General features: G+C 41.4%; 1 protein-coding gene across 4 annotated transcripts; it reads left to right on the forward strand.

Annotated features, from left to right (window-relative positions):
• The first annotated feature begins 5,279 nt into the window (after positions 1 to 5,279).
• LOC119727010 (T-box transcription factor TBX2-like) lies at positions 5,280 to 47,212 on the forward strand. 4 transcript variants are annotated; one of them, XM_038198889.1, is made up of 7 exons: positions 5,280 to 5,471; positions 13,329 to 14,088; positions 17,213 to 17,480; positions 33,762 to 33,911; positions 40,877 to 40,953; positions 42,519 to 42,637; positions 43,934 to 47,212. In XM_038198889.1, the coding sequence occupies exons 2-7, from the start codon at positions 13,688 to 13,690 to the stop codon at positions 44,875 to 44,877; spliced, it is 1,959 nt and encodes a 652-aa protein (XP_038054817.1). In that variant the 5' UTR covers positions 5,280 to 5,471; positions 13,329 to 13,687; the 3' UTR covers positions 44,878 to 47,212. The 4 variants fall into 4 exon arrangements, with proteins under 4 accessions (XP_038054817.1, XP_038054819.1, XP_038054820.1 ...); XM_038198891.1 differs by lacking the exon at positions 5,280 to 5,471 and adding an exon at positions 12,416 to 12,797; XM_038198892.1 differs by lacking the exon at positions 5,280 to 5,471 and adding an exon at positions 12,804 to 13,054.
• The last annotated feature ends 24,877 nt before the right edge of the window (positions 47,213 to 72,089 follow it).

Below are 72,089 nucleotides of genomic sequence, written 5' to 3' on the forward strand. Positions count from 1 at the left end.
GGCAAGTTGTCCCTTTCTTTGGGGACAAAAATATTTTCTGTGGAATTAGTTCGCATGATTATTTATAAGTTAATTTATTGTACGCCAGATTATATACCATGTTGATACCTGACAAAACACTCTCATCCCATAAAATCCGGTTTTAAAATGTCTGACCTCAATAATACGCCATCTGATGATCTTATGGAAGGATGGACGGGATCTTCTGGGAAGGGTTAATTCCAAAATAAGCACCATTAAATATAGATATGGCTATCGGCGTCACCTCGGGCAACATACATCTCAAACAGGCGACGTTATTTGTAGCATTCTCACTCCGCGGTGCCAAGGGGATGGAATCTGACAGGCAATGAGTCAAGATACTTGTCAGCCCGGATTATAGATTGTTTTAAAACGATACGATGAAACGTCAGAATGATATGTATTCCCGGAACAACAAAAGTTATAGTATCTATCTACAAGGATCATCGTGTGAGATAAGTCCAACTATATACTGAAATGCCTGTGAGTTTTCGTTTTGCTTGATATTGCTTACTGACACCTTTCTTTTAGATTTGCAAAATTATATCAAATCATCTATTAAAAAACTTAACAAGCAACTGGCGATATGAGCGGCTCCTTTATACATTGCTGCATCATCATGATATTGTTTGTGTTGACCATGGCGTTAATTGGCGGAGGGCCACTTTGTAGGTCGGTCATTAACGTGAATGCTGTCAGGGCGCGGCGCCTCTGATCTGTTCGACGTAATATCTGCACTGTTTCCCAATTAAGAAATAATTTCTGTCAATGTAGGAGCACATGTTGCACGCTTTCTATCTTGTCAGATCAATAAAGAGCTAGCCTTGATTCGCTGGTTAGCACCGAGGCTGAGGCTAATATGGCATACTCGTTATGCCTTGAGGCAAGGACTAGTTCAAATTTGGCAAGAGTATGTGCTCGATTCCAGTCTGGATTGCTTAATCGCTGCACTCTGTGCGACTGCTTATCAGTCGCGTACCTTTTTTAAAGCAATATTGAGGGACTTGAATAACGTCTAGGACCAACAAGGCTATGGATAAATGAAAAACCTCTGAGGTGGAGAGGCCCTGTAGTAGGATCGAGGTTGCGATAACATCAACGCTATCACCTTTCAGTTCGCTGGCGAATTAGCGGGACTTAATATACTTTCAAGGGGACTAGGGGGTGATTAAGTCTTGATTACGTGTCCGAGTGGGATCGGGTTGTTCGCCCCACACTTTTAACTCCGAGACGGCCTGGGAAAAACCGTACCCGCGCGCCGTCCAATATCGGCACAATCCCCTCCGCAGGCAATTAAGAGCAGGCGAGAGAAAAAAAACACCAAAACTGTGAAAAGAGCGCCGATGTGGGCTGCGGGAAGGAGGAAATGAAACTTGTCGCTTTAAATTCTCTGGATGTGTTGGCTCGTTAGTCGGCAGACCGGTGTTAATTTAGAGATAATGCACAAAGCCCATGATTAGATTGTAACACTAAGAGCAACGCCGAAGCGTTTTTTTTTCTCAGCGCGCAAAGTCGTTAATAATGAGACTCGTGTATCTACCGATGAGACGCTTGGTGGTATTGGGTTGCATCTCTTGCGGGGTTGGTTTGGCCTAATCATGCTCGCTTGATTCAGGTAGATGCCACTGAGAACTGTTTCATGGGGGATATGTTAATTGTATGCATGTCTAAACCCATAGCATAAAAGTCGTCATGTTGGTACTCATTATGACACGGATGAGCCGGTGCGTGTGCATAGTACATTGTAATTGCGTAGAAAAGGCAATGCCATTTGTACGGTTTACAATAATTTTATTATTGCTTACAATTATTTTTTTTCTTCTTCAGTGTCAAAGAATGGTACATTATTAAAGACGTGTTTGGTTGTCAACTTTTTTTGTCTATTTTTAACCTTCAACACGGATAATTATTTTTTAACAATCACTGTTAATTAGGCCTACTTCCAAGTCGGCATCTGTAAAGTAAAGCTCCACAAAATTATGCAGAGTACAGTAGCAGTTGTCTGGTATCTTACTGTTTGTATGGGAATCTTAAATTTGAATTTTGAATTGAGCCTGATCACTTAATCGCAGTTTTAATGACTTTGTGTGAATTAAAAGTGTCTAGCAATTACTTCATTTGTTCATGTCTGTGTGTTTCATCGTGATTGTAGTAATGTTTCCATTGTGAAAATATAATCAGCTTTAGACGCTCCCAGCCGAGTACCACAACATACACGCTCAGTGGAAAGGTGTCATCGTCGTTGATAGGACGTCGGTGCTAGACTATACAGCTGATTAACAGGGTCTGGTTTCTCCCCGTACCGTATGCCTCGCACCATCCCGGGGGGGGGGGGGGGGCTACCAGGCGCATGTCAGCCCAGGTCTCAACTTCGGCATCCCGTCAAATTCTAGCTAAGCGTTCTGAGTCTGAGCGGACTTGCCCTGTGTGGAGCACCCATTGATGGCCAGCGCGCGTGGTTCTGCCCCGCGGCAATACGCGGTACGAGTATATTACAAGTGTACACAGTGACAACAATGTTGAGGCAACAATACAGCGATTTCTAATACGAGGGCATGCTGGGTGAGCGCAAATCATTTCATGACGGCTGCCTGAGTGAGCAAACTGAAATAAACCCACACACCTAATGCAGTATGATCTACACCGATTTACTGCAATTTACCACTGTACCTTCATGCCTCTACTGGTTTGTGTGCAGTTTATGGCCAGTTCAGTATACCAGGCCTATATTTCAAAGTTGCTTGCCCGTGCTAATTTCGAGTTTCGTCCCGAAAAAAAGTAGTTTCCTTTTCTGAATTGCTATTTTTTTCAAGCAATAGAAAAATCAATATAACTTAAATTTATTCATAGAAGATATTTCTGCTTCAAAGGAAAGAAAAATGAAAGAGTTGCCAGTTTAATATCGGGACATATGTGGTTTGTCATTTCTAAAATATAGCAGAATCATCATTCAGTCAAATTGTAAATTTCCAAAGACCAATATCCGGCTCCACTAAGTATTTAATACACTTTTACCTACACATTTGTAGCTGTTTTATGTCGACTCTACTGGAAATTATTTCCCCAAATATTCCACAATTCAGGTCGATCCTGGCACATATACACCATGCAAGTCATAATAGACATTTATAATTATGTGGACTTGCGGCCGTCTACTCAAAACGTTTGATTTATGAGACAATTACTTCACTGACGCTATGCATGGGAGTATGAATAAAATATATAACAGCAACTTGTTTTGGTGGTGCGTCGAATTCACACTATTCCCTCCAAATTCAAAATACTAATTCATTTATGAGACATCACCAACATACAATTTTAATTCCTTCAAATTGTAACCACCACAAAATCGCATTGTGAGGATTTTTGAGATCACAATAGATATAATGAGAACACAAAATTTGCAAGATGGAATAAAAACCATATTCACGTGTAGGCCTATGCATTCTGTTTTATAGGTCATGCACCAGAGAAGAATTTTGACAAGCTATTCGAAATCAGTCGGTACTCTGGAGGTCGCAGGTTCCAATCCTGCCTTTTTGCCTTTTTGTCTACTCTTAAGTAAAGTTACTAAATAAATAAATAAGTAAATATATAAAATCAGTTCATTAAAGATGAATTCCGCGTGCTGTTTTCGAGTTTCACCTCGAAAAATAGATTGTTTTCTCAAGTGCTATTTTTCAAGCAATATAAAAGTTATTCACTTTTGAATGAGACATCGAACGAAAAAATCCACTCATGTTTAGTTATTGAATTATTTCTTCACAAAATTCAAATTATTGGCTGCCAGACAATAATTCGGCTCTCGCAGGGCGGGTTTATCTGTGCGCAAAATGAGGTGCTCAGAATAAAGTAGTTTTTTTAGCTAAAAAAACCAAACACGTTTAAAATTCGTAACGGGAGAAAAAATACATTTTTTGCAGAGTGACGTTATATGTTACTTTAAAGTTGGTGTATACGTGCTTTTGGGGTGTGGCACCTTGAAAAATAGATGTTCAAACTGAATTGATAATTTCCTATCATTACATTGGCTACGAGCTTTCCAATGAGACATCGCACACAAAAAAATCGGCCCACGACAGGTAATCAATTAATTAATCATCAACTTTTGAATTAAGAGGGGGCGAACATTCGTTCCGAATAGTGTGCGCAATTTCTGACCTGGAGCGCGCCATTTAAAACCACTTTTTTAAAACTGTGTAAAAAAAACGGCAAAAACAAACAAGCAAATTTACTGTTATACATGACTTTACATTCCTTTAAATTTCGTTCAGAAAAGAAAATTGAAATTAAAAAAACCCAAAAAACATGTGAATACCAACTTTAACTAGTATTCCAAAATTAAAACAAACATGGAACAACAAAAATAAGTTCGTTTTCTAAAGGAAACACCACATTTGGCTCCGATTGAGTGCGCAGATAAAGTAATAAATAATGATGACAGCCAACACAAAATAGGCCTATACTGAATTGATCACGCACTTGGCGGTATCCAATCTGCTCGTTAACACAACTGCATGCGCTGCGCAGATATTGTCAGCAATGATGGCCGTTCATTGCCAAACGAGTCCAGTGATGACGTCATCGGTTACCCGATTCTTCAAAGCACGCGCCACTGAGGTTTTTCCCTCTTTTGAATCAACTATCAGAACGGCACACAGTCGTCACCTCTCAAGGCCCGACAGTGTCTGCCCTCCAAAATGCTGGGCCCTTTTCAGCCCATATGTGACCAGCACGCATATTGCATGTTGTTGTGCAGGAAGTAGACGACAAGCCTGCCTAGTTTGTTACTGCGTGTTTGTTATGAAAACATCCCGGTGTATCTATCTGCCGTTCCTGAGGGAACCAGGTCTCCACTGTGCAGTTGTAATTACAGTCTTGACATTGGACTGGGGCGCCAACTCCCGACCACTCTAAAATGATAACCAGACACCAGATTGATCAAGCAAGTGTCAAAGGGAAGGAATTGTGACAAATGGGCGGGTCCATAACTCGCAGCTGCAAATAAAGAATACCATTGGCTCTCAAAACTTCGACCAATAGAGTGACTGCCCACAAAATGGTTCTAAACAAAACAAAACAAAACATGCGAAACGGGAACATTGGTTACTTTCGTTACCACTTACATTGTCAATGTAACAACAATATTCCAACGCGGCACCAAAGCTTTCCACACCCCTCCATTCATTAATGGGATCGGCGGGTGCAACTTTATATGGTACCCACAATGCCAAGCGAAACAAATAAAATCGTGCGTGCGTTCTACCGATGATTTTACGCCTGGTGCGTTTTGATGGACACTCTTTATTTGTCCACAAGGCAGAGAGACGAACGAAATAATACTGGGTCTATTTTGTAAGAGACCCGTTGGCATTGAACTTCGGTTGGACTTCCAATCCTTCATTCGTTGTCTCTCCGTTGGGCGAAGAAGGAAAATCGGGGATTTTGTGGTAAGTAGCCAGGCGATTTCTGTTTTTCTCTTCTAAATTATCGCTACCAATGATTATAGTCCATGACTGTTAAGTGGTTTTACTTGTAATAAAACCACAATGCTGTGACATCACTAACATAACATTCGGCTATGAACGGGCGATTGGATTTGTCAGGAATTATAAACGAAGTTGAATAAGAACAACCATTTGGTGAAATATCACTAGGCGCGGTTTCAACCAAAATCAGCTGCGTTTGTGATGGTAAAATTCATCATAATTTTGACTACAAATTGAGAATGGGGAAATAAATATAGAAAGCCGTTTCCTTTTCAAATGTATTATCCGATTTGTTGCGAAATGCACACGGACCACGGTAAACAGCTAGCGTGGGTCGTGGTTAGCCCGCCGTAACGATCCCGCTGACTGGTCACGCTGACGCGCTAAGCCAAACACACTGAGTTTACAGATTGGACTGCAATTGGGACGCTTTCCTGCCTCTAAAAAAATACATTGTTTACATGACATTGTGGATGACTTCGTTGCTTCCGTTGCGTGTCAATCAAAACTATACATGGCTGTAATTATTTAGATGAAAACGAAACTGTTGAATGAAATTTGCAACCAAATTTAATACAAGGGTTTATTACGCATACAGGCGGGCTGAAGAAAAGTAAAGATTGTTTCGCTTTTTCCCCCGAATGTTGACCTTCTGTTTGAAACTTTCACTTGCACCAAATGCTTGTTCAATTTAAATGTTGATTGTTTATCAATGTATCGTCATCTTACCGTTTTAAAAATAGCGTCTATTAGTAATGATGAACCTTATAGGGACACAAAACATTATTGTTTTTCACTGTACCAGAATTCCATCGTTTAGGATAGTGCCGTGAAACCTTCATCATCAAGGCTACACCGTTTAAATTGCCGAACCTGAAAACTTTGAAATATTCACCGTTTATTATTACATGTAAATTCAATTTTGGAGTCCCCTTCCCTCGCCCTTGTTTTAATTGTTTGGGGGTTTAGTCACACTTCTTGGAACCATTGCAAGTTTTATTTGTCAGATCGATTTCAAGGTGTGAAGATGATTCGCGTTGGTGAGGCTTTCCTACAAAACTGTGTCTTTCAGTTATTCAAACCCCCCTAAAAAAGCTGTTAGCGTTTTAACACCAGACTTTCCCAACAAACCTTTGTATTGAAGTTAATCATCAACACTTCTCAGTCATCAAGCCTTTCAACATCAAACAATAAAGACGAAGAGTAAAGTGAGATGCATGGTGCTGACAAAAGAAGTTTGGAAATCTGATGGATTAAAATGTTGTAATAGAAAACGCGGAAGCAAGATTGTTGCGGTCAGTTTACTTGTGTACGTCCAATGAGATCTGACCGCACAATATAGTGGGCGCTCTTCATACTACCCGTGGTGGGCTCAGCTGGCTAGCTGTGGCTGGTTTTCAATAGCTGAGACGCATGCACGCAGGCTGCGCGACAATGCATGCACGATTTTCTTTCCCTTTATCAGGACAGCGCTGAACAGCTCTGCAATTGTTTGGAAGGGGTAATGCGATCAAATCATTGCAGCAATTCTCAACAGTGGCCAAATTAATAGGGTTTTCCCTGTGTTTAAAGATTACCCATGCAGAGATTAATATTTAATGGTTGGATATAAAAGAGCTGATCAAAACGAAAGTCAATGTCAAAAATTTAACTTAGTCATGTTACAAATGTTGATTTATTGTAATTCCTCACCTTTCAAAATTCCGAACAGTTTGGGTTTACGATGTTGTAAACCTTCCTATATTGTTACTTGGGTGAATTTTCATATTTGACTTTTTGTTGCATTAGGTAAATCAGTGGCACTGATACTCATCATGAATGTCACTCGGATAACGCTTTTGGTCAAAAAGAAAGGATGAAAAGTCGAAACATTCATAGGCCAATTTTAATCATAAAATACGTTTTAATAAACGAGAAGTGATATTTATGTTTGTACATAAGCATTCCACGTCCTTTGAACATTTCCTGCTTTGGGGGAAACAAGACAAAGGCGCAGCACCTCAAATCCTGTGTACTGATGTGATATGCACGTCGCAAGTGTTTTTATTGGAAAATTGGTCATAAACAAGAATTGATTATTCCACTGAACAATGCTGATGACTCGCTAGATATGCCTAACAAATGTTAGGTGATGAACAGCTAGCGTGTCAAAAGCTGATACCCCGGATGTACGGCAGACTGATTTGGCAAGAAGAAGGTCTGTTTTCACACAAACCTGCCTGAGGTAAACCGTCACACAACAACCTATGTGCTGTACTCAGTACAAAGAAAACACAAACAAGATGAGTCGATCGATTATGTTATCCCAACTCCTAAGCATCTATCTTAGGATGATGAACACCCCCCCCCCCTTTTGAACAAAAAATCCGTGGGTGATGCTCCCTACAAGCTCAGGCGCCAAGTTGTCGCCAGCCCCTGCCTGGACCCATTCATCGCGGGCGTTTCCCCGTAGCGTAGGAGCCACTGGCCCGCTGAACGTAGACAACACTCCGGACGGGACGAGAGAATAGAGAAGTGGACATCATATACGCGCCATACAAAAAGGGGGAAAAAAGATGCTTTCTTGGGGTGACAACTACCTGAATTGCTCAATTGTAGGGGAGAAGCCCTTGTGCCGTCGAGGTGCTAAAATGAATTGCTATGCGTTTTTTCTTCTACATGAAGGTTTTCCTCAATTGCATCGATAAAAACGGGAATGTGATCTGGCCAGGGCCCGTTCAATTGAGTGTTGGGTCTTGTCGGTGTTTGGCACGGCACTTTGATTTGATGCAAGTCGCACCTCCAGTGTGAAAGGGGTTGCCTTGGGTCTTCTCACAGATTTCAGTTTGTTGTCAAGGAATTTCTAAGCTTAGGGAGGTGTTTTCATTGCTTCCTGTTGAGCAACGCTTTTGCGAAATAAGAGGAAACGTAGTTCTATTATTCAGGTAGAAAAACATTAGTGCGAAATGCCGCCAAAATTGGACCTGTCATGCGAAACAAGGAAATTGCATGAATCAATACAAAACATACGTTAGGTTCCAAAAAAGGGACGACACACAGTATGGCAAACTGTACAGGTAAACATTGTGTTATACATTGTTTAAACGTGCGAAGTGACCATTTTAGGACATGTTTGCTCTGTTATGTTGTGCCATTCACAAACCACACCCCTTGCCAATGACGCCAACTGGTTTGCGGAGTGCGAAGTAGCCGTTTCGCTCCTTAGCGGATACCGTTCACCTGGGCTGCTCTACGGTATCTCCAGCACTCTTGGCGCCGCTCAGATTTAGCTTCCCGTTATACCTTCTTTGTACAACGACGTGAAAGAACCTTAAAATTTCATTGAGCAATCTAATCAGCTTGAACCCACTTGAGGGGGACAAAACTCGGCGGACAATTCACCCGGCAGCCGTTTACTTTTCGCACCACGTCAAGTTGCTTCAGTTGACTTAGGGTTGGACCTACCGTCGCCTTTTGGCCAACACTCTTAGCTCGCTATGTTTGCACACTGCTAATACATTGGGACATTACACAAAACAAACCCTTTCCCTTTCCGAGTATGTTTAGAACTCGTGCGAAATCATCAGGTGAAGACTGACGAAAGTTGAGGTAGAGACTTTCAGAACCACTCGATAATTGAACTTGACATCGTGTTGTCTCAAGATTGATAGACGTAAATGTCAATGGGTTAGTTACAACAATAAAGAATTGTGCTTTTCCATTCTTATTTAACAAACCCCCAAAAAGTTGCATCTGAGCCTTAAAAGTGAACTGAACTTGAAAATTATGAGTGTTACTCGTGTAATCACTTGGAGAGAGTACATGCAGAAATTAAATTTTGAACTTGTTCACAACATGTGCGAAACGTAATTATTATTATTATTATTATTCCATATTGAAGTTTTTCGAATAATTTATTTAATAAAAATGAAAGGTTTTACACGACATCTTTCGCAGACCACAGCCGGAAATCAACTGAAAAACAATGCCGTCTTCAAAACTGTACAATTGCCCATCAAATTCACTCCTTAAAGTTCCACAGTACATGTATAAACTGATGCTCGAATTAGTACACTCAGTTCTCAAATATGAATTATTCCGCAATCGACTGCCATGATTATCATAAAATATTCAGTAATAAATTGACAAAATGCCCGGCTGGTGATTTTAGTGTCGGTAAAATTGCATTAATTGCTTTGGAACAGAGGCAGGAAGTCTCTATACTGGCGCAGTTTTCTGCCGGCTTACGGTATTAATATAAAGGAATCTGTAAAATCAAAATACATGTTTTGAAATTCAACCATTATTGAATAATGCATTGCAAAATGAATAAACAGGTCAAGATGGAAATGTATGCCATTTAAAATCCAAACTGAACAGATGTTTGTTGATAAGGTGTACAGACATGCAGTAGGAGGAACACATCAGCTTATTACATAAAAAATGACAATAAATTAATGGTTAACTGAACAATTCCTATTACATTATCGTAATATTAAGTCCAGTCTAGAACTATTGAAACAATTTTGCAACAGTTAAAAGGTTACAAGTTAAGTTAACTATAATTAGCACAACTCCTTTATATTCATGTTTTGTGAATAACTGATTTTTGAAACCCAAATAGCAGAGCTGTTGTCGAGTATTTTTCGGGTCCCCAAGTAAACCATATTATTATCAGTGTTCGTGATGGAATCAAGGCTTAAGGATCCTCACTCCTTTTGCAGAACACATTATGCCTATTATTATTGTTAATAAATTCTGGCAATGAAAGAAATCAAGGATTCCTCAAAAGCGAGCTAGGCACTGTAGCTCCAAGCCTGAAGAAGCCTGTGGAGAGAAGACAATGAGAAGCAATTACAGTTTTAGGGGGTGGAGGAAAACCCCAGAACAATATTCTGAGGAAAACTCACGGAATCTGACAGGGACTGAAAACCCAATCCACATGTTGACCCAGGCAGGATTCGAAACCGGATCACAGCGGTGGAAGGCGAGGACAGTACCGCTACGCCAACCTGACTCCCCTTATACCGGTATACTTGCTTTGGACATTTTCAGATTTTGTTCCGGCTATATATAAAATCTTATGAGCACCATTTTCCACTTCAGTATTTGCTGATAGCTTCGGACTATGATTATGTTTCTATATAGGCTCGCATTTCCGTTTTTTCCCCATTTGTCAAAACGCGGTCACGGCTTGCATCGTGTCTGGAGGCTGAATAATCGTCATCCGTAGAAGCATAGAGAAAATACTAGGCATGCGCCTTTCAGCGGCTGATTCTACCAAAGACAAGTGAGGGCGGGCTTCAACTGTCATGGAGCCGGCCGGCCCATTGTTTTTCCGCTAATGACAACCCGTGTGTATTTTAAGCCGCCTTCTATCGTTGAGTGTATCGCTGATATCTCTCGCGCTCGCGTATAGAGCGCCATTCAAGTATCCGTGGCTCCATCGGGCATGCAAGAAAAAACATGAAAGAAAACTAAATAGCCGCATGAGATGATAACATAAACACGGTGCAGTGGCTTTGTGTGCACAGAAATACCACTGACACGTTCCAATCAGTCCATAGATAACAGGGACGCCTGGGCGGGGGATCCCGGAGCCAGCGGGACTGGTCCACACGCTAAGCGACGCGATAAAGACAAACTCCGGGAACCGCTTACCCCGGACCATACGTTAACGGGAAACCATACCGTAGGCTGGTCCCTCTTCCCCGGTAGCGTGGGCACAGCGGTAGCTAAGGAGGTGCCACGCGCTGTACATAGTACCCAGCTTACACGGACTTACACACAACCCAACGCTATTCCCACCAGACCCGTTTCGATCGAAATTCTATTAACTTCCCTAAATCCTCATTCTTTCCTCGGACCGACGTGATGAAAAGAAGAGGCTAGAACACAAACCCCTGCTCCAGATAAAGGAGAGAAAAGGAGACCCGATTGTCTGCAAACTGGGTCTGAAACAATGGACAAGCTTCTTCAGCCAGCAAGCCTATCCATGCCCGGCGGTGTCTGCTATTCCCATATGTTTTTGTAGGAATTAATCATCCATCGCGGAGCCTGGCGCCAGTAAGGTTTAGTAGCTGTGTCCCCTGAATGGGGCGGTTCAGCCCGCCACAAAGGGATTTCACACCTCGCGTGTTTTCTCTGGCGCTTATTAATTATGTTAACACTTTAGCCAGTCAACAACAATTATCTCCAGCTCGACGCTGATTGGCTGGAGGCGGGAATGTCGCGCGGCAACTGTCAATCACAGGTGTAATTATTGATAATAGGCCTCTTTGGCGCAGACACCCTTAGAACGATTTCAAGTGGCGCGATTTCTACAGCTTAAATACCCCGGCCACCCCCCTCAGCACTGATCACAATATTGATCAAAAATCGTTCCTCAAAGCACTCCCCCTACATTATGTTCAATCCCCTTTTCGACTCACACTCATTGCAATTGTTTCATGGTCACGAATATGGACAGAAAAACGTGTTTTAATCCAGTATTTTCGGTGCAAAATTAGTGGCAAGAGCCAACAAAGTGGCAGAAAGAATAACGGAGCCACACATTATAGCAAGTCATTCAACGATGCAGTAGTCTCTTTACTTTGGCCCCTGAACATGGATAATAGCGGTGACTACACGCACACGCACGCTGCGCATAACCTTTGTAGCCGTGATGTTTCGTTTGTGCTGCAGACGCCCGCACACACACACACAAGTGTGCAGTTAAAAAGAAATGAGAGAAAGGCAGAACTAGCTGGGAAAAGCGAAATTGTTTTTGATATTTGTTCCTCCTCGTCCCCTCCGATAAACGCTCGTGTCCGGCCGTAGGGTCCCAAACCGTTATAGATTTCTCTTCTTCATTCTTACTGAACGTGCCGAACGGCCGGCGGGTTAGCGAACCCTCCAGTGGAAGATTATGCCGACTGCGGGGCCCTCGTGGTACAGTTTGGTGAATGACAACAAGATACCGAGACAAGGTTCATTGTGTGCACTGGCTCCGCTGGCGCCAGTAGTACTTAGGCATTTGCGTCAAAATGGAATGCTGCAACAGCTAATCACCTTAGATGTCCCCGCATCATTTTCACGCTTTTAACAGACCCGCCTCCCAATGCACGGCTATAAATATTACAATAGGGTGATCGGCACAGATCGGTTTAGGCGAGGGGAGATACAGATAAAAAACAACAAAATTGACCTAACAGAACACATGCGCAAAACTACTGGCTTTTGATATCACGACTAGAAAATTACGCTAGCCCAAGAAAGGTCCGATGTTGTCTAAAGGGAGACACAGTAACTGAACAGAGGCAACCGGAGGTAATTTGCTTAAGAAAAACAAAATTGAACGTGTGGTTTGGGAAATAGTCAAGCGAAACACGAGCATGAAAAGGATGGGCATGGGATTTTGACACCTTCTGCCGTCAGTCTCCAAGTGAGGGGCGTGCCAAACGAACACCATACATCGCCGTCCGTGATGACACTGTGTGTGACGGTAAACCAGCCAGTCACAAGCCAGCCTAACCTAACCATCCATCCAGAGATCGCGTAAAGCCGGTCTTACACCACGTTCCACGGTACGGTAGGGTCTCAGCTCACCGTGCACTTCATCATCATTGCACTGGGTGTGCTGCCTGATGCCGGCCTAATAACTCTATCTTCTAGATATTGGCCAGTGATATACATGGTGGCAGTCCAGCCCGTACTGTGCACTACCACGCGCATGAGAAAACAATTCTCATGCAGATCTGATTTGTCAGACCCAGAAGTAACGGACCGGAATTTCCATCCACGTATACGCATTTTTGGGACTGGTTTTAAAAGTGAAGCTAATTTTATCTTATCCCACAGGTCTACGGAATAAATTGACTTTGAACAACCAGCTAGCAGGACACAGGCAATCTTGACCGTGGACTCCTATTGGACAGTGCGTGCCAAATAACCAATCAAGCTGCGTGCCTCATTACTCCAGCCGTGTTCTCGTCTGGGCTTAGTCGGAGTTGGAGTCGAGAGAGTTACTGGTTTCTCAGCAGGAAGTACGGGAGACTGGTTATATCCAGACCTGACGCAGTTGTGAGCTAGTCAGCAGCGGCAGCAGCCACTGATAACACCGACCGTAATCGGCCGTACTTGTACGGTAGCTGGCTGGCACTCACCACACGCTAGCAACCTCCTTCGTCATCGGGACTCTGCCCGGACTTTCTTCTCGCATGAAGCAAGCAGAGCTACCCTCAACCTTCCCAGCCATGGCTTACGCACCGATATTACCCCCACGGCTCAGTGACTTCTCGGTCAACTCTTTGCTAACGCAGCCGCACTTTTTTCCGGGCGTATTCCGGGGCCACAGCTTAGCGGGTGCACCGGGGGCCAGCGCCGGCAGCATGCCGGCCGGGTTCCCGGTGCCTAAACTCAGCGACTTGCACAACCCGTACACGGCGCTGCAAGCCGATCTGCTGGCGGCGCACAACCACAGGCAGACCATGCAACAAATCCATGGCATCGAGCCCCAAGAAAGTGACACAGATGACCCTCAAGTGACTCTGGAATCCAAGGAGCTTTGGGATCAATTTCACAAAAGGGGGACAGAGATGGTCATCACTAAATCTGGCCGGTAAGTCTTGACTTTCTACTGTTAATTCTACCTCTATATACCCCTTGCGAAAAAAACTTATTTTTTTTAACTTTAAACAGAGCGACATTTTCTTTGCTTTTCATATCAACTTAGCGAAATAATCTGTCATTGCAAATGCAATCCTTTCGGAATTGTCAAAGTTACTGCAAAGGCACTTATCTCAACATATCCCAGTGTATCCTACATCGAGTTTGTCACTGTGTCCTTTTCATTCTATCCACGTGCTTCGTTGGTTTTTGTGTACACACGCTCTCTATCTGCCATACACAGCTGTCTGTATTATGACTGAGATTCCACAAACAGCGGAATAAAATGCCCCGCGGCTAGTAAAAAAAGGGAACACTCACCTTTCAATTTTACAACAGAAACAAGAAGTTCTTGTTCAACCTTTATGGTTCAATATAACTAAAGCAGAAAAAGTGTTAACAATGGAGGGAATACCGTGGATTGTACACTCCCGTCAGCACGCTCACTGGCATTACCGTGATTGATATGGGCCCGAGGGGCCTACGTTGTCCCCCCGATACGGCCCCGGTGGGCGCCCTAGCTATCTTGACAAAACACGCTTAAAATAATCAACGTTTCTTTTGTCTACTGAAACAGGTGAACTCTAAACTTGTTAGAAAGTCACACGATTATAAAAGTTCTGATAAATTGTGCACAGTGCCTTCTATACTATTTTCGGTTTGCACGATATTTTATCACATTTTCGATTTCATTCCAATTCGCCAAAATCAATGGAGCATTTTATAAACACCATTCAAAACTGGTCTTTCTAAGTGTAAGTCGGTATCTAGTGTTGATATTAATTTTTTATCTCTTTCCTGGGGCGCCCATTCTAGCAAACGTGATATTTTTCTTGTGATAACAAAATGAAGTAGGAGTGCAATAAATTGACCCGTTTTCCTCGCAATTATCAGCGATAACGGTTTGTAGCCAATGGACGTGTAATCATGAACCGGTTGGTTGGCCATTCTCAACGTTAAATGACAGCACCAGATTAGCATTTCAAATAATACACTTGTTGTAGTAGCTGAAGTCCATTAAACCACAGAGCGATTAAACTGAAACAAAGAAGACTATCTCAATTGAGCGATACTTCATATCGTTTCCCGTTATCTTGGTGGAAAAAATTACAGATGGCCAACTCAAAAGAGTCTTTAGAGTTCTGCGATTTCGACTTCATAACCCATTTAAAACACGCGATGGCAGATAGCAGGGCAGCGTGACTGGCTTTCGATTTCGAACTAAACTCACAAAGAACTCACCAACTGTTTGGTCTTTTACTGGTTTTAGTACTCGCGAACATGTAAAAGTTTTGTTAGTCATGTTTGATAACTTGTAATCGTAGGCAAAAGTGTAAACTTGGTTTCTAAACTTAAACGAGCATGTGCCCTGCTTCAGATAAAAAAGGTTTTATCCTTGGAACTGAGAGATACTCAATTTGTCTCCTCTTTTCCTGGTATCATTGAAACATTCAAGTGATTGGTAAAACACGCATTGTAATCTCGGGTTTATCAAGATGAATAAACCACAGTACACAAGGTGTTGATGTCGAAACGTATATTATTGAAGACTTTGAGAAAGCTAGATATGTTTTCAACTCATCCAAACCTGGTATTATTAGACACGTTGTTACTGAATTCGCCAAGAAAATAATTTTCACCAGTTTCAGATTTTTCACTGATAGCGCGGATATCTCAATTAATGTTGCCGTTCAGCTCGTAACTTGAGACGGGTCATTAGACATCTCCTAAAGACATCTGAGAAGCCCCCTCGTTCTTGTCATTGCCTCCAGGATTAGTCAATACCTGTACACTTTGGACAAAGGTATCGGCAGTACGAATGCCGAATGTCTCATGTAACTAAGTGCACCAAGACATAAGACTTGTTTTTGCAACATTTAAGTCCAAAATAATTACAGACACTTATAGTTTTCTTAAACTTGTCCCGATATTCCTAGTATAAGACCCTCATAGACCAACATTTTTTTTCGTTTACAGTGATCAAATCAATACATGTAGAGTCATTCCGTCATGTTTTTAAACTTTCCACTTTCGCAAAGCAGTCTTCGCTTGATTGAAGTTTTCTGAGAAATTTAATGTTCCATTTATTGACCGAGTCCTAGTGATTTCAATCGAAATCATTGCTTCTCCGATCCTTGCGACTTTTGCAGATGAGTTTGGACCCGGCAAGAATTGTTCCTCGTAGAAATAAAAAATCAAACGTTAATATTCTTTCACTTGAGCTGGATCCTTTCGGGTTAAAGAAGTCGAAATGTCGCCGTGGGTGACAACTCCTGTGATAATTAAAATGACTTTTGAGTTACGAACAAACGATGCATGAGAGATGAATCCCAAGTTTTGGATGTTAGGTGATAAAAATGCCGCAAAAGAAGGATATATTTCCTCGGAGTGATTTTCCGTTCATTATTGCGCGTCTTTTTTTGTGGTCACAAAAGGTTTACCCCACGAAGCTTATCTGTAAGAAAAGAGCATTAATTAAAAACTTCACAAGCAGTTCAATATATATTTTTGTATAATTTTTTGTCCTGTTTCAGAAAATAGTTCGATTTATTCTTAAGCATCATTAACATTTTGTTGTTCTGTCTTTTGTGGATTGAACTAACTCTGCAAAGTTGCAAAAGTCTATCTCTTAAATGCAGTTAGGGAAAGGAAACAGGTTGAATATTTATCCTAAGAATCGATGATATCTCAGTGAACGACCATGTGTATCCGACCACCGTCCCAGTCAGATAATTCAAGGCTGCGGTGGCCTGGAGTTGTTCAAAGCAAGATCAAAATGGAAGCATCGCGTGTTCCAATTTGTCCACACTAACTGAAATATCCATCAAGTCTTAGGCCGGAAAGTGCTTGGAAATTTCCACTAATACCTCTCTCGTTGAGTTCCACAATCTTGGAATTTCTTTCGTATACTTAGACGTTGACTATGAACCTGGTTGCAAGTTCTATCTTTTATTTTCTCACATTGAATTGTAGAATTTAGAGCTGCTTAATCCCGTACTTTTAAAGCACGGAAAAGAATTCAGCTGATGCGATATTTCATTCAGTCTTCTTTGTTTCTGCAACCCTACCATAAACAGACGAATGTTCCCCTCCTTCAAAGTCCGAGTCTCGGGCCTAGACAAGAAGGCCAAGTACATCCTTCTCATGGACATCGTAGCTGCCGATGACTGCCGTTACAAGTTCCACAATTCTCGCTGGATGGTGGCAGGCAAGGCCGACCCCGAGATGCCCAAGCGTATGTATATCCACCCGGACTCACCCAGCACGGGCGAGCAGTGGATGCAGAAGACGGTGTCCTTCCACAAGCTCAAACTCACCAACAACATCTCCGACAAGCACGGTTTCGTAAGTTCACCAGTTTCTTGCTATTTTGGTTTTCTAAATTGGACTCTGTGGAACGCCATTTTTTACCTGATCGACACAAAAGAAATATCTCAATTTCTCCGAACCTCAAATGTTGAATCATACTGGAGGAATAAATACATTCACCGGAAAAGCGCCCAAGTAATGTGTGATATGTCAGAGTTGATCGTTGTTCACGTTGACGTGCCAGTCTTTTGCATACAAGACTAGTATTATATCAATAGTTTGTATTAATTTGTGCGAGGCCGCCTTTATTTAAATTCTGAATGGCCTTGTAAAGTAAATCCCAAGATTTTAAATCTTCGGATATTCAGATTATATGAATGCAACATTTCACAATCGCGTTTGTCAAACCAGTACTCAAACCTACCAGCAATGTCGTGAAGTAGTATTCGGGCTTTTATTGATTCGAACACACATTGTAACTCCCTGGCCTAGTACCAGTAACTATAACTTGCAACGTCAATTATTGTAATTCGCGGCAATTTGAATTCGTTCGTGTGGAACGCAACTCTATTTTGTTCAATTTTCCTGCTAGTGTCATCCTGGAAATTGTATTTAAACTAGTAATGTAATTGAAAAATGAAGCAAATTGATATTGAAAACTGATATATCTCTGTAGTACAAAGATTGTATTTTTACGATTGTCGATAAAGTCACATGTTAATCACGATGACAATTTTCTTTCCATGAGACATTCGTGATTCACTAGTAATGGCGGCTGTTTGACTTGTATAAAACCAGTAAGGAAATGGCAATACAGTGGATTCGCAATTCAGATCTCCTGCCGGGAAAAAAGTCACAGTGATCATGTTCGTCCTATTTGCACATGAAAGAAACACATTTGTTCGCAAATATACGGTTGGAGTGGCGGTATTTCTGCTATCTTGCCTTTAGGTGGATATTTATGAAAGTTGTTCAAATATTTTTTCCCGATTGCGCGTATGCGATAATGCGAGTATTTCAATTTATACTTTCTACCGTGTAAAGGTTGGAGAAAAGGCACAAACGTTCATCTGTGCACTTCAACAGATTTTTCACCTTGACAACTTCTGAATTTTTTTCTGTAATACGAGGAGAACATTACAAACAGTTTCGAAAGTCTTTTTGTCATGTCGGGCGAAACTATTTCCAAACGCACATCACATACCACGAACACTGCTAAGTTGAACTTGTGGGTTGTTCGCTAGGTCTTTGGAAATCCTCCATCATTGCTGGTGAGAGGCCAACGCACATTTTCTTATTTTCTCTTTCTGGATCTGAACTATATTTAGATTCCATGTTGCTATGTTTATCGGTGACATGAGGGTAAGGGTTAACCCTGCTATAGAAAGTTGACCTCTAACAAAGTTTTAAAAGATATCCAGTGGGTGAAATAATGACACGGTGTGTGGGGATCCCTTCTGTGTAGTATCGGGTATGTTTAAAAGCAAAAACCGGTTTCTAATTATTTGTTTTGACCCTTGCGATTTTGTCAATACTTTCATTCAAGTATTTATAACAAGATCAGGCTTCCTGACACCTTTGAACGACAAAGTTTCATGAAACCCTTCAACTTAAGTTACGATTAATAACTACCCACATTTTTCAACGGTAACAAAATCTTTATATGAATGTTCATGATTTGGTTTGGAGTTTTTTTTTAGATCTGCCTTGCAATCGTTAAGTACAGGAATAACAACTCTTCATATCAACATTTTGTTAATGATCTTGAATGAATGTACTCCATTTCGATAAACGTTCGCATTTTGCTGTGATATTTTCTACAAATAATTGGTGTGCCTTTGTAATGTTTTAATTATGTCTCATAAAACAGATATTTTTTTAATTACAAAATTAAAAAATTGTTCATGCGATAGCAAGTGTCGAACAGGTATATAAATAATCAGTTTGAGTGAATATCGGAAGCATGCACTCTTGTTGTCAACTGTTTTACATAATATATCAAAGGTTAGATATTTTCACGTGGCATCAATCTACCTGCAGGTCATAACACAGATCACAATGAAATCCCGAAATAATGCTAATTTCCTGATATTACACTTTTATGTTATGCGTTGAACTGAAGTAGAAAACAACAAGGCAGGATGAAAAAAGAATGAATTAATTTAATTTTAATTTTTTTGTTAAATTCGTCCCTTTTACGATTATATTTCATTAAGTTGAATGTTGGTTGTGGAAAATCGGGTCTAGCTGCAGCTTTATTGTGAGTATTTGTGCTAGTAAATCACGCGTGCATTCGACTGTTACACGTTTTAAGAGTGTTGTATACACTGGCGTTGAGATTATTATATTGAAATTTTGCAATCTAAGTGGTACAGTTTCCCCGCTCTTAACGCATCCATGCGACAGCAATTTGAGATCATTTTCACTATGGAACAGAATGCATGACCGCGATACGTGCGGAATGGTGGCTTGGGTTAATATAGGATGGGGGTTTTCTTCACCGCCTCCATTTCATGCTGGTTATTAATGGCAATAAAAACGCTGCAATCTTGTTCCGGATCCGCGCCGGGTGTTAAGGCTATACCGTGCCGGGACGGGGCTCGGCCGACAAACCTTAAGACGACAGTTTTTGTCCCAGTTCGCTTTGGACTTTGGATGGCGCTAGAGACGGCAGATTGTGGTAACCTAATATTAGTTTGAAAAGTGCGATTATGATGGCTATGAGGCATTTTTCACACACCTCACGTATTGCAGGGTCCCCTGGCTGTATCTGTGTTAGGGCCTCAGTGTCTTGATATCGCCAGCAATCTTACCTTCTGTATACCGGGAGGAGACGTGTTGTGTCAGCGCGATCGCCATTGCTCAAGTCGCCCCGTTGTCACGTTTTAAGGGTAACTCGCCGCTGATAGCGAGTCAATGTACAACTTGTGCACAAAAGCACTGTATCTTTTAGAAATTAGGTCTATTCTTGGGGTCGAGATTAAATGTGTTGGGCAAACACGGCAAATTGACATGGGTTAAGGCAGGAATAAATCAAGTTTGGGACAAGGTGGTCTGGGCTTTTTCTCGCCTATAGCTGAGAGGTGATTACACTTTGTGAGTTATACTTCTCCGTGGTGTCTGCACTCTCTGTTCGGCTTCTCTCTCACGGGTCTTGACATTCGTTTCTGCTGTCGATATTTGACTGCTGTATAAAACCCACAATTTTGTGTACGAAAGGGGTGAACTTGGCAGCCGCCCGACCGAGGGATTGATAGAGCAAATACGCAGGGCGATCCGTCGAGTCAACGGGGCCGTTCCCTCGATGTCACAGAATCAACACAAGAAATCATTCTCTTCAAACGCGACACCATGATTTCACTGTGTCCCTTCCAACCAAATCGATTTGAAAGCTCAGCTCGCACCAGCCGCACGGACGGACAGCTCAACAAAAGACCAAAGAAATCGGTCAAAGAAACCCTTTCCCTTCTCAACTTTTTTTCAGTGTTTTTAATATGTAAAGAGAGCCGACAGTAGCTTTAAAAATCCCATACAAAACCTGACATTGTCGGTACAGTGAATCGTGGAGTGGCTTTATTCACTGGTGTGAGAACCAAAATATTTATCATGAAGCATTTCTAAAGGACCCGTCGTGAACATGTTTTATGGATTTCTGAAATAAAACCTCTTTCGTAGTTTGCAAATTAGCTTGAGGCGAAACAAGCTGCAGACCAGGTTGCATAGAAAAGGTGCCGGGCCATTATTTTGGTGGCGACAACTGGCAGCCGGTGAAAAGAGAGATCTGTTAATCGTTTTGAAAACGTGCGCGAATTCACACTTTCACCGTTTCAATTTGTGTCGGCTTTAGAGTTGAAACCCTCAATCTCAGCTGAGATATTTGATGCTTGGCATTTTGTGATGGATTGCTATATTTCCCGGCACAAGGATGGGCTACAGTCGCATTGACTTGTGCCTTTCGCCCCGTCTGTTATACCGCCACAACACTCAAAGGGCCTTGTCTGTGAAAGACGGAGTTTCATCGACATCCACAAAGAATTACCGCTTATTCCCGCCAAATTTACTCTGCCATTTTCTTGAAATAGAATCACTGCTCAACTCTCAAGCAAAAACGACCACGTTGGCCGCCTCTTTATTGTAGCTTTTTCGCGCGCGGGGAAAAAGATCAATACCCGCATTGTCCTAAGGACACATCTATTTTTAATAAAGCGGCAACACTTCTGGGAGTTCATCATTACTGTGTTTATGATTCATATTTTCACACTTGGGGCTAGATTTGGCGGCAGGAGAATAGAATGCTACAATATTTGGTTTTGGCCTGTACTCAATATCCGCGTTGTTCACAAGCCCCGCGCTAGAGTATATTGAAAGTGTTAATAAGAAGCGAGGATGCTTGGCCGTGGCCTCTAGGGTTACATTGGGCTGTACACGGTGTTAACAGCGGGAGTCGTACCCGTGTCTACTGCTCAGTTAGTCACAAGATTTTTACCTCGACTTTGACTTTGTATTGAACTGCAGCAAATACAACATTGATTTTACGGGCTGTCATTCTGTTCCTGATCAATCTCCTTTAAACCGATAGGATGTTATGTGGAAAAGAAAATTTAATGGACAAACCATAATGTGCACACGTTTCAACCGGCCGAATAAGAATCAAACATGATAAACATTTGATATTCCCCCCTAAAATGTACTATAACAACATCACGTGTTTTCTACGATCTTCGACCATGTTATTATGTTAATATGCTTGGTAATATAGGTTTCCATACTTCATATTAAGCTTGGATGAAAGAAATCATTACCAAGATTTGAAACATTTGGATTTCAACCTCGAAGCTCTTTCAACAAATTACAACACTTTTGTGAAACTGATTGGACCATAAATGGTTTACACCACTGGCTGTGGTGTAAAATACGTAGGAAGACGTCAGGGTCCCACGGTCAGACCACGGAGCCAGACTCAGTTGATTGTAACAGCTACATTAAACTTGTACGAGTCGCTTGTGACGTAACACCCGTGTGTACCGATCCTCTTTGTATAGCTTCAGCTGGCACACACACTTCGTTATTATTCTCCTAAAAGTCGCCCGATCGACTCCATGCAAAAACCATGCAAATCGTGCATTTAAAAAAATCTGAGAAGAGTGTTTTCAAACCTAGATCCGAACGAATGGCCGTGACGCTCTTAACCGGGCACAAAAGATACACGGGTCCCGCTGACAAGACTCTACCGTGATGGATGAGCTCCGTAATATATTGCGCCCATGGCGTGCGAAAATTAATAGGATGCGCAGCAGAGAGAGAGAAAAAGACGGCTGGCAAGCAGGAGAGAAAAGCTGGATTCTTTTTTGTTTGTTTTGTGGAAACGTGGACCCCGTGTCGCCTCCATTATTGGCCAGCGTACAATGTTGTTGTGCCGCCCGGTGGTTGAGAGAGAAAGACGGTGGTGGCGCTGCCAAGGTCTCGTCCGGTTGTCGGCCAGAATAATCGGCAGCCCATCAAGGTGTTACTTTCATTTTCAATCGGGACTTGTCGTGTTTTTTTTTTAGCTCGGGAGGTCTTTTTTTCTCTCTCTTTTTTTTTTTTTTTTTAGCTCCTCGCTGTCATTCATGGCAGGGGAATTATACTGCATGGCCAATGCTGCAACCTTGATGCGTGGTATATTTTATTGTCATGTTTGTTCTCTCAAGTTGCATGTGATTTCTTATTGAAGTCTTTTTATGTTGTATGTTACGAAGTACCACTTAACCAGGATAAAATGGCTGTCTTCAGAATCAGTTTTAAGATAGGCCTATAGGATATGCAAGTCATGTCCTATATTTCCATACAGCTGACGTGGCACGCGAACCCTTCCCTGAGGCCATTTGCTGTTGGCGCAGAATTTCACGGTGTTTTCGCACACAAAGAAAGGGGTGTATTTTGTTTATGAGGTTAAAGATTCAGACACAATCGAGCAATACAAAGCTGGAGCGAAAATTCATCTTTAAAAAAAATGCATTCATGTTTTTTTTTTCTTCTGATGTCTAGACTAGAAAATATCATTTGTATCTTGTGGCTTAAAAAATGTGCTGAATTTGTATTCAATACCCATTACCTATGTAGCGTTGCAGACTGAATGGGTTATTGATAATTCCGATTATTGATAATGTCAATTTGTAGGTATCGATTTCACTGAGTAATCGACACCAGCTGGTAGTGAAACTGAAGGCTGGGTTTAATTAATGCTATGCTTGTATGATGGTGGTCTTGGTTATATACAATGTATAGCCTAGAGGTAGCGCAATTTATATGGAGCGAGTACCACGCACGGGGCAATGCTGTCAGGTCGTCCTCCTACTACCGGCAGCCCGCGGGAGCTGCTTTCCCCTCCGCGCCTTGACCCAAATCCACGTCGCCGATCATGTTGATGACGCCGGCCCTGGCCATACCATCATGACAATATTTGCATGCTCATTTTGCCATCTTTTCCTGGGCACCGCCTCAATGTGTACGAAGCAGGCGCCTTGCTGAATCAATATTTCCCCACCTGCCTGTAGGGGGCTTTCTGCCTTTACACACGGCATAATACACTTACAAAACAGAGAAACAAGCCAACTCCTCAAAAGCTGGGACAGCGAAGAGTTGCAGTGTTGCAGTCGGGTATTGTACCCCGAGTCCTCCCTGCAACCCTTGGCAGCATCAGTCTCGCCTCCTGTTACCGTACCACTCGACAGGTATGGGGTAACACACCGGTATGCCTGTAGTCTTTTACGCAGCGGCTGCATGTACAGCGCATGGTGACTGCAGAATTAATGCAGTTTTTGGTACTTCATTATCAACTTTTTTTAGTAGACAGTTCGTCTGAGCTCTAGCCCTTTTTGTATAAGCTTGTAATTTTCGAATCATGTAAAAACATCAAAGGGGAATGGTTATTAGTGAACCATCTAACTACTCGCGGTAGTGCAATTAACTTGATTGTCACTGGTGATACACTCCATGCAAAGTTACTTATCGCTAATTAGTTTCAGCCAAATGCATATTAGATGAAAGTATCGTCATCATAACGAAAGAACAAAAATCAGCAAGCTTGCAAAAGCAGTCGATGGAGGAATTGTCATAACGGGGAAATGCGCACTCGAGATTTGACACGTTTCATGAACATAGGCAAGGCCGCACGTCATCCTGTTCACGTGAGTGGTGCTAAATCCACGCTCTATCTCATCATCAGAAGGAGGAACAAACACGAACGATCGAAGTCAAATCACAAGTAGCCTGCCAAAACAGACAAGTTGGTTTCTAGCCTGCCGTGTCAGGGCTCCGTCTTTCTTCCCCGTTCTTCCCTTACTCTGCCCAGCCCTGACTTCTTCGATTTCTCGCGGAATGCCAGCTTCCGATATATTGTCAGGATTGCCACGCCTCATGGAAAAAAAAGCCACAAAGATGACATCTCAATCCATGCGTTATAGGCTTACAACTGCGATGGGCGGTGGTTTTAGGGTAGGGTATACAAATACGAACGCTTGAATAATGATTGTTTGTTCTCGGCTAGCTGTACAGGTTCGGAAAAATGTTGAGCTTTTGGAGAAATAAAAAGAATAAGAAACACGTCTAGATTTATACAGTGGAGAGTGACGTTTGTAATCGGTTACATGCTTCGGATATCCGACGATGCCGCGTTTCACTTCAAACTACCCCAGACCGGACATTTCAGCCCATATCTCATCCGCAGTGCCACCCCCTTGATGCCAGGGAAGGTTCAAATTGGGTACTTAAGCCTTCCTCCGAAGGGGAACCATACCGGACACTGCAGGCGTCAGGATCCAACTACTTGTGGCTGATTTACTACTGTCGGTAAACTTGTTTGCATTATTAAGAACCTCACAAATCTCCCTACCCAGCTACCTACCGCCGTCGGTCATTCCGATTGAGAGATGGAAGATGCGATGGGTGGGGGGATGATGTTATGTTTAAGATTTGAGAGGTCAAAGCAGAACTTGTGCGCTCAGACATGAGGGGTCGTGACATGGGAAACATTTGCGTTGTGTGATCTTTCGCAGTTTTCTCGCTGCATTTGTTTTCGTCAAGATGTGCTCATTTTGGCGAGTGGGTTTATCAGCGATGGCGCGACCTACTAACCCCTTTTGACTTGCTTTTTTTCGACCAATAATAGTATCTTGGGCCCGCTTGACACCGTGTGAAGATAAATGCGCATGGAATCTGGCTGGGCAGGCGGCAGCCCTGCTCCGGCAACAGACGCACCTTTGGCCCCGGCCCACGGTAATAGCGTCTGTGAATATATACAAAAGGCGACCCCTAGATCATAATTACAACACTGCTGTTCAGCCTAACAAACAATGTCCTAGTTTTTTCCAAGTGGGGCGATCTAATATACACACAAGATTGATAACGGACTTTTTTCCCTTCTCTCTCCCTCAATTTTTCTCTTATTTTGCGATACATTTGTGTACTGGAACAAATTAAGCCTGGCTACCGCGCTAGGCCAGTCGGCAGCGGGGCCAGACGGATATGTTATTCATTCGAGTGTTGCATTGTTGGGTTATTGTCCAAAAAATAGCACAACTGGAGAAATAAGTGATAAAGAATGGTCAGGAAACCGATAAACCATTTGCCGTTCGCACACAGAATCTTCCGTTATAAATCTTGCCTATGTGTTTTTGATATGCTATTCCAATTCCATACGTAGTAAGTAACACTTGTTAGTAATATTGGGTTATAATGCTTGAGCGAGTCGCGTGTATCCATGGGTAAAATATCGAATCAAACGGTTAACTACATTACAGTGTACAGACTGTATACAGTGGAAGAAGGGGGAAAATCTGATCGTTAAATGACTTGTTCCTTTGCATGCATGCCAGGCAGGCATGAAGGGTTGGATGTCGAGTTGACCTGTGTTTTAGCTTGGTATCGCTATCTGATCAAAATTTAATGACCGTGCTGAGATGGACACGAAAACGAAACCTAAAAGTAGCAAATTAGACCGGATAGCCTATTATTATTGCTGGATTTGAACCGTTTCGTTGGTGGCTGTTTGTACCGAGACCGTATACGTGTCACACTTCACAGCTCAATTAGTGCAGCAAGTTACAATTTGTAGAGGAGATTTCCGGCTTGAGCATTGCATTTAGCAAAACCAGTTACACTTGACGTTAGCCAACAAAAATATGTATTTTTAGTTTCGAGTCCAACTGTTTACATCTGTGTCCATGTGTAAATCGATCATACAAACACAATGCATTAAAGCGTGACACGCATTGAAGGGTGACTCAAATAGCGATTGAAGTATGTTTGTGGCTTACCGATGATCTGCGCATGCTCATGAAGAATCCGTAACAACAAAGCAATTTTATCAAATTGTTTTGCTTAAAACCATGCAGCTTGGAACATTGTTTCGGCATTGTATATGCAGAAAATTAAAGTCTTTTGTTCTATCGTTTCCACGGAGTGACTTACAGTAGGGGAAATTCCTAGCTATGGTAAACCATTCGCGAACGGGCGCGTACTCCTTCCGATTCACAAAGTCATTGGTGCCAGGAAAACTCAGTCACGTGATTGAATAATCGGTCAAGTATCTATGGCTGACAATTGTTGACCGAAAGACGGAAAGGGGAAAAGATGGCACGAATTAAAAATACCTTATTCACCCTGTGCTTTTGCCTCAGTCTGGATTTTCTCGATTCTTCATTCAGTCAGCCGTGTGCAAATACATTTGTCATACTCGATGCACCCTACTTGTGTCTAGCGTGCCAGGGAATTCGCTAATACGGCACCGCAGGACCTCATCAAAACTGGCCACCATACGCACTTATGTCCCCGCTGGTGTAATAATTAACACCTTAAGACGGGGCCCCGAAACTTCGGCTTCGTTTTTCAGGAATTACAATATGAATTTTTGTTGCCAGCAGTCTGCGGCCGGGACTGTAACCTGTGGGTTTAATAAAGATCGCGCAGCGATGATGGCGTCTGCTGGCTAAGCAAGCCACGGGCCCCGTCGAGGACCATGGCTGACAATCTGATTGTGTTACACCGACCTCCTAGGCATTTGTGACGTCACTTTGTGGGACCGGGCCGCCCAATATTGTATGGCTTATTATTGGATGGGGTGAATTTGTTAATATTACTTCATGTTCATCGATGTCAGTATAATGGTCTTGCGCCGGAAGACCCAAAGTCTGCGCAAGTATACATTCTGGCTTGCTAATTACGGCAAGGTTTACAACAAAACCTTTTGAAAATTATTCAAGGAATTGGACTGGAAACTAAAGTGAAGTATAAAAACGGACGGACTGGGCCTTTGCCAAAATGGCGCCTACCAAGAACCAGCGAAGCTGCATATTTGAACCACAACAACGTTTGGGTACCAATTTGTTCTGCTTCGACCTTTAATTTTTTGCTAAAAAGGAAAAGGTCAAAGGGTAGGGTTGTAGGTTACAAACTCAATTGGCGATTTTCACTTTCTGATACCACTGAAATGCAAAGTCCATTGACTTGCGAAATAAAACCAACGTCTACATTTTTGTGGTCAGTGTTTCAAAGAAGTGGTGGTTTTGTTTTTTGAAAATCCAATCACTCCATGAATATGACCTCCCAGAGACCAAACGAAATTGATGGATTGAAAAATCCACCCTGACGAATTTGGCCGATTGCCGTCATCATAATGGATGAAGTCACAAGTAGAAGAGCAAAGCTCTCTTTGAGTCTGTCGCGTGAAGATGTGCTGTGTATATGACAAGTGGCCCTTCACGGTGCCTGCGCATACATACAGCACCATCCAGTAAACCAGATGGAAATATGAATGAATGTAGACATCACAGACACTTGGGGTGTCGTCTGCTGATGATGGTGCCATGCTGTGCACGCATGACCGCAGCTGACAATGTACACACGATTGGCCTAAATGCATCTCCATAATCATTATGTTACTTGCACATCATTGGAGTCATAACTGAACCAACATTAAAACCATGACCAGTCAAACGTCTTTGTTCCATCTTAAAAATAACTGTACTACTTATCCTACATTTTGAAACGTGCGCGAAACGTCATTTCGAATGGTTTCGTAACTTTGCTTCATTAGCGTTTCTTATGTTTGTATGGTTTATTATCGTCTGCAAAATTTCCTGAATATTATCAAGATATTAATGTACATGCTTTGGCTTGATAATTATCGCTCATTATATCTCGGGCTTTGTTAATGCTGTATTGGTGATGCCTGCATGCTGGAGACGCGTTGCCAATGTAGTGACAGACCACACGATATAGGGGCGGCATTATAGGCGGGCTAGCACCGATTATTACAAGGTTTAAAAGATAAGATTCGGCTGACATTATAGACACAGGATCAACATAAAAATTGCCCATGTTGATATATGAAAAAAAAGTTTGTGTATTCTGCGCAGCCTCAAAGATGATCCCAGCCAAATGCTGGGCACTCGTTGGCGGTGTTGAAATGAACACGAGCTTATAAGACTAAACAATGCGATAGATAACATCACATGGGTGGGATGAAACTACAGTGATGTCTTGATTAAAATGACGTAACGCCGCGGTGACGTCACCGTTTTTTGGCGCCGGCGCGCCCCATCAACTGAAACATTCGTTCATTATCAGTTGATGCGTTGTAGAAGTGGAGGCGCCATCTCTCTTTCTGTTTATATTCAGACGGTAGGGACATTTGTCACCGTCCATTTGAACACAGGATCGGCTCCACTACTTCTTCTGTAGTCTGCGACTCTTTCCTTTATTATCTGGACATATACATTAATAATGTTTTTTTTTATCGTGCAAGTAGTATAAAACAAAACCCAAATCGCACAGCAGGGCAAAGTGCACCTTGGTAGCACAAATGAAACGGCAAGTGTCTCCGTTTGTAGTGTACCTGTAACAATTAGGCACAGAAGACAGCTCGCCCCTTTTAAGAACCGGCAAAGTTGAAAGAAGGCGGACCCAGCATACCGCAAACAAGACGTAAGAAGGTCTGGTCGGGGACAGTGAACCACCTTCAGAACTTGAATCTCGGCATCTTGAAGATTCTTGCTACATATTTATCTCTTAGATGCAGCGCTATGCAATCAATCATTCATACGCTTTTCCTGCTGGCCCACTTGCAAAGACCTCGCTCAAAATGAAGATGAAGTTACGCATGGGAAAAAGTGCAAAGGTTTACGTTTGGTTGGAGGCAGTCCTTGAATCGCAGTAAACGGTGTCAAAACCATTTGCAGGCTTGTGGCATCGTGTCTGTGCTTCCGATCAGCGCGCGACAGACATCAGCTATACCGTCTGTTAAAACAATAAATAAACCTTATAACATAAGAAACAAGTTTATTTTTTTTCTTTCTTCACTCTCCAGGACAAGTCTGCTATGTGTATTACCACGATGCTTTATTCGCAGTCTGGGTGCTAAGCCAATTCTCATCCCAGACAGCTATTAGTTCGTAATCGGCGAGAACTATGCAATTTTTTATTAGCTGTAAGTGCATCGGCGTGTCTAGCTGACGCCAGCACCCTGCACCGACTGTGTGTGTACACCGTGCTCTCCTATGTTGTACATCCAACACCACATGCTACAACTGTTCAATGTCTGTTTGCCGCCTTCATTACCTTCTACTGTCTCGAATCTGTCATCTACGGAGATAGTTCTGAGTTTGAAATGAGCAAACAGGCTTCGCTTTTTTGGTAACGGCGCGCCCTCTATGTCTCGACTTCAAACATGTCACGAACATCGATCTCTTTTCAATGAATCCGTGTTAAGAAGGTCCTTGGAAGTCTGCTAGGTTAGATTTGATCCCCGTAAGCCCGATTTTCAACACCCTGGTGAAGAAAAGTAAACTTTGCTGGTATGACACGTCGACTGGTCTGCGATGCATCAAAGCCCGGTGTGTCCTTATCAGCTTTAGGCGTCTAGAGAAGCAGTTTATTTGGTGTGAAGTGGCCTGTTATCTCTATGAGCTCACCGTATCAAGATATAGCAACACCACGGCTACCTGCGATTACCGCGTATCAATCTCCCCACACCAGACAAGATCAGTTTTAATAGTTCATTTTTGATCACCACCTTTGTCTCAGCGGGTCTTTGTTCTTCTTCCCCGTGTTTTATTGATTTAAAGTTCGATGAGTAAATACGGACCTCACCCTCTTGACAAAAGCAAGTTTTTTCCCCAAGTGTCGTCGGCGTGGCACACAGGACTCCCGGGAACCGAGCCCTGGGTTCTTTATCAGTTTGATATCGCAAAGGGGATCAGTTCAGGCCGCGTGTCACCGCTGCCTTTTGATCAAGGGTGATCAGACATCAATTAGTATTGCCGCTGAGGCGACATCTAGGCGTGTATCAACGCGCCGTGTCGCTCTGACTAGGCCCAGGTAGTCAGTGTGCTTGCCGACTCCACGTCCCGCCGTCCGGTACACCCTCTCCCCTCCCTGCCCGCTGATATTACTCTACCGCCTCCACTGATGATGTTTAAATAAATTACAGGTCTTAATCGATATTTTAGGGTTATTTATCAGTCGCTGTTTTTTTATGGGGGGCAGAGACCGCCCTTGGTTTTGGAGTGACTTGTGTACAGTAGACAAGCTCTGTGACAACACAGACTATAATCGCTTTGGAGTGCCGTTTGGTTGTCTGCCTTGCACCATGAGAGAGAGACCACTTGGCCTAGATAAAACACTATTATCTACTTCCTCGTCTTAACTCACGACCTCCTTTTTCATCACACACAAAAAGGGGAAGATATTTAGCTCCAGTTTTTCAGTTCTGTTGAAGTTCAACTTAATTCGTTGCAGGCGCCGTCACCTGTCGACTAAATTGCTCCATTCCCATGACAAAAGTAAAGAAATACAACTAATATCATATTAGCTGCAGTTCCATTTCAATTTTGTTCTTCCGTTTAGTGCCTCCCGCCCTGCCAACATTTGATTGTTTTATTTTCAGTTTGAAGAAATAAAACACATTGTTTTTGTTTTCTTTCTTTTTTTGGAACCTTTCCCCCCTTAATAAACTGAATTAACTTCCATTTCTGGCGTTGCACCTGCCATGGAAAGTGTCTTTTTCACTTCAGCCCGCCCATAAATTCCATGTCTTTGAACTGATTAGCCTGGGCGCGGGCAATAAATCGCCTCATTCGGCGCTCAAATTCGTGGATCGGTTTCTGGTTTGGAATTCAGGGCCGGCTTGTAATACCACAGAGCTCTATGGTAATACGGACCGATTAGGTCGTCTCAGTTACTACGCCTGTAACGCTCCATTGCAAGTGTTAAACAATTAAGCTTTTCAAGTCCATGATTCGGTTGGGCTGGACACCTTTAAAATTCCCCACAATTGGTAGTTCTAAAATACATCAAAATTGTTACGAAATCTTTTTTTTTTTAATATCCGTTTTTCTGAAATTACTGCACTGATACAGCTGTAACTGTTGATTTTTTTTTTGGGGGGGGGGGCTGGGGTTTTGATGGGCGGCAGCAGGTTTTTCTGAACTTCAATGTCAACAGTAGCCTAAAAATTAAATGAACAGATGTTACAAATTTAAACGATATTTTCGCACTTTTTATAATTATTTTAATTAAAAATGATAGCCAAGTAGTAGTTTTGGATGGGGAAAATTATTAAAAAGCTTTTCCTGTATTGGAGATTATAAAAACTGTCAGTGTAAAAACATAAATTACATTGCTGGTTTCTTCCCTTCTCATTTTTTGATGCACAACGTTAGGTTGAATATTTTATTTCACCGAACAATCGGCGCCTCTAAAAACTCGATATTTTGTCACGGCTGGCGAAATGCGAACCTAATCGCTAGCACATTGTTCCTGCTGGTCTCTCGCCGTATGCGTGTTGCCAATCAAGAATCATTCATTTAGCTTAGACCTTGCGTGCGGATGAATTCGCTCTTTCGCCTTTCGTTTGTGTGTGTGGATCGTGATAAGCCACTTATTTTCCGGTGTTTTATGCCATCGTTTCCCTGTGTTATTGCGATCCAGTCCCGCAGGCTTGATGTTACATTTTACGGTTGTAGGATTATGATACCGTTGGTTTTTGCCACTGAAAAGCCGGAAGCCGTTCGGGCTATTGGCTATCATCTGCACTCGGGGTGACAAGAGAAATTCAGTTTGGATTGTTTTCACTCGGGCTATTAAAGTGTTCATCAAACTAACTATCTCGTGTGTGTGTAGTGTTTTTTTTTATTTGTACACACTCCTATTAGTTTAAGCCAAAGATGTTTCAAATGTCAAAAGTAGTAAAGAGTGTTTCCAAAAAATAATGATGCCTCGTGGAGACTTGGGTACAATACGGAACAAAAGATTGTAAAGGTCTCCACAAGGTAATTTTTAAAGGTGAATAGTTTCACGAAATAGATATATGAATTTGTCTCAAAAATAGAAATTTCCATGGTGTACTTATTTGTCGCAAATTAAAGTATTTTATGTAAGGGATATTTGCTTAGAATTTCAACCCATGAAAGTAATTCTGGTTAAAATCGGAACATTTTGAAAATAGCTTTCGACCCTCTCATGATTTTATACACGAGAACAAAGCGATGTCTCCACAAGGATACAAATTTGAGTATGTGTGGTAATTGTCGATGTTTTTAAGGTCGGATCGAATAATTTTCCTGCCGTTAATTTTTTTGTCCAGGTCGTTCACTTTTTGGTTAATTGTTGAATGAATTACCATTCTGAATGGTTCTTGAATCCGTATCAACAGAAAACAAACTATTTTGAGTGATGACTGTTTGATTGATAGCAGTTGTCATTTTCATATTGTTAATTACCAAGTTCAGCCTCCACAGAAATTGAATTTATAATAGGCGAATTAATGTAATGACATACGACGAAAACATAACAAGGTTGAAAACACCGACATCAACGTTGGTTGAGTCGACGGTTTATTCATGGAATTCCCCGGGGGACCGGTTGCTACCCCTCCTCCATTGCCTTCCCGGTGGCCCGCTAGTCCCTGGACATTTTTTCCCTTCGAGGACGAAATCATTAGAAAATCCCCCGGTCAAAACAGATAAATTGCCGGCCCTTGTTTTTCTCGCTTTCGGTAATTACACGACCATGTGTATTTTAGACGACACGGACATTTCCTGTTGGAGGAGATTTATCGTCATTCGCGTTCAACGGTCTTCTGTGTTTGTGTTTGCTGTTTTATTCAGAAGGAAAATCTTTACGACAGAATATATTAGTTTTGACCGAAATCACTTAGACCAAGAAACGTGTTGAGTTAAAAAGAAATTTCATTTCTGTGTTTGTTCTATAGACTGATTGCAAAGTTTCTTCCTGATCTACACGAATTTACCAGTGTTTTGTATTTTCCCTCTTTTCTAGCAGACGATTTTAAACTCGATGCACAAATACCAGCCTCGATTCCACATTGTCAAGGCCAACGACATTTTGAAGTTGCCATGGAGTCACTTCCGGACTTTCGTCTTCCGTGAAACCGACTTCATTGCCGTCACAGCCTACCAGAACGAAAAGGTATAGTCCGCTTTCATTTTCTATGAAGAAAAATAGCTGTATAAAGAAAAGTTATTAACGGCCCTTTTTGCATTATTTGTTAAATTAGCATGACAAGTTGAATGTTTCCATTCGCGTCCCCCCCCCCCACATTTATGATAAAATTACCTTCTCCACCAATGGCGTCCATCTTCCCCCAATCAATATTTTTTTCCTTGGGAAAAAAATCCTTTTAGGTGATGATGACATTGATGGCCTTGCCTGACTTTCTCGCAGTTTCTCTTAATTAGGGGTTTTTCCCTTGGCAGAAATTAATGGCACTGAAAGCATGCGTGGTGCAGTTATGTCACGTGATGAAGGTACCTGTTAAGGTCGAAGAACTTTAGGGAGAGACATGAATCATTAATTTGTGGGCTTTTTACAGCGCACTTCTTCCAGCGTGGCCCATCATTCAAGACATGGGGCATAATCTATGACACCCGAAAACAACCACAAACTTTAGTTTAGCTGGCACTACAGTGGGGATTTTACATCTATTGCATTAAATTGGCTTTTACGAGACAAAGATGTATTTTCATTCACCAAACTATTCACAAATGGATTGAAAAATGGTAACTAGGAATAGCAAGAACGAATGGAATAGTTTACTTTTTAACCATAGTGCAAGTTATTCATTCCAATAAGTGCGATTTTCAAGTCAGGTTGTCCCGCCGACCCAAGTCCGAATAGTAATGAGAAATGCATGCGTTTTCCGGCATTAGTTTAATACCCGTATTAGCTTTCGGGCCTTGCTTGCATATTATGATAACGGGTCTGTGAGTGACAGACAAATATTAAACAGTTTATTAGTAGTTTTACTAGCAATTTTCCTGTTTATGCTTGGCGCGAAGAAGACTGTGTATATTTTTCCTTGGGGAGACATGGCCCTATCACTCCGCCTCGTAAATCATCAACCTCTCGTTTGTCTTCTTAGAGTTTTTTTCCTGGCCATGCGGCCTCTTCTCCAAAACTCATCTTCTGTGGTGAGCTGTTGTGAAATCTATCACTTAGAGGTGGCAAGTGAAGACTTCTGTGTGTGTATCTAAGAATTTGTATACACTTGACCGTGAGAGATGCGGTGGAGGGCAGGCAAGGCGGACGCCCTAAGCGCGATAAATGCACCCATCTCTCATCGTTTGCTCGACCTGTCTGCCTCTAGCCATACATCTACCATCCCATCCTGTAGCAGGCTACAGTTGGCCTTTGTGTGTGTTCACTTGACACTGATAAGATCTGGCTTAAGCCCCGGCGATTGTCTTATTTAGTTTCATCCGATCAAGTGTGTGCGGATTAAGACTGCCAGAACGGTTGCAGCAGCGGTATCCAAAATGGCGTCTCTTGAAACGAAACGGAAGTGTTCGCAAGATGGCAAGATTTGCTATAACGAAATCCGTATCATCCTGGTTAGCTTTCGTTAACATTTAATAAACACAAAATATAAGGAAAATTTATTATTCACAGTTAAGCAGACGAGCTAGTTTTCACAATGCAGTTTTTTTCTCTTCAACATTTCTGTAGTCTTTAGGTTTGTGGAGGTATCGCATATCACCGGCATGCCGAAAGAAGTGATTGTGTTTGAAAAGTGCATTAAATTCAAAGAATTGGCATAGGCCTATGGCACATCGCGGAGGGGGCTATTTTGCAGACGAACGGCAAAGTCTAGCAATCTTGCAGATATTTGGCCGTAAATCTTGCCATGATTGCCCGCGTCGCTTCTGACTCACTTGCCCTTCCCGGGGCTTCGTTCACGTTTACCTCGCTAGTTTAGACTGGTCGATAATTTGAGATGTTTTGTTTGTCTTCCGGAGAAACATTGGAGGTGGCAATTATAAGCGGTAAATCTCCTCGACAAATCAAAATCATCTTTCATTTCAAAGCTGCAGTTTTGAGGTAAAAAAAAAAGATTGCGCTTTCTTCGCGCGTCTGAAAACGGGCATCACGATTGCGCCAAGCGAGAACGGAACGCTGAACCTAATGAAGTTTGAACAATTTCACATACAACAGACATCAGCTGTTCTTTTGTTAGTTAGAATTACATCGATCACCGAGTTGGCTCCGATGACCACGAACAAATGTGCTTTACAATATTGCGACAAAATATCTTGTCAATATCGACATTTTCTCTCTCGAATTTTTTTTTTCTCTATCAGATGAACAATGTTTTAATGGTTCTTTTTGTGTTGGATTGTGAGCAAATACAATTAATTAAACACTGCATTTGAGCGTGGCGGCCGCGGGTTTGCTTTCAAGCCAGCCGGTTTGGCATTTTGGGGTAAAAAAAAGTGTCAATAATGAAACTGTCGCCAAAAATGGTGAATAATTTAACACCATCGGTCTGTTGCTGCCGTAGGTGGGCATATCACCTTCTATCGACAGCTCTTTTGTTGTCCAAGTAGGTCTGATGTTGACGAAGCCAACCATCACAAACAATCTCGCCTCTAAAAACTGGTCATTACGTTATGAGCATCATCAGTATTGGCATAATTGGAGTTCAGCCCATCATCATTGGCATAGAGTTCATCCCATTATGCCATCTCCTTGTAGCTGATGGATAGTGTGTGCGTACAGGTAGCCCGACTATCCTGATAGTAAACACAGATGTTGTTGGGTGTGCAATCATATCTCATGCTTGGTTGGGTTCCCTGCCTCTATACCGACAGTCCCCTGTCAAGGTCAAAAGTAGTAGGCGCTCAGCTTGTTCAAACTCCCTGGCGCCAGCCGGATTCCATGTGTAGTCGTCCTCAACAACAAACCTCTTACTTCAATAAGAAAAAAATAGAAAGGGCCGTGCAGTTAATTAGCTAAAATGGCGTGAAGCCGCCTAAGTATTTTGTTGACTGGTGTTTTTTGTTGTTCGGAGGTTTTACAAGAGTGGTGGGATCGAGCCTGTGGTGGGAATCAGTTTGCAGTTTGTGGATTCTCCAGCCGATGATCTTGATTAATTTTAATTGATAAATGCCTAGCGCGTGTCGCACACAGCAGGGCAGATAATGCGTGCATGAAATTAACAGTAAGGATTAGTCGTCGTAGGAGATGGGCCAGTGAGTTCATATCTTTCTCGTTCTGTTTTGGGTTTTCGTGATACGGTAAATTGACCTTTTCAGTTTTTCTGTATTCTATGTACTTGTATCGTTTTGATTTTTTTTAAAAATTCAGTTATATATATTGAATTGAAACAGTGAGATCTTGCCTATTGTGACATGTATCGATTAATGAATTGATTTTGTGGAGGAGTAGCACATTTTGATCAGGTGTATAGTATTGCCCTTTTGTATGTTTCGTTCCTGATACTTGTGCCTAGTCGTACTCTGGAACAGTGATGTATTTTAACAATTGTTAATGGACGTTTCGGCGAACAATAATGGTTTTGAGTCACATTGAAATATGGCTCGTGAAACATCATGTCTGTGAATACAGTCAGGTGATTAAAATATTGGTGATGAATACTGATATAGAATCAAGGAGCAATATTTCAGAATAATGTCTATTCAAGCAATTCACAAAGTGCAGCGGTGATGAGGCGTAAAGACACATGCACTCTTGCAACAATTTGTAATGGTCAATCTCGTCAAAAGGTAACGGTTTCTCTTGCACGCCGCAAATGGAAGATAATGGGCTTTGGGCGTCAGTGCCGTATGAATGACTGAACGAGAATATCATCTCTGTCTAACGGGTCTGGTGTCAGCCATTCACGCCTAGGTGATGTGGCCAATCTACCCTCGGCCTACACCTGTGCACCTATCGGTCATGCAGTCAGCACCTTCCCTTTAACACGGAGGTGCTGCCTTCATTTAAGGGAGAAAATCGTTCCGAACGGGCGCGAAACTTGCGCTCAGGCCGGGCCGCGAGAAGATGACTTGCCTGGCCGTGTGTGATATGCCTGCCACCCCGTTGCCAACCCTATCACCTACCAGGGTCCCTAGCGGGGCCAACCCAGGCGCCGTCGCCCTTCCCCAAGTGGCTGGCAACCATCCCGCTGGTGAAAATCACTCCTTCTAATTAGCTGAGGAATCTATCCCTGCAATCCCCGTGTAGCTAGGTTTGCCAGACGGGCCAGCCAAACGTGGCAAAAGACTGCCTGGCTTGCCTCTTTCCTATCATCCCATTGCTGACATTAATGGAGGCGATTCTGCCTCGTGTTGCGTGATCGAATCAAAAACCGCACACAGTCTCCCGCTGATATCACGTGCTAAAACACTGTTCGCGCCCCGGTCGAGTAATAACTGCGTCAGGATTCAATTCACACTCATATTTGCCGCAATTTGAAGTCTTTGCAAACTTGCCATTAACAGGTCATAAAATCACCAACATTGCATCTATATGTTTTTCTCAGACCAGGGAAACGTAAGCCAATCCTAGACTGTCAAGGCTCAGTTGACACCTACTCCCTGTAATTAAAAAGAAAAATCAACGCCGTCGCAATTGAATAATACACGAGTGAGATGTTGATGAAAATTTCATCGCCGTACCGTGAGTGGCGTTATAATGTTATACACCGAGTTATGATGGCATTAAAGCACAAGTTCCAAGTGAAATCGAGCAGGGTGACGGCGTCTCACTCCCCCGACTACTGGCCCCCTAGAGCCTGCTCCACTACGCAACCTGTGTCGGTAATCGAGTGTTGCGTGCCGAAATTACTCATTTTATTTTACGGTAGGAACCCCTGCTTGTTTTTGGGCGAAGAGCATCAAAATGGCGAAGATCTAGAGGAATAAAACCTTCAACAAAAACAGCCTATGGTAAAGCTTGACATGCGAACTTTCCGGGTGTACCGACCCTCAGTTGCCTCGTTCTTTATCGCTGTAGTGTGCAAGAGAAGTTGTTTTCTCATATTTGGAAACCATGGCGTTTTGTGACCACCGTAGCGAAGAATTAGAATTGTTAATAATATCCGGCAACTCACTCATTCATGAAGTGTTACATTTTGAAAAGTGTTGATCGCAAGGGATTTTTATGAGTCAGAAACACGTTTTTGTTTTGTTTCGCATGGGCAAATATTTTACCTTGTGGTTTTGTGTCACAACTAAAAATGTTGCTTAAAGCGGTAATTTCATTCAGGATTATTATTACAGAACTGTTTTCAAACGTTACCAATAAATTAATTTTATTTCAACATTTGTTTCGTACAAATGTTTTGGTTGCCATTCATTGGAAACTATGCAAATTAAGTATTATTTGTGTGGCCAGTTGTGAGCTTTTTAATACTACAGGCATTTGGCAAGTGATTGCGCGTTTGGAACGAATTTAAAATGTAGTGTCCATATACCCCTTAAAAAACAAAAGGACAGACGCCACACTGTACAGCCACAACGAAGACACTCAAGTAAAGAAATGGACACAATCTCTGCTGATACCTTAGGTTTTGTCTTCAGTAATTAAGGAATGTTAGCTGAGATTAATTTCTTAAATTCTTGTGTGTTGTACTTTTTCCTTTGGCTGACCGATGATTATTGTCGATGGGATTTTGACCTTTTCCGCCCTTTCCATTCCCGCTAACATCCCACGGAAGTCCGGTTTCCAGTATGGTGTCTCCGCCTGGTCCTACCGCGTACTCGACCAGCCCTGTCCCGGTGGCTCCAGCCCGGCCAACCGGCCCCACACCAGGAACAAAGAACAAACCACGCGCAGCTTGCCATCACGTCGGCTCCTTTTCATTCCTTTATTTGCGCAATCTGTGAAACACACAGAAGCATTTTTTTGCTGTTTACTGGTAAGAATTACGTCTCGCTCCACAGGAAAGGTGAGGGAGATTCAAACAGCCAGACCACTCATTAATAATGGGAATTTAATTGGGAAAATGGTATTCACACGGATGATTTCACTATGCGGTCGGTGGTACAGCAACTCAGCAAGAAGTCGGCACTCGGCAAAGGTGTGTGGGAGTGGAAAGTAGAAAGTAGTAACAAGTTTTAAAACCGGAAATGCATTGTGGAATGGATTGGCCACGGCCGGTTTAACTTGAGGTGAACCCGTTAAGCGTGACTCAGCATATTGTTTCTGCCTCCACTTCCCGTATCCTCTGCCGCCATCTTGGTGCCGGACCGTCCATTTTGGTTCGTAAATGGGTCTCGTGTTTCTATGGTGGAAGTAGTTTCAAGAGAGTGCTTTTTGGCACTTGAGGACACATCTCAAATGATGGAATGAAGAACACAAGTCCGTCTTTTAGAGGGATGGATTGTTGTTGGCGGTAACTTGAGATCGGCTGCAATAATTTCGGATCTGTGAGCGGATCTGGTTGGCTCGTCTTGCCGGCTCAGCGAGCTTTAACCCAGCCTTTGGGTAGGGGGGAAAGTAGGCTGATCCCGTAATACATGGCGTCTCCTCCTACTTCTCCCTATCGGACGATCCGTCCCTCTATTCGGTATGATTCTCTTGATATCAGCACGGAGTCTGACCGGTAATACGTGTGGTAACACAAGCTCCTACTGTCTGGACCTGGGATCGTTTTTTTGGCGCGAGCGTCGGTTGGTTTCCGGCACGAGAGGGTCTCCACGGCGTCTCCTTACGTCTGCTCACTGATTACTTTTTCTCTCTCAAAGCCTTACATATTTGCCACTCCCCCTGTCTTTCCTACGTCATTGTTTTTGCCTATTTTCCCCCTCAGTTCTTCCAATATCATATTGATTGCTTCTGTCCCTGTTTCGAAACTTTCAGGTTGATTTGCGCTTTAGTTGTATAGAATAAGAACATATGCCGTATCATGTACTTAAGTACCCGTGTCAAATAATCTCCATCAATTTTTAAGGTATCTTTATGCCTGCAAATACAAAGGGAAGTAAATTTTACTCTTTCGACTACTATTAATAGTATTTGCAAGAAGTAGTATCTAGTGAATCGTGTGTTGTTGAATACTTATCAACTGTAAACGTTTGTGTATGCGCTCGATCTTGATATTGACTGACATTTTGTAACCTTCCTTTTTTCTTTCTTTTTAAATTCAACAACAGGTGACACAGCTCAAAATCGACAACAACCCATTCGCGAAGGGGTTCCGGGATCAAGGGACGGGCAAACGAGAGAAGAGGTAAGGAACTTTCAAACTGTCGACCTTGGTGTGAAACCCTAAATTCAAAACGCGGCGATGTTTTATCGCTGTCGTTTATCGGCTGCTGTCGACAAAAGCTGCCTACACATACAAACACTTCAAATGTTCCCATTTTTGTATTAATTTATTAGTCGTCAGATCTGTTCGTCACAAGGAAGTTTTGAATTTCATAACATGTCAGATTTCCATCTGAGGAAAACATACAAAACGCACTGAACTGAGAATTGACAAAGCGTCGCAAGTGCTATAATGATCAAAGATACCATATCCGTGACGTGTAGTCGGGTCCCGTGTACCGCCGACATGTACCCCGAGGGCATGGGGCCGTACAAAGGGGAACTGGGACAATAACACACCACTACAAAAGGATTTACAAACATAAAAAAGCACAAATATGTAGAAAGGAAACGACAGTGTTGATTTGATCGTCGTTGGTTTCGGTCTAGTTTGTCGTTACGCGTCGCCTGGCATGTACTTTTCCCCCTACCTGACAGTCGCAAAAAAACCGTGAATTTCACAGAAAAAAAATACTGATAACAATAAATGGATTCGACTGTTTTTAAAAATCACCGGTTGATAAATTCAAGCAGATTGAATGAATTCTATATGCCGATGTCGAGTTCTATTTTAGCAGAATAAATGTAGCATTTCTTATTGTTTGTGATAGGCAAACGTGTTCACTCAGTGCGACCATGTACATGTATTTGTATATCTGTGTTGCCTGTGCTGAGTGTATGGAAAGCAAATAAAATAAGTGCTTTCGTTTCAAAGAAAATACTTTAAAAAAACACATAGAGAAAGGCATGCAGTTAAACATGCAATGATGTGTTTTCCAATTAACCTCTGTACCGTAGCGTAATGCCGTGTTTGCTCAACACCATGTGCTGGAGTATTTCCCAGATCAGAAGTTAAGAAACAGAAAACCGTTTGTGAAACAGATGCAGTCGATAGCTTGTTGTTTACCCAGCAGACACCCTTCAAAAACTGTACCGACTGTAAACAAACAAGCTGATACAAAAGGCTAAGGCATTGCAGATAAAAATGTATTTCCAACTTTTCCCGCAACTGTTTAATCTAATTAATTACGTTTGGTTAAAACAAGCGGCTGACGAGGTATGAGAGTGAACGACCAAAATCTTTGCAGATGTTGAATTAACGTTAAGAAATAGGTTAATAGGTTGTGAAAGCCTTATAGTACTATGTTGAGCACATCAAAGATAACGTCATATTATTGTATAACGAATTCTCGTATACTAAGCGCAAAACTCTGTAAGCTGTTTGTTTCTGAAGAAAAAGTCCTGGAAAGAAACTGTCTTAGAATTTGTAACAATGAAACACTACGTATTTTCTTTATGTAGAAGGCTTAACCCATGATGACAAACCTATGAATTACCATTGCTGAAATTTTTGTCCTTAAAATGAAACACTAATTATCCTGATCCCTTAATTATCCCATTGTGTGCCTGGGAAATCCATGCCTCATTATCGCTGGAAGCTCGGCGGCTGTTTCATGTCAAGTTCCGCTTTATGTCATTTTTCTACAGGAAATATCCGTCAGCAAGTTACGACCTGGACCACAGGGACCCGGATGACGGTGCTAGCGATCAGGAACCAGAAGCAGGTGAAGTCAGCACGACCAACTCGGAAAAGCACGAAGACAAAGGTGAGAGAACAAGGCCCAATTGAGAATGTGAACCACTTCGGATGGCTTTGAAAGATAGTAGTCTGTGATTTAACCCAAGTTGAAATTTTGACTTTTTTAAAATTGGCTTGAAGACACCGGATCACACCGTTTAAGAAAAGCCTTCGTACGGTGACTACATAAATAAACTTGTATTATTAGGGAGCCTATGCCTCATCTCAGAGAAAATGACAGAAACCGATGTTGATTTCGAGGTGCATTTTTTTATATAAAGAATGAGGCTTAAAGCTTATGCATACATGGCCTGTTAAACACTCATTCAATCTGCCGGGTGCACCTCGTTAGCAACCCGAACACGCACTGAACCACATACCAATTAGCCGCATTAGGCCCCACATCAACCTGCCACCGAATATCCGATTATATCATATCCGATTATTGAATAACCGGTTTCAAAAACATATCCGAAGCTAATCCTGGCTACAGCCCCCCCCCCCCCAATCCATTAGTGATTCACTCATTTGCACCTGACAAGGTCGGGGTTGGAGGAATGATGGCCTGTTAGCGGTGTATTGTTTCACGCTGAGTGACTGTATAATTGAGGATCCACTTACTCAATTTCGGCTCAACTTGATAATATGCAGTCCTACTACAAGAGACACAATTTTATTTTTTAAGAAATAATATTTTTTTTATTATGATATGAAAAATCTTATGTGAGTCATAATAAGTTTTGAGTGACGTGCCCCAGAAAAATGAAGTGGTCTGCCTTGTGTCCCCTATCGGAAATGTTAACTGATTTGCAGTTTAACCATGCGCTGGGTTTTAAGATTGGCATAACTGTTATGAATGATTGCGACTACACTTAATATTGCATTGAATATCTGAAATGTCAAAGCCCAGGAAAAACTATAAAAACTCTCAGGTGGAAAAAATGGGAATAAATACATCATTACAACATATGAATTCATATTTCTCTCTCAAACTAATCGATATCTTTGTCAACCTGCAATTGATGTGTTTAAAACCGAGTAGGACTCCAGTGAACGCTCTGTTTGCTCCTTTCTTGTTATGTTGATGAGCTAAAGCAAATTTCAGGCACTATCCTGAAATTTTTAGTAGATGAATAAATGTCAAATTTTGTTGTTATACCCATTAGCTCTGTGGCTTATATACGGTCACTTGTAGCCATAAGTAGGGGCTTTTCCTTTCAAATAATTTCGCATGTTTTTTCTCATAATGCATTGACTATTTCTAAGCTAGGCTACACGGTCAGTTTTGATTATTTCTTGTTCTTTTGTTGTTCTTTTTCTTCAGTTCTTTCACATCACGAGAGAGACATAGCCGCTAGACTGGCTGCAGACCATGACGAGGTCACGGAGCTGCTTCGCCGGAGAGCCGAAAATGAGAGACGGTGCCACGAGAGTAAGCTAGAAGACGTGGAGATGAGAGACGTCAGCCGAGAGAAGGTCCCCACCCTGGGGGACAGACACCCTCACGAAGACACAGCGGGACATGGAGGCAAATCAGACACTGAAGATCGCATCACGGGTAGCCGCAAACCAGAGACCGGTCGGGAATCGGATAAGAGTGACTTGTCATCCTCATCAGGTCCGAAGAGCGGTGGATCGCCTGGGTCTTTGCTCAACCCATTCCATGCAGCAGCTACAGGCCATGGCCCTCATCCACCTGTGGTCACACCGGTCTATCCGACCCCACATCCGTTTTTCCTGCATCCTCAGATGGCTCTACCCGGTAGCGTTGCCAACCTTGGAGCCATGTCTCACATGATTCCCTTCGTCTCACAATCGTCTGGTTCCTACTCACCATCCTCACATCATTGTCTGGACGTTCATTCTGCATTTGCCCTGAGCGCCCATCAGAGCCTTCTGGCTTCGCAGTCTAGTCTTGCCGCGTCTGGTTTTGGACTCTACTCAGACCCTTCAGCGTTAAGCCAGGCCTACGCGAGCAATGCCTGCACTGGTGCAATATTCAGCGGTCACCCGCGATTCAGGTTTTCGCCCTATGCCTTGCCGGCTACAAGTACGACAATGGTGACCACGGCCAGTCCATTGGCCAGCACGCTCCCCTATGATAACTCTCTTCACTCCTCTAGTTTGTTAGGACATTCGGCCACTTCACCTACAATCAGCACCTCAAAGAGCTCGAGCAGCCCCGGCGCTTCAGTAGTAAGCTCGGCAGCTAGCGAGTTGCAGAGTATACAGAGGATGGTCAGTGGGCTCGAAAAGGAACCTAAGTGACGCTTGCAAGACAAGTCATGACGTCAACTGCAGATATAGATAATTATAACTACTTTGATAACTAGAGACAAATTATAATTGCACAAAGAAATTTAACAAGGTATATTGAAGTCAAATGATAAATTATCCTGGTAGACTACAAGAAACCAAGTGTAAGATTCTTATTGAATATCACTCTGGATTCATGGAAATCCTCTGAAATACCCAGTTATATTGATCTCTTTTTCAAACTTTGATATCATAATAATTATTGATGTGGGCCAACAGTGATCAATTTGTTTCATATTTTTGTCGTAGGCCTAGTGGTGCTTTGTCTCAGTATTAAACAAATCAGAACAAGAAGAACTCAAATGCAGACTTACGAAATGGCTTTCAGTGATTGAAGCCGACCTGTAGCACAAACGCTTAATGTTGAAGGTTTCGTGCGCTGTGGTGTTCCGTTTAACAGCAAACCTCACAGCGCGAGCTATTCCACGTAGTTGTTTGTAGCAAAAAGCCCTGCGTAGACACAGAATAACAAATTGATTTTCTCCATTCGAATTGACATTTTCTTGAAGTTCCTAGTCCATTTTTGAAGTAGCCCTGCTCTGGGTGCATGGTTTTTCTTTTGTTTTTTTTCTTCTGAGAGCGACATCAGATCCAGATGAGGAGGTGATTGTTATTCAGTCCTAGAGATCATGTGAAATCGATGGCCGTAGCGTCATTAGACCCCGGGATAGATCTCCAGTGACTCCCGTGTCTGAATGGAAGGAGTCCTGGGATGAATTCCCGTCAGTCGCCGACTTATTGACAGGGTGTTACACGATCAGTTTGGCGTCGTACAGGCCACAGTCTTGACCCGAGGTTTTTTCTAATTGTCGGATTCTCGATTCTGAAATTTGGGTCAGAAACATAACTTTTAGGGTGTTCAAAAACCATGGGGTTTCGGAAGGGGAATGAAGCGATTCCTGCTGGCTGGGGAGAGTTTACGACGCATTCAACTTGTTGCCATAAGCTTGGTTTAATTCAAAAGTAAATGTTTTCAGTATCCCATCCACAAGGATGTGTTTTGCTGTAGGAATCAATTTGGTTAGCGGATGCATGGCAACTGTGTTGGTTTTACTTTTGATGTATGTGTAGATTGTTGCATTTGTGCAAATTGTTTTCGATGGAAATTGTTCTCAGACCGATATAAGTTATGTAATCCTTCCAAAAAGGGATTCATCCTCGGCGTTATGTTCACAATACCAAGGATATACTAAATTAAAGTGGAATTTCGAAGTAACTGTCAGTTCTTTAGCCTGTAGAAACCGCGCAAGAATCGATTGAAAATACCACAGGTGTTGTCTTATTCGATTATCAACGAAACTGAACGTTTTCCTGATATGCGATATGCGTCTCATTTTTATTAGTGAAATGAATCGGGTATTAATAAATTAAGATCAAATTGTTTTGCATAATGCTGCCTTGGGTGCGCCGCCTTTTAATATAAGGTACGAACGGTAATAGTTTTTAATTTAAGTAAAAATATGAATAAAAAAGACTCAAGAAAACCATTGTACATAAACTTTAAATGGTGTTGGATATATTTATGTTTTGTAAGATAGATACAAAATTACTGGCAATTTCTGCAAGTAAACAGAGTTGTTGTACATTCAGGTTATTTATGAGATAGTTCGTTAATATATTAAAATGCAGTAAATGTTATAGTAATGTCGTCCGCCAAGAACAAAGAATATTAAATTCAAACTAATGCATAATTAGTGATCCCTGTGCAGAGTTCTCGTTGACCTCAAGTCAGACAACGTGTCATGTGCCAAAGGTCAACCGGTCAACCTTTAGTTTCCGGGGTTAAATGAGCTGACATTTGACCTGGATTGGTTCGATTCACTTAAAACTGCTTTCATAATAAAAAAAAACCCAATTTTTTTTATTAGTCGACACATTTAGGCTAATCCTGAAGTCATTTAAAACTGACCCATTAAAATTTAAGTGACTTTCATTGTCTATTTCCAAATGAGAATCAAATTTGCTTTCAGAACAAACAAGGCAATATTATTATTCATGTATAGATTCACAGTCTGCTTTTTCTCTTGTCAGTATTCTTGCTATTCTTTTTTTTTTTTTGGTTCTTTTTTATTATCTTCGTGTGGTGTTTATTAACAAGCCGCAGAATCATTATTCTTATGTGACTGTCATAGAAATCTTGTCCTCTTAGTGTACATTTTGTACTGTATATTGAAATCCAACTCTAGAAATTGGAGGGGAATTATCAGACAAAACGGAGTATACCTCTGGTGGCGATTTACCATTAAAAGCCCTCCAGCGGGCAGTGCCAAATGATTGAAAAAGTGAAGTTTGGTGTCGATCTTAGTCTTATTGTCTACTGTCTGTCTGCCGTCTGTCTGCATTCTAAAATTAGTTTTTGAGAGAACGTCATGTGTGTGAAAAGGGTCTAGAAAGGTTGATGAAGAATGGTTGTGGGTTGGGAAAAGATACTGTGCATGAATCGAAAGGCAAATTGGAGAGAATGCTCGATTTAAAAAAAAAAAACCCAAGCTTTTCATGATGGGCAGTCAAATCCTCAAGATCTGAGCATAAACGGATTTTGTGTGCGTGTGGTTTGTTGGGTGGATTTAGTCGTTTTGTTTTTCCTGGGTCTATAATAATACATGTACATGTAGTGTGTATGGTTAACACTAGTACGTCTGGGTCTATAATAATATGTGTATGATAATGATGACGTTGGTGATGATAAAGTACCAAGGGCCGAGTTGAATTGTTTGCAGGACACACCGATATCCTGGTGCATGTGTTAACGGTGATCATTGTACAAGATGGTCATACACTCCCCAAACTCCTCCCCCTTCCAAGTCTATATTCACCCCTCCCCCTTCCAAGTCTATACTTCCCCCTCCCCCTCTTCTCCGAATTCCCTTGAGAACCATGTAGCAGCATGTCTGTGACTGACAAACTATCTAATCGCGATATTATCAATGAACTAGGTGACACATTATATTTGTTGTGAATTAACTGGTCATCGACTCCTAAGGGGGAGAGTGGGGGAACCGGGCCCAGTTAGCGCGTGAGTCGAAACAGAGACCCGAGGAGCCAGCGCTTAATACACCGACGAGTGACACTAGCAATACCGCCAATTTGTAAACGGAAAGACATCTATTAGGGCTGAAGGGGTATCGAGGCACGGTCACGTTGGGTGCTTGGTTCAAGCGCGGACCGTGCTTTAAAATTCACAGAATTTTTTTTTTAGGATTTTTTTTTGGGGGGGGGGGATTTGTGTGTTGTTTGCAAGCCTTGCTTCTTTGAACTGAAATGAGGACCAAAATAAACCACTAAGTATTTTGCTTTTGAGTTTTCTACAAACACAAAAGGTTGTTGAGTTGAGCCATTTGTTTTCAATTATTCTCTGACCTCGAACGTAAATGATTAAAAATATGAAATATTCCTAGAATGACAATTAGATCTCCAACATGTGGAATTTTTAACTTTCTTGTCGTCATTGTACCATTAAACCTTCATTATAGGTTTGCCTTATCTTAAAATGTTCCGACAATTTTGTTTTAAGGTACCAAGTTGATGTTAAGCCAAAATGTGGAGCTGGCTTTTGGGCTACATGTGCCTGCCAAGGAATTACATGTATATCAAACGTTTCGGGTTCTGGACTACGGTAGAACTGTTACTGATATTTTGAAGTTGCAACAATTTGCGACTCCTGATATGGGCTGTTACAATGTTTCTGCCAACATTTTGTTATGAAATCCTAGATTTCGTACAGAAAAACCTCTATCCAGCAGGTTCATTTGTGATATGATTGGTTCTCCTGCTTAATGTAATATCAGAGTTAAGAGAACTTTCTTCGAAGTTTTCGTGGGCGGCGAAAATTAGCAACGCGCCAGCAGCCAGCCGAGAATTTGGTGACCTCTGGTTTGTCAGAGAAACACCGAGTATTTCCCTAAAATGCTCGGGGAATAGGACAATTTCCCCTGTATGAGTGACTCACAGAGGGAGATGCATACGCATATCACAACTGGATTGAATATACCGCAGCGAACTTGGCTATACGGCATGCATGATCGGCTGGGACTTGCAAAGTGCGTAGTTAAAGTCCTACACAAGCTCAGGGATGTGCACGGTCGATGCGATCGCGCAAATTCGAAGTGTCATCTGTAGACTCCACTTCCCAGATTGATGAACGGATTAAACTTGTCCGATCTCGTGTATTGCTATTTTTGACACAGATTGTTTCTGATCGCTTATGTAAACAAGTGGTTGGGGTTATTATGATACAGAGTGATTCAAAAAAGAAGGCAGAGATACCGCAGTAACTGCATTTCGAAGCAAGGCGTTTTCTTCACACCAGTTGTTAGATTTAAAGTTGGAGTTCCTTTATTTCGTGGTAAAAAGTAAATGCATTGGTTCTATAGTTTTGTTTTCCTTTTGCTAAAAGCCCACAAGTTTTTTTTGTTCTTGACTTATGAAAAGCAAATCACCAGTAATTTTCTACGGTGAACTTATACTATCTTTAGGGCTGCCGATTATAAATAAATGGCATCTAAGCCATAATCTTGAGATAAAGGTGACAAAACTTTAAAGAACAAAACCCAGAGAGGGTGGGAAAAATGAAGGTGCACTCGGGAGCAAAGCTATTAAGATCGCGGAACACTCAGCGGTGTTTAACGTGCATTACACCTACTAGACGTACTCGTGGGAACATTGTGTATTTATAATGGGAAATTGGCAACTTGTTACGCCATGGGCCTAACATCATAGCTGGCTGGCTGGGCATTCCTAACATTAATCAGGCACAGGTTTTGACGTCGAAACCCTCACTCGGTCTAGTAGGGTGGGATATGGTGTGGGATATGGTATGGGATGAAGCCAACCATATCGCTGGGTAAGATGATGAATAAATTGGTAGGTATAAAAATACCAGGAAGTGTTAGAGTGTTTGAGCAGAATTAGGCCTACTTAATGCTGGGACGTGTCAATGACTTCGGCATGGCACACTGAGAAAATGCCTGCTATAATGGCTCAGCCCCAAGGACGTGGAGGGAATCACGTATTTCTCAGTCCAGAATTCGGTGCGAGACGACCCCGGCCGTCTATGTAGGTCTCTGCCGTTGTAAACCCATCAGCGGAATGGTAAAAAATCTTGGTCAATGCCGACACAGGGTCGATGTACAACCAGCACTAGCTGTGGCCTCCGTACAGCAGGCAACCGTAGTCCCATGAGAGAGGCCAGCGGACGGTGCAACCTCTGGCGTCGGTGAAATCTGTGCCGCTTGACGGGGGTAAGTATCCGGGGTGAGCCAGTGACCAGGAAATTACAAGCGCCTGCGTTATATCATCACAACCCATGACAGGCGGCACACTTGTACTTACACAAAGTCATATTTCAGGCTCAATTTTTCCAACATATGTATGATTAAATACTAATGTGTGGTTTTGTTGCTACATGTATACACAGCGTTACAGGGGGGCTTGTGGGGAAATGGTTTGTGGTGACCCGGAGTCGCTTATGCCGGGCTTTTTTATGGCTTGTACCGAACCGATAAAAAAAGTCAAACAGGAGGGAGTTGTAAAAGGGTGTGCCTTCTGCCAATGTCTGGTTTGGTTTAAATCAAATTACTTCAAGACTTCTGTACAGGTTTATAGTAAAAACGATTGAAACTTAGACAAGAGGGGACTTCTGTGCCTTGAAATCAAACAACAATCAATACTAGTATATGCGATTCCCAAAAACGAACAACAGCATTTTCAAAGTGTGGCATTGATGACGGCTTTAAGGGAATACACAACATTTGCAAACATCGAAAAATAAAACTACCAAGTTTTTAAGAAATACCTTACTAGGATGTTGGTAAATGACAGTCTAAAGCATCCTGTAAAATTATGGCACCTGGTGTGAAGCCATTTTTAAGAAAATGGTATTTTTGTATATATTGCCAACGGTGGTCGTCCGACCACCGTTGGGAAAAACCTAACTATATTTCAACTACTGCTCCAAAGTTACCTTTTTTCAGTCCAAATTTTGTTTGGTATTGGTTACATGTTCATGAACGGGTGCAGGCCAGCTAGACTGGTTCCCTCACCTTACAATTTTCTGGCAACTATAAATTGATCCATTTTATATTTAGTGGAGTCAGGGAACCAGACTACTTGAACAGTTTTGTTTTTCTTGGTTTTTCCAGCATTTTCGAACACAAAACTTCAAACATGTCAGTGTAACAATATTTGATATATTATACTAACCCCTCAAATACTCCATTTCTGAAAATTACAGCAAAAGCCAATGATGTACATTCCCTTTAACTTTCTTGAAGAGTTAGAGAGATAACCAGACATGTTAAAACTAAAAGCTACAACCTCAGGTTAGGTTTTCCGTCAAGTCAAGATAATGTTAACTGGATTTTTGTCCATACCCGTGGGCGGCAGGCTGCCATAAACCTTACAGGACATGGGCACTGACGGAATTTATATGCCATTTTACGGCCCGGCCCAACACTGACTTCCTTCATGTTTTTCAATTTCGTGTTATAAGGTTGCATGTGTTCGGGAACTCTTAATGTAAACCAATACAATATAAATTTCTCATTAGGAAAAGTATCGATGTACATAGAGAAGCAATGGGGTGGCTTATACAACACTTGTGAAAAAAAATCTGTTATGGCAAAAATTGTAAGTATCAGACATCAACCTACCAAAATGTAAACAACTAACTGGAAAAAATCCTGCTTTGCGAATAACCTCGATTCTAGTACCGACCCGAATACCCGCATGTATGCTCGATACTTACCGACCACTAATCGATTCTCAGCCGTTGTTATCTCGGCCGGTGGTTTTTTTCCCCCCTAAGAGGAGACACTTGACGGTCACCTGTTCATATTTGTTTTCGTTCACTCGAGTCGAGGACCCCAACATCTCAATGGCGCCATCATTTTGATATCAGTTGTGATAAATTGATTAATGACTTGGTGATATAGGCGCGAAAACTGGTACCCACCAATGTACATTGTACATGTACTCCCGTCCCAAATAACACAGGCTGTGTGAACGTCTATTAACCGCAACCTTACCGTTACCATATTACACCAATGTGGCGCTTTACAATTTCATGCATGCAGTCTCTCCCTTCCACAAAACACTGTTACTTAAAGTGTTAGCAGTGGTATTAAATAACAGGGTGTACTCATATTAGATGGTGGCAGAAAACTCGAAAAGTCGAATCCAGATTTTGATGGTTAACGATTCTATAAAAGAGATAAGAGTTCATGTTTTGAAGTTTTGACGATTACCAATTTACCAGGTATACCGTATAGGCACAATATGGATTGAAATATGTGGTTCTATTTATAGGATTTTTACTTTTTTCAGATATTTGAGTTTTTTTCAGGCCATATGTCATTATTATTTTGTTCTTTAATTTTTTTCTAATAGGGCCTATAAATTACTTCTTTTGAAGACCAGATTTGGAGAAGTTAGTTTAGAGAAATATATAGGCAACTTGAATATTAATTGTGTTGTCATGAAGAGCTATTGATGGATTTCATATATGGTATAATAAAAGTAAGATGGTATAATTATCTGAACAGAATAAAAGCCAAAAGACCAATCCAATATCATTTTTTTGCAGATATCCTTGCAGTGGGGGTACCCGTAAGCTATACTTGAACTTCCTTTCAAGAGTTTTCCCAGAGTGGAATCAAATGTATTTTCATCTCACTGATGGTCCAGCAAACTGACATGAAATCTCAACGGGTTGCGATGAAGTTATTATTAGAACGGATCTAGACCACTGACGAAGGATGACCTCATTTTCAGCAGGATCACACGTCATATCTGTATGTCCCAAAACTACAGGGGATTAAAACAGAAATGTCGAAGTACCTTTAGAGATTAAAACAAATTCGGATTATCCCATCATGAGTGCGATGTATCCAACGCCTGTACAGACACTGCAGGCTGCGGGGCAAAATATAGCAGCCATTTCGTCTTATCTCCCTACCCCTTCCCCCATGACGCGTAAGCAGAGATCTCCCGTCCCCGGTAAGTAGGGTGTGGGCATGGGGGTGAGGAACACTAGTGACGGCAGGCCAGGGCAGTGGCAACATGGTCTCTGTCACTCACCACCCCAAACCGACCGATTCCTGCCGGCCAAGGACTTGGGGGAAGTCCACAGCCAAAGGATTTATGTATTTCTGCAGTGGCTTTGTTGGTTGGTAATTAGCTGGTTATTGGCATCGGTAAGTCATCACAGACATCATAATCATAACCACGATGCAGTATGGCATGTACCGCCGGCCTGTTGCCACTCACCCAGCTTGTTTGTCTCCAGACCTTTCCCCTTTCTTTCTCTGTTTTTCTCTCTGAACAAGTTCATTCCCATGGTACATTTCCATGCGGAATGTTGGCAGGTGGTAGACCGTGCATGGGAAAATGTTCACGGCAGTTCCTTCATGTAAATGCTAATGTCAGGACTGCGCCCACCCAAAGTTGTGGAAAACTTTTTATCGGTCTTGTGCTTTCGGACTAAACACATCGATAACAATAGGCAATGTCTTTTCTCAGCACGGCGTTGCTGGAAATCAGACAAATCAGTCCTCACGAAACATATTCCTTATTCCATTGATTCCTATCTGTAACTGCAAGAGTCCTACTGCATGAGTGGTGGCAGTCACCCTGTGGTTCTGGCTCCAAACTGTAACAGGAATATTTAAAGAAAATTGCGATATGAACCGGCCCAAGGACGGATCCAGAACCAAATTTTTTTTTGGGGGGGGGGGGGCTCGAGTGTTTGTTTTTTTAAAAGGTGAAGGGGATTAAGTGCAGGCCTATATTATTCATATTGTACGCTATTTCCACATTGTAATATTAAAACTAAAAGGTAGGCCTATGTGTTGCTGATGCCCTTGCCAGGGAAATAGGCCTACGCAAAGTTTTAAGTTATTTCCTGAAAATTTAAGACAAAAGGTGTCAATTCACTCCTCCGATTCCAAAAAATCGTGGGGGGGGGGGGTGATGGCCCCCTTTGGCATCCCCCTGGATCCGCCCATGGAACGGACATAAAGTACGTGGAACGGTTCGTACATTAAGCCAGGGTCCTCCCGTACCAACTGCAGGTCATGTGCCCTTTTCTGCTACCCTGGACACGCCCACTCTGTTCTAATTGGTCTAAGAATAGGCCCAACTCAGCACATCTTGTCTCCAAATTTAGAATGATTTTGACCCATAAACTCGAACATTCCGCAAAAAAAGTTTCCTTTTGTAAGAACCAAGGAGGCCACGCGAAACCAGCGTGCGTCTCCGGCCTTCAGGTACGGGGACTCAGTGTCCCCATGCCCCTTCCTCTTGTCTAATTGTCTCGCTGAAAGACGGCGACCTCGTGGGGATTGCAGATTGCCGACCGGTGGGGAGACTGGAGAAACAAAAACCAGGAATAATTGAAGTCGATTAGGTCTTGGTGACAATTAAACGAGGACAGATTTGCGCCGCCAGGAGACGGGGCCAATTCCAATCCTTCCTTGGTGATAATGTGCCGGTTGGTGTCAGGTAATCTTCCTTGTCGTAATCACATTTCCAGGGCTTTGTATTCCGGTGTAGCATGAACTTAAGTTTTATGAAATACGGACTCATCATGGTATTGCGCATGCTCATGCATAGATTAGGGGAGGGACCAGTCACGTGAGAGGGTTTAACCAATAAAAGGGGAAAAAAGTCCGATTTTCATACGAGTCAGATTTTCATATGACACTGGCATAGTGCCTTGAAATAATCGGGGACTCATAGAAATGTCAAATTCATGTCAAATGTTAGTTATTTATGAAGGTCATCAGCGTGGTTTTGCTATCCTCAACAAATTTTGGCGGTGTTATGTATCGAAACTATTAGTCATGTTTAGTGGAAAAATCAAGCTGATTCTCAGGACTTTCAATTTCAAACAACTTAGTGTTATCTGAATCCCAGCAAATCAACGCCTTTTTTACACAAGATAGAATGGACAGTTTACAATCAAAAAATCAATTCAGTTTAACCAACAGAAAGAGACGAAACTGACGTTCATTTTCGATTTTCAGGGTGATTTTCTCGGAATCAATTTCTGGACAGGGCCAGAACTGGCTCCAACAAAATTCGTGTATCAATACACGAATCAACCCCAATGTACGGGGTGTGTTCACTATAGTTTTCTAAGGCATATAGTTTTAATAAAAGAGGACCCAAAATCATGCTAGGGCAGTGGGTAAAGTTCCTCGGTATGTCACTGCGAATCGACTTGTATTATTCTGTGAGACCGTGGGCCTACCCGAAACCGGGGAAAACATTTCCAAAGAAGAGGAAAAGGGAAACCTTAGAAAACCTAAAGCTGTGATATTTAATTTGTCCTGATTTTGTTTCTGCAGTAACAGCACCATGAATTATTAATCCTACCCAACCAGTAAAATGAGCCCGTTATAGGGAGCGCATATCATGTATAACGTTTTGTTATGTTCCTACGCCTGTCACACGACTCCTTACGTAAACCGTTTAATTTTACGTTTATCGGATCGCATGGCTTGTCTCCTGAAATCAAAGGTTGCGGCAGGAATTTGCAGATGTCAGAATCACGACTGGTCCGAATGCCCATTTTTTTTCAAGACACCAACCGAATTTTGAACATGTCTGCCATTGTAACGGAAAAGTAATTCTGTTCAGTCGATAAACAGTGCAAATATTTAAGAGTGTCATCTCGATTTTTGTGTGTGACTTGTTATTTTCTATAGTAACGCAAAAAGTTATTCACTTTAGGATGAGACGGACAGTTGAGGAATAATTAGGCCTATAATATACATGTACTTTTATACAAATTTGGACTTATTGAAGGCCCGACAATAATTCAATTCCTATGGGCCGGGTAGACTGGTTCCAGCTTCGTCAGGATCAATAGTTTAGGGGCCGGAACTAGTCTACTCGCAAGGCGCATCTGTATGTGCGCAAAAGTAACTCAAAATAAAACCTTTTTTTCAGAGAGTTGCAGACGTCCGAAAAGTTCAATAGTAGTTTTATCGTTAAAATGAATCATACAATTTTAAATTCGTCCGGAGGCAAAAAAACTTGAATTCTCAAAAGGGCATGGACGGTACAAGTTCAGTCGTTGCTCAAAACACTGCTCACGATCTTTTTGAAATGAACGGTAGACTTTGTTACTATAGCACTTAATAATAATGGTGTGTTTAGCAGCGCCATAAAATTGGCCCCAGATGTTGGTACAAAACGCCCAGGAAATTTGCCCCATTATCAGATATGGATGCATTCTGAACAGTAACATGTGTGTAATGAAAGCAAGAGGTCGTTTCAAACGGATGTTTTGGTTACAGACTAATCGCATTTTACTTGAAAGGCCTCCCACACGAATTTCCACTTGATTTTTCCCACTTTTGATTTAAAGGGTTCGTGAAATGTATTTTTCCTAGGAACATATTTTGTGCAACTTTCTACTCCTCTTAACTGTATAAAAACTATTTGACATCCCATTTTTGGTATATTTTATTGAAAAGTGCACTTCTTTAAACATTTAAAATTTGTCCATGCTTGTGATGTCATTTTAAGACATTCTTTAGTTTAGGGGTTCTATGTTCAAATTGAGAACCCCCCAAAAATGTGCTCCTTGAAAACGTCTGTGAGAAAAGTTTGCTCACTGGCTTACTACCATGTACTGACACCACAGCGAATCACCACCGTACATAACTCTTACATCGAGGTTTCTGCCTGAAATGACATCACACTTTTGCTCATGAATATGGAAATTTTGCATGAGCATAAAAACCAAAAAGCACCAAAAAGCACCCTTGAAAATGGCAATACAAAAATTGAAAATAAGGGTTAATTGGGCACAAAGGTGCATTTCCAAGGATTACATTTAAAAAAAATTCATTGCATGGGCCCCTTAAAACTCACACTACCTCTTGAATACATTCAAAATTACAAAAAGATTGCAACCGAAAAGAGTATCATTACTATTAACTATCGAATAACTTTCTAGAATAAGATCAATTTGGTATTCAAAACTCAAGGCAGAAGTCCTCATTTCATGCAATTATTCCGAAAAGATGTCCTATACTAATCAAACATGTGAACAGTGGTACAATAATTTCTTTGATTTGCAGTCAGTGCGCATGACTACAGCGAGTAATGACGCATACGCTGATCACGTGCTTTCTGACGCGCCATTCTTGATCATTTTGTGTCTGCAGTCTTGTTCATGCAAGTACTATGTTGCGCGTTTGATCACGTTGGGAAACTTTCGGGTTTTAAAACTCTTGCTCCGTCTCCGGCATCGGCTGCATCCCTGGCTTCAGAATAAATGAGAAGCTGTTAATATCCTAAAGAAATGGAACACAGTAGCTTTGACTTAATATAAGAATTGTCTTTGGTTTCCGAAGCAGAACGTGAACCCATAATTGAGCAAGAGTTCCCCAAGTCAGGTGTGGATACAAAATCATCTCAACCCAAAGCCGGAGATAAAACCTAGGTTTCGGAAACACAAATAAGCTTCAAGATTCAAAATAGTGTGGTTCGATGCAACCTCGTTCCTAGAGTCTACTATTATAAGCTTCCCATATCCTGATTCGTCACCGCAATAACAATTTGTGTCGCGTAATTGATGATTTAATTTTGAACGTGTATTTGGTGTTTGACGTTATGGCTAATCCTCCACGCTTTTCATTTTACCCTTATATCATTTGAAAGTGTTCAAATGAAGGTTGGCTTGGTGTGATTGTCACTTTATAAATTTGGAAAGTTATTTGGTTTTCCGATTTGGGGTCACGAGGAACCAGTAGGCAGTACACGATACATAACATTAATGAACGGGCAGCTGATGTTGGCGATCGACACGATTGGATGGCGCGCATTGGCGAGGATTTTGGTGCGGAGCCACATATCACAGTTTGGAGCCGCAGGTTAACAACTAAACATGAATTTTCAGTAATCAAATTTTCAGTAAAATTTGTATGTGAAAATTAATCATGGATTTCGAGGGCGTTTACTTGAACAATTTTTGTAAACAATGCATGCGCGTTATGTTCATTTACAGAAGAAAAAAAGGAACAAAATGTTGCCCGTTGGGTAGCCATTGAAACATAACAGTAATGCAATGCAGGATACCAGGTAAGTGACCTGCTGAAAAGGTCAATCTCTCAGTATGACCAATCAGAAACCAGTTATGACGCTTAAGATCAATCACATGATGTTGGCGCGATGTACTCCTGACATTACTTAATTCCTTTTTTCTTGCGGTCGGTCGTCAGCCATTGTGATTGATATTTTGTGTACCTGCTAGACCACAATCTTGTTGATCTAAGCCTGGATCAGATCTCGATGGTCTACCGCAGCTTAGACGGGCCACCAGGCTGACAACATTCACGGTGACCACCGATACCGGATACCCATTTGAGGTTTCTTATCCTGGGGACATTATGGCAAAATGACCGAGTTCAGAACCCAGCTACAGCTTGTTCAACCGTTTACGCTTCCCTGTACAAGATGAGTTCAAAAATGTCAAATGGCCAATCTGTCCATTAAAAAATGGGGTGTGAAATAATTGACACCTGTAGCAATTTGTTTGTCAGCAAAAGAACCTGTAAAAATAATTCCTGGTGTGATTAGTGTTTTGATGGACAAGTTGTTGATGTTTTGGTTTGAAGTATGGCCAAGCTTAGGTTTTCTTCTCAGTCAAATACTGTAACAGTTATGAAATCAAATAAGCTTGTGGGGTTGATCACAACACAATGTGAACTGTAAGATCATGAGATAAGAGCCCGATAAATCTCGATATTTTTGAGTTTTGGATGATTGTTTTCATGTACATTTGTTTTGCTATAAGAAAAAGGAATAATTAATCGTCCTGCCCCTACACGCGTCTTGCATGCTGCATGAGAGGACTGAGAATCGCCTTCATGCGATGTGATGGATCTGCCGTGCCATCAACATTAACAGGAACAAGCTCTAAAACAAACACGATCATCTCGTCTCTTCCCAGTCCAACTTCATCCGGTGTTATATCATTTTTCTGTTTTTCTTTTCAGCAGCCGGGCTCATTAGGTGGCGGGCCCAGGCGCCAGCGTATCAGTAAGGTGTAAATTGGTCGGGGTTGGGGCTCGTGGTTAAATAAGCAGGCGTCAAGTAGTATTTGTATACAACATCGGGGATTGGTGCGTGGTCCAGGCTGGTCCATAGACCAACGGGCAGGGTTGCTGCTGACGATATCCTGATATCGGGCCAGCGCGGATCGGGCTATTAGCACTGCGTAAACAAACCAGGTTTATAGGCCAGTGTGGTGACGCTAGTCACTGATGAGAACAGACTGACTGGCCATGTGTGTCTGATATGGCTGTCCCAGTTTTGCTTATCCACCTAATTATATTTGCATAATTAGTGCCTGGGTACCTAAGTCCATGCTCGTTTCATGTTTAGCGCTGATTTGGAATAATTGGTTGCATTTCCGAACAACTGAAGTGCAAATAAATCCCATAATTACAATAATGAGCGCAAAACAGAGGTTCAATTGTGATTTTTTTTAACATTTGTATATTATTAACATCTACCTTGAATTTTAGTGCCGAGTTTTCTGCTTACAACTTAAATACAATGGAGCCGTCCGGTCAACACCAATGTCGACACGAGTAATCGGCACGCCACCTGCAAATTCTCACAAGTAACACACCAAAAAGAGTACAAATTATACATGAGGTGGGGAAAAACTCAGACACATGTACGTCAACTATATATATGTGACAACGTAGCAATGGAATACATTAAAATCAGAAATTTATATTAAAAAATCTGGAAGGTTTAGACATAAGGTCCCCTTCATTCCATGATGACAAGAATGTAATAAAAAGGACAGTATTAAAATAATCTCAATATTTCAAGACAAAAAAATCCGTCAGAATTACAACAAGCGATCACTCGAACCTGTTGATAACATCATCTTGATAAACACGAAACTCATAGACGATTTTCCTTTGTAATTTGTAATCTTATTACAAATGATATTAGGGTTCTAAACTTCTATAGGCTGTAGATCGCTTAGTTGCTAATGTCTGTGATTTTATCAAAGATTGTTCAGTTGTAGATCCCAAATTCGAAACTTTTCTGTAAATGAGATTTCTCTATAATTCCCAAGTTTTGTTCAAGATAAGCCTCTGGTTTTTTTTTAATGACAGTCACCCATCACAAGGCATATTAAGGACCTCTCAAGGTAAGGGCTACATACAATTAATAAAGAAGGGGCAGAAAAGGAAATCTAAGACAAAGAGAAATGTCTTCAGAGGCATATATACGTATTGACGTTAGGGCTATAATATGCTTGAACTGAAACAAATCATGTGCATGAAGTGGCTTTGCCAAACACGTTATAGGCGAGAAATATTTGGGTTATCCTGTTAAAGTGCATGTTTATTTCACGTGGGATAATTGGAAACTGTGATAAAATCACTTAATCACTGGTAAATTGAAAACATTACGATTACCGATTCTGCAGCTGCATGTATATATATATACAAAGAAAACATTTCAGAAAACAAAATAAATTAGGCTAAACGATATAATGGACTTTCACTTTCATCATGGGTGATGTGGCTCATTTTGAAATTAGAACAACTTTGGACGCGTCACTTCCATTTATAATAAAACGTTCAACTTTCATTTTTTAACGGGGTCGTAACGGTAATTCATCAATGAGATTTCCACAAAAATAGGGCAAATTTCCAAAATGAGAGACTAACTCGTTACACAATCCGTGTCCATATTCTGATCCCCAAATCATTACGTTTCTGTCCATTGTATATATCTCACTGTAATTAGCAACTCAAATTTCATACTCGTCTAAAAATGCATAAAACAAAACATGACAAAACGACTTTTATATCTGTGTGATATTCTATTCACGCTCTTTCGTAAACGTTTTGTGTTACAAAATATTATGCCGTAATTCAGACATACGAACACGTGTCGTGGGTCGACATAGTAATTAGAGCCATTCATTGGGACCACAACTTTAATTCTTTGATGGAATGAAAAAAGTCAAAGTTTACAGGTTTGAAACTAAGTTTTCTTACTTTAATTACGTCTATATTTAACATGGTATTTTGTCACCAATCATTCTTTATTTATACGTTCATCAAACCAAACTGAACATGCATCAGTTTTTGAAATGCTGAGGAAGATAGATGTTCAAAAGTTTCTAATGCTCACACAATACGTTTCTTAAAATTACACTGCCTCGGCCCGAATCACCACGGGGTTAAGTCCCTGAAATCGTTTCAGAACAGTTCAGAAAGTTTTAACAGATTGTTAATCCCTGGCAGGAATGTCTTTTGAAGAGATTAATAGATTTTCTTTTACAAATTACCCAATAAAATCCTATTGTTTAGTCATCTGTGACGGTGCGGTGCTAAGCCATGCCATGCCGTTAGTCGTACCGTAACTCTCTGGATCTGTCACCCGTGTAATTCTCAATGTTTACCGTACCCGTACCCCCTGGCCGCCTGCTGACTTCACTACACCGTTGAGACTCCAAGCATGTAGCTCTACTCCCATAGAAGAAACAGTATTAGAATAATCTTCGTCTCTGCTGTTCTTTTCCTCTCAAGGTGCTCGTCATCTCCTTCAGCTTTTATTCAACTTGGCTTCTGGGTCAGTGTTTCCTTCCCTTTTCCACGTCGAAATTAGGTAAGCAAAGCTCTTGACATCCAAGTGCAGAAATAGAACTGTGCTCTCGTTCGGTTGTGCTGCCATGCAGCGTCCACGGCGTCCAAGTAGTTCTATTCATTTGGCATCATAATACACAAGTTTTGATACATAACTTTGATACTATAAAGCGGATCATCATCGCATTGGACTTGAACATTCTGCGGTAGTAAATTTCCTGAAGTTATTTTAATCTATAGGTGACCCTCGGAAACAGGCAACTTTAAATCCTGTACTATACCCAGTCGAAATTGAAAACATCTTGGTTTCTTTCATTCCGGGACTGCTGAAACGACAAATCGTTAAATTTAGAATGTATGTGTAATTGCCAGGAGAAAACTCAAGTTTCAATTCAAATTAAGGTTTACTTGCTTCAATTAATAGAGGAAATGATCCCTTTGAATTTTATTACCCAATAAAAATGACCGTGCTTCTCGGTCGCGGCTCGCCCTGACCTGCGGGTACCTTTAGTGTAATTCGTTCCAGATCAATGTTGTACACGGAGTTTGAATGTGGGGTCCGTGTTTGGTGGGTGGATATTATTGAACAAAAAATACATATTGAGAGTGACATTTTTCAACACCCGGGAGACACGGGTAAAACACAATGGAAATTGTCAATTTTAGCAACTTTCAAATTCTTTCAAAAGTATCACGTTAGGCCTATGTGTATGTTCGGCACCCAATAATGTGGTTCTGAAACAACAAACGAACATCGAAACGCGGCGATTCAATTATCAATTTGTTTATTTAAAGAATGTATACGCCTAATAAACCTGATTGCCTTATTTTCAAATTTTTGACGAAAACGTAAGGTATACAGCCCTTTTTCCTTAATGAAAGCATCATCAGCAACATTGTCTTAACCATTTACATTCCTCAATAAACTAGTAGGCCTACGGTAACATTAAGAGTTTCAAACAAAATTTCATAATTTTCAAACTTATATTTCTAAACTGAAGACTAGCGTTACTATGACATTTCGTGAAGGTACTTGGTAGACATTACCTGAAGAGACCCGCCATATCGTTTTCACTTGTTCTAGGCTCGAAAGCAACTAACAATATCCTCAAATCGCAAATGCAATATAGAACTATTGTTTTGTATGCTAGGCAAGTTTTTCAATTACAAAAATACTCAATTATTAATTTCATTCGCACTCTTTTTGCATGCCAAAACAAGACAATATGTTAAAGACATCGTGGTTGACCATGCGTACTATTTCAATTCAAAGTACACGATAAAATATTTACAGATAGCACTTTCAATTATCGCATTAGCAGATACACAGGCCGAGCACGCATGCCTTTACGGCACTTGCAACACAGACCTTCTCGTCAGTAGTGACTCTTTGCCAGTATTTATCCTGTAATTCTGCACCGCGAAATTCATACCGCAATTAAAATGCAAGGCGAGAAGCGAGTTGGCAAAAAACAATTAGATGTTGGTGAAACTACAACATCAGGATTTCTCTCAGCGGCGAGCGCGTTTTCGCAGACGCCTCGACCCGTCAGACAGCTCGTTTCACGGTATAACTCCGTCACAAGTCCCGGTGTTACCTTCGACTTGACGTGCTTTTTCGATCACTTTCCCGGACCGGTGGTTTAGAGGGAGGTAGGGTTTCAGACGGTAGTGTGGATGATGTCTCCAATGACGCCGTTATGTGAGTCGTCAAGGTCGGGGAAGGGGGATCGGTTTCCGTCGGCGTATATGATGGAACTGTCGATCTGCTTTCCAGAACACTGACATCATAGGAAGAAAAAAGTAAACTTGGCGATATGAAAGTCATGTTCATCTGGATATCAACTGGGCATAAGTGAAAGATATGACTACTTTTAATTCGCTTTAATTCGCCAAAAATGAAAGCATTTATATAAGCCGGCATGAATTCCTGTCCTCTCTAATGACATAAAAGCAACGCAACTGACATTAACATGTTTACATTAGATTTGGATATTAAAATAAAGGAGTGAGATGTGTTTACATCAGTGAAACAAAATGATCATGAACAGAAACAACTTTTTTTATACAAAATTTTTTTTTTTTTCAACGAACTAAAAAAAGTTGGGTAAATGGTTGGTATTTTTGTCCAATATTGGTCAACATATCAACTGCTACACTCTTGGGTAAGTTCTTCCCAATAGTTGGTAAATTTTTACGCGAATTAACCAATAATGAGGTAACTTCATACCAATGTTTGGCAACTAACAATGCGCAGCAGTGTTTTACCCAACGTGCGCAGTTTAATCACTGATGAGCCGTTAATCGTGTTTGCTTTATAGTTGTAAAATCCATAGCTCATATTTACTGACGTCCGTAAACTTTCTGATATTTGTATGAAAGTAATCGTGAAAATACGGAATCTTTTACAGCTGCTCACCCTCTATACTTCACAGTTGTTGCAACACGCAGTGGATAACATCACATTGAGGAAGTGTTTTGAAGATAGGAAACTGTTGAACGAAAGGATACCGGATTACCGAGTAACTGAAGGAGACACAATACTTCCAAACTGGATTCTTTTCCAACTGTAGTCACTCCTCCGATTCTTCCTTCTTATATTCGTGTAGTGAATAGTTACAAGTTAACCGATTTCTTACATTTTCTTCCATAGTTGTCAGTCTCCCCTAAAACCTATAAAACCATGTCCCACTTAGGTTGAGCCGACGCTGGTCTGGTGACAAGAACCATACAAGCAGATGGGAGTTGTACATGGATGAAGGTGTCTGTGTTTATTGTACGGTGACTGTCGTCAGCCACCAGGAGTAAGGCGACAATGCTAGTGGGTGTTTATAGCCCCTTGCACCGGGCGTGACGACACAAGAGACCCCCGGAAGCAAGCAAGCAATCGGGATAGGAAACTTTTTTTGGGGGGGGGGTGTCGCTGGCGGTTAAGATTTCGTGGTACATGAGAAGAATAACATTTAAATATCATTTACTTTTTGTAACCATGAAAAGGCATGAATATTCAGATTGTATCGGCGTTTAGTTCATTTGTAAATTACAACGATCATAATAGTCGAATCATGATGATTTTGAAAAATGTGAAAACTGCATTTTTTTAAAGTTAAATTTAAAATTCTAGGTATTTTTCAATGCAATGATTATATGATTATATAATCATTATATGATTATATGGTTTTAGGGTAGTATTTCGCCATGCTTTGCTTTTTGTATGCAAAAAAAAACCAGATGAGGGGAACAGTCATAACAATATTTTCTCATATAGGGCCTAAGATAAGTCGGCTTTAACAACCCGTTATCATTTCAGTTTAATACTGGGTCAAATACCATTGCCATGCCTATAAGCGAAGGCTTCCCATTAATTATAGCATTGGCATGTACGCATGCGTACATCCGCAATTAAGGATTATGTGCTTTGCCAGGTATTACGAGCAGAATTTCTTGCCAGCGTTGTCAGCACAGAATTGGATCATAAGCGCATAATGACCCTTATGCGTAGCGGCCATCTTAGGGACACCTTTTGTTATTTTAATCATGGAGCTTTGAATAACAATGAATGCACAAAAGGTTAACTCTTCATGCATATATCAGCAAAACAAAGGCATTGCCCTCTAGACGGCTGCTACGCATAGGGTCAATTCCGTAGGTAGCTGCAACATGAAATTGGACCCATTCGCTGTGGACTCTTGAACTGCTAAGCAGGACGGATTCATTAGTACTTTAAACCTGTTCACAGTTTAACAACCCACGCAATCACTCCCGATTTGTTCTGAGCTGATAATTTCTGCTTATCATTATACAACATTTGCTTTGGCTGTAATGTTCAGTTTGGATGGATGGGGGGGGGGGAGTGTTTTATGGCAAAAATTGTTACACTGACTTGTTTGACGTTTTGTGTTCATAGATGCTGGAAAAACCAAGAAAAACAACCACGTTCCTGTAGTTTGGTTCCCTGACCCCACTTAAGATGAAATGGACTTTGTAAGGTCAGTGAACTAGTCTAGCTGGCTTGTACCTGTTCATAGGTGTGTAACCGATTGCAAACTAAATGCGGACTAACTAATATGGTAAATAGGGGGCAGTGTCATTTTGTTCGAACGCTGGTCGGGCCGACCAGCGTTGGAAATTGATACAAAAATACCACTTTTCTTGAAAACGACAGCACACCAGGTGCCAATATTTTACAGGATGCTTTACACTGTCATTCACTAACAGTCCAGTAAGGTATTTCATAATAATTTGGTAGTTTTGGTTTTTGATGTTTTCAAAATGTTGTATATTCCCTTTAAGCAATAAATTCACTGTAATATCCATGCAATTAAATGTCCACAAGTGCCTATGTAGTTGGATTACTGTCTGTCCACACTTACCCCGCCTCCACGCGTGTTGTGTTGTTAGACTGACTGACCTGTCGTGTCGTCTGTCCGTTCTAATCGATGACGTGACCACCCTGTACACATGGCCGTGGCTCTATCATGGCGCCTCCGTTAGGTCGATGGACTACCATCGTTAGCATGTACCCTGACCAACTCCCTAATGTTACGTGCTTACAACTAATCTGCTTAACAACAACAACAATTCAATACATTTATTTCGATGCTGCAATCAAGGCCGTTATTATCCCTATTACATTTTTTTAGTATGCAATTAACAAATGAGTTTTTAGTTTTCTAGCAAAAATAGAGAGAGTGGGTGATGATTTAAAAGAGTCATCAAGACTATTCCAATATAGAGTGCCACGTTGGACAACACTATTTTTGGATGTACTGTCTGGCTTTCTTACAAAATCCACTTTTTATTTCCTTCTAACGAATTTCAAACCTGTTGTTTTATTTCAAAGAAAAAAGAACACCCTTTTACCTTTATAAATCTTGGCTTGTGGAATCCTCTGGAAAAAAAGTTTCATTTTTCGCACAAAGTTGGCCTGCGAGCAGTGGCGTAACTACGGGAGGGGGGGGGGGCTGGGGGAGGGGGGGGGGGCACGTTTCCCCGTTGTCCGTGTCCCCCTGGGTGCCCACCTCCATTTCTTGAAATAAACAAAAAAGTATACACCACGCTGTCGAAATAAGCGCTTTCAATGCCTTTCGCGAAAGTCATTGAATGTATCAACCTGTATTTTTACGTACGTGTACGCCAATGTATTTACACTTTTGTCGTGCCAAAACTGTTGGGCAAACTACGTCCGCAATGATTACGCGTGGTTGTTGTAGAATGTCGAGTGCTTTTCAAGAACACATCGATTTCGCCGTAGTTTTGAAACAGAGCCAATGCCATAACACGGAGCGGGTTTTCGCAAGAAATCTCTTCCACGTGAGTATGTTTTTCATAAGTTTATAAGCTGATGTTTGTAGCTTTTCATAATTTCATTTATGCATTCATTCTTGGGCGTGTGCTATTTGAGGTAGTACTAGGCCCTGCTCCAATTAGGTCTATATTGAGGGAAACAGGTCATCTCGTACCTTGGGCAACTCGTACCTGGGACAACTCGTACCTTGGACAACTCGTACCTTCTACTCGACACCTTTATACCAACTCGTACCTTGGACAACTCGTACCTTCGCCAAGTCGTACCTTCAGCTAAGACGACTCGTACCGTCACGCGTAAGTACAGTCAAGTCGTACTGTCGTCAGTCTGGACCGTGATCTGAGGCCAGCTGGAATGGACCGTAACTCATTGAAAGTGGATTGTGAAGATGGTGTGGGATAAAAATTAACTTTGACTTGGAAAGCATCGTATCATTTGGGAGTCGAGGTACGAGTTGACTCGAAAGCACATTGAAAACAAAATCCACTGTTTCAGTCCATGGAGCTAGGAGGCATGTTCAGTCATACAAAAGTAATATATGACGTTAGTTAGAGATAGCTTGAGTACAGCGCATTTATATATATTCATCGGGAATTCGACATATTATAACGCTGGAGTGCAATCTATGTCATATCCGTAGGTTCAAAATGGCAGAGTCCCTAACTCTTAAAAAAAAACACCCGGACTCCACAAAAACCTTTTCCGGAGTTAGCACAACAACAGAAAAATCCAATTGTTGTAATTTTTATTGGAATAAGATTCGTTAACAGCGGGAGCTTAGTCCCTATGGTTTGTGTTTCAAAAAGTATAACAGCTATAGCGTTTACGTCCATATATATCAAGGGCGGATCTAGGGGGTTGGGCCAATGGGGGCATCCCCCCCCCCCAAAAAAAACCCCAATTTTTTTAGTGACGTCTCAATAAGGCCAAAAACAAATATACTTCTGTTTTCCTTTGCAAGTTCCCGTACATTGTATTTTGCGGTATTTCTATTTACATAGAAATAACTCGTGAATAGAATATGCAAATTATGTGAAATTTTCATAGTAACCAGTCAATAACATATCTCGGCCACTTTCCTTTTGGACTCACCCTGTAGGTGTATAACTAAATGCGCCCGCACATTATTAGTGTGGGTCAGTTATGGCAAGACGCATTTTCCTGCAAATGTATCGCATGAGGGCGGTATTCGCCTTTTCAAATTCAGAGCAAGGTTCAACCACCCAATGAAGAAACAAAAGATGGAGGGAACCCTAGCTCTTTGATCATGGTTGAAACATCGTAGGCTGTAGTCTGGGCCATACGCACTAAACAATCATGTAAGCGGTAGATTCGCATTAGCTGATACTACATAATTATAAGCGGTGCTATTTTGTTGGGGGGGGGGGGGGCGGGGGGATTCGCACTGCTCGAGTTCAAAATGTCCAAACTTATCGGAGGTTATTGCCAAGCCCTCAAACCACACGCAGGGCCCTATTCCAGCTGTAGCATATCAGCCAGGACAGATTTAGGAAATCAAAGATGGTGTAGCTTATGTAGTCGTGTCTCCGTATCTTTAAAGGCCAGCCAAGCTTCACTGCACTTGACGCGCCACCATCTTCTTTATTTATTGCTTGCGGAAACAATTGCTTATAGGCTGATGAATGTCGTGTACACAAGCCCTGTGATTGGCACATACAGAGAGAAGCCAGGCAGGCTGGGTTGCTTACTTGCTCTCTATCCGTGCGATGATGTGAGTGAGATTAGGTTAGGCTTGATTCGAGTCTGAGTATATAGCCACTACACGGTGAGTCAAAAAAATAATAAGAAGAAACGAAACCCAAAATGGAAGGACCAATTGTGAAAGACGTTTTGCATGTAGCATCTTCAAAATCTGGGATATGAAAGCCCAGTCATTAAGCTTTCTTTTAAGTTTTAGTACAAGAATCATTCAAATCACTCATGTACTTTTCAAGTTTTGAACACAAGCACCGTTTTAAAGTTCTGTCCACGGATCACAAAAAAGTAAGTGTTCTTTCAGCAAAACCACGTCTCATCGGGATGCATGAGAATTGTTTTCGTTTTGCTGAAAAACACTCACTTTTTTGTGATCCTCGGACAGAAATGTTTGTGTTCAAAATTCCATAACTTGAAAAGTACAAAAATGATTTGAATGATTCTTGTACTAAAAGAAAGCTGAATGACTGGGCTTTCATATCCTAGATTTTGAAAGTGCTACAGGTAAAACTTCATTCACAAATTGGTCCTGCCATTTTGGGTTTCTTTTTTTACTCACCCTGTATAGGCCTGTGTCCTTTCTCTGATCGCCCTTGTGGCATTAGAAGGACTTTGCGTAGATTTACCCCCCCCCAACCATAACACTAAATAACCATTTTTTTTTCTAAGCCCTTGGGCCGTTGTCATATCATCCTGTACTTTCATAGAGCACTCATTAATTTAGGCCACAGTATGGTGATAAACAAAAGGAGTTTCGTTTTAAAGATGAACAGAGAAACCTTTTTTGTTTGGCAGATATTCCTTTTTCCTTAATTTTACAAGCACTGAAAGTGAAACTCGGGGAAAAAACTGTGTATATTATAACATGATTCTCAACGCACATCACTGCAGAATCTCAATTCTGACTGATAACTGCAATAAAAGACTTGAATTAAGCCTAGAGATTGACTGAGTGACCCCCAGTGACCGACATCCAGTCTGTTTGTGTGTTTCTGTCAAGAAGCGGGCTGGACTTGAGAAAATTAGCGCTCCCGTGTACACGTCGCACACGGCCACTTCATTTATCAGCACTGATGATGAAGATGTCACACCGTGACGGTATGGCAGCATGCATGCTGTATCACACAAGCTGTGGCGCTCACGGGTTTATTTTGCTTGCGATAACATTCACGAACGAGGCTATGTGATGGCTTATAATTAAAGACTCCTTTTACACACTGTCATGTCTGTATTGCGGTCTAAACTGTTAAAGGGGCGATGAAGTGAATTTCCTACTAAAGAATTTGAGAATTTTATATTGTGCACCTATCCGTGCCTTTGAAGATTATGAAACAATTGAACACCCCTTCGGCTTTTTAAATGTACATTGTATTTAGCTATGTACAATTATTTCTTGACACATGAGGGCGTTGTTGTTGTTGTGACGTCACTGTAGGACTCACTGTCCAGTGAAGTGTAGGAAATTTCTGTTTTTAAATAGTGTGAACCAAAGTTGTCGCTTGGTGTAACATATTCGCGCCCGAATTTCATAAAACTTTGACACAAGGGTCATTAAGTAAGAAAGATATAATTTGCGATATATTTAGGTCAAATATTAAAGGTCAAATGAGGTCAGTAGTGAAGTCATTCACAGAAATGTATGTTAAGTTTAATGGTGAAAGTTTGTATACAGGTTCAGAGCTCCACAAAGAACATTTTGTTTACAAGGAAAATGATTGAAACAGATTGTTTCGAACAGCACAACATGTCAAAGAATGGTTCAATGATTCTTTTGTATGCACTGACATTCTTTTCAGCAAAACACTACAGTACCAAAAAGTACCAAGTTTTAAAGTTGATGTTTTGCCAGTGTTTAGGCACTGGCTTCATCAGAATGAGTCCTTAATACCCAAAATGTAAATCGTTGAAAAACTTCATAAGATATGCGCCGCCTCGGGTCTCATTAAAAATGTCATGTTTTCCTGTATTTGTAAACAGTGTCAATTATTTCGCTAACTTGTTAAAAACCTTTGCAACACATGCTGTGTTGAATTCAAATCAGTTGCCCACGCAGTGTTTGATTTCTAATTAAAGTGACAGAGTAGAATCGATATCATCGATTGTCATCGATTGTCATCATTATTATGCCGAAAGTAACGCCAAGTACAACGACAACAAAATGCTGTAATAATTACGTGTGAAATGTGTAGGCCTACAAACAATACAGTTATTTTATTGGATTTGATAAAGGCTTGCCAATCAGTAGATTGGCAAGCCTTTCAAGGCTAATTATTGACAGTAAGAAACATATAAGGGCATGTTTTTTATGAGTTACTATTTTTTTTTGGTAAGTGAAACATTTTTTTGTACATTAATTATTCACCTTTCGATATAGTATAAAGGTCCCCTGGTATTAAACTCAAACAATTGTATACGAATACGTAATGGCACACAGAGGTGCACACCTAGTGCAGCACATTATTGCTGGTTTGCGCTAACATTAGTAACACTTTATACGTGACATTTTAGGTTTGTTGCATGCAGTGAGCGCATAACCTAACATTGCGCTGCGCCACTTCGCGACCTTCATTCGGAGAGGGCAGTTGATGCTTTACTTATTAAAACTCTACCAAACCGAGTTCTGAAATCGGCGCAGAGACTTCTCTTGATAACCGTATATTCAACAGTAATGTACAATTATTTTAATTAATTTTAACTTAAGCATCCCTATCTTTGAGCAGTAAAAACGAATTACGGATTATATATCATTTTTGAAGACATCCAAGCATCGATCGGTAATGATCGGAAAAGTTAAACTCGTTTGTGATTGGGTGCGTGTATCAACGATGTATTTTGAATATCACCCCATGTGCACAGGCCACGTGCACCAGACAACCAATCACAGCAATCCCACAGGGTCATGGCGCACGTGCTTTAACAAATTATACCAACCTCATTACCAGGATGAGACTAAGGGTGCAGACTTGCAAATCGACCTCCATAGACCTCAGTGATAATTATGCGTACTTCCGAAAATTATTAAAAATACTCACAACTCTCCTAGGTGTTTGAGACACCGATCGAATTAAAGCTTTTTCATCATCTTGCATTTTTTGTTCAATTGTTGTTCAATTATGTGATGACTTTGGGGGAAATTCCATCTAAAGAAAAGTAGTCCCGTGGCCCATCGTCATTTTGAACTATATTCTTTGTATCGTCATTATCGATGCAGCTTTTCAAATATCATTTTGTTTTAGGTGCTTTCCTATCTTGTGCTTTCCTTATATTTCTATTGTGCTTTTTATACTTTCCCATTTCTTAACTTTCTTAAGTTTCATGTTCGTTCTTATAAGTAATTTGTAAATTTATTTGACTTCATTTTTAGTTTTTCTTTTTAGTTTTATTGTTGATAATTCATAATAGGCCTATGACCTGTCGACCAAACCATTTTGTTTTTCTGGAATTCTGAAATTCGTACTTGAGTCAGATAGCCTAACGAAGAGCAGTAGTGAAGAAAACATTGTGAC

The sequence above is a fragment of the Patiria miniata genome, unplaced genomic scaffold (assembly GCF_015706575.1).
Source record: "Patiria miniata isolate m_02_andy unplaced genomic scaffold, ASM1570657v1 HiC_scaffold_2, whole genome shotgun sequence".
In the NCBI taxonomy this organism is placed as follows: Eukaryota; Metazoa; Echinodermata; class Asteroidea; order Valvatida; family Asterinidae; genus Patiria; species Patiria miniata.

What these genes read in the sequence shown, in the direction of transcription:
- LOC119727010 (XM_038198889.1), top strand. Translation starts at nt 13,688, where the DNA reads ATGAAGCAAGCAGAGCTACCCTCAACCTTCCCAGCCATGGCTTACGCA. An exon ending in GTCATCACTAAATCTGGCCG is followed by an intron (nt 14,089 to 17,212) that starts GTAAGTCTTGAC and finishes TACCATAAACAG; the next exon opens with ACGAATGTTCCCCTCCTTCA. An exon ending in GGAAAAGCACGAAGACAAAG is followed by an intron (nt 42,638 to 43,933) that starts GTGAGAGAACAA and finishes CTTTTTCTTCAG; the next exon opens with TTCTTTCACATCACGAGAGA.